General features: G+C 45.2%; 1 protein-coding gene across 1 annotated transcript; it reads left to right on the top strand.

Annotated features, from left to right (window-relative positions):
- Nucleotides 1–34,398: 34,398 nt before the first annotated feature.
- CCNG2 (cyclin G2) lies at nt 34,399–56,290 on the top strand. Its single transcript, XM_078676372.1, has 8 exons — nt 34,399–34,946; nt 42,039–42,182; nt 42,931–43,068; nt 43,898–44,148; nt 47,805–47,883; nt 49,012–49,110; nt 53,500–53,705; nt 54,777–56,290. The coding sequence occupies exons 2-8, from the start codon at nt 42,045–42,047 to the stop codon at nt 54,916–54,918; spliced, it is 1,053 nt and encodes a 350-aa protein (XP_078532498.1). The 5' UTR covers nt 34,399–34,946; nt 42,039–42,044; the 3' UTR covers nt 54,919–56,290.
- Nucleotides 56,291–72,089: the final 15,799 nt, after the last annotated feature.

Here is a 72,089-nt window from a genome sequence, read left to right as displayed (position 1 = left end):
ATCATTCCAGGACAATGCGGATTCACAGACTTAACTTTTAACAAAGGTGAAAAAGTACCAATAACTTAGAAATCATACTTGTACACACAAGCGGAAATGAAATTCACTTCTACAGAAAAAATTCTGACAGTGGTTCAAACTGCAGTATTAAAAGAGAGAGCCCTCGCACAGGGTAAGCTCATTATGATAGTTACACCTGTACCTGCCTTAGAGGCAGTAACAAAAGCGAGCATACCAAATGCTAAAGCTTTACATCCGAGATGGATACAATGGGTTAATTCTCTTGCTGCAACAGACGTTGAATACGTTTTTGATCCATATTTGAAGACACAAGCATTTCTACAATACAAACAAGAATGTCCTCTGCCTACATTACAAATGGGGGGGGGTCGCACACTACTCACACACCGGCGGTATCGCCCCTAAGGACTATGGCTAATGTAGTTACGTGTTCCGCGATGCCAATTATCTGCCAGGTTTAGTACCACTCAGGCACACAGGTGCGAAGACAGCGAAGATAGCAGAGAATCGAAAGAAGATGCATCGCGGAACACGTAACTACATTAACCATAGTCCTTAGGGGCGATACAGCCGGTGTGTGAGTAGTGTACGACCCCACCCCCATTTATAATGTTAAAGCTCCCTTGAGCAGTTGGCTGAAGAGCCTGGGACCCCGCACCTGCGCACCTGAGTGGTACTAAACCTGGCAGATATTTGGCAGCCACCGGCAACCCCAGAACACGGCCTATCCCTGCTGACGAGGGGTGGCTCCCCGAAACACGTGTCCAGGGATGGCGAAGACAGCGAAGATAACAGAGAATCGAAAGAAGATGCATCGCGGAACACGTAACTACATTAACCATAGTCCTTAGGGGCGATACCGCCGGTGTGTGAGTAGTGTGCGACCCCACCCCCATTTGTAAACGTACTCCTTTGTAACCAGGCACGCCGGCTGACCCCACAGCATGATCCTAACTTGAACTGGTGATCCGCAATACCACCATCACCCCCTCTCTTTACTTCCCAGCAGGACGACTGGAATTGGGAAACTTCACCATTGGTACAATCACAGTACGAGGAAAAGGAACCCAGAACCTTGAACTGGGCCTTTCAATATAACGAGGCCCCGCCCCCTTCGGACGTCAGCGCATTCCCATTGGTAAAAAGAGAGGAAGTACAGAAGGAGGTGTGCGTCGTCACCAGCGTGAAGACGGAAGACGGAGGAGCAGCAGTGGTTGCGGTTTCGGAGAAAGAAAGTCCCGAGGATAATGAGGAGTGCGGGAGAGACAGCGGGTCGAAACCAATGGGACCCCGAGCAGCGCCAGATGCCAACGTTCCGGCTTCTCCCCGAGCCTTATTCCTGGAGGAGCGTGGCTTCTACAGGTACGGGAAAGATTCTCAGGCTTGGTTGGGAGGCGGGGACATCCTTCGGCGTAGAACGGAATCGTCTTTTGCTGACCCCGTACCTATTCAAAGCCCCATTCCCTACCCCCTTTCACTACTTACTCCCTCACCCGTCCTCGTCCGGTTTTGCTCACTCCTTTTGTGTGATATTTTGCACGAGTGAACGTGGTGCTCCTCTCACTCCCCAGTCCTTGGGTTAGTTACTGTTTGGCGGACATCATCCTGACAGCCTATTTTCTTTTACTCCCATGTGCCACTACACTGGCGAGGAGAAGACCCGGCTGGAGTACTGAGCCCAAGATCTGGACAACACCACGGATCCTGCAAAATTTGCCGCAGAGAGACTGACTAGTCGCCCCAAACTAGTGTTTTTTTTATAATCAACTTTATTTGATTTTCAAGCACACAAAAATTCATTGGCAGTAGATCATTCGTCATTGAGTGAAACATGTCATTATACACAGTCAACAAGGCATGGACGGCCCAGCCGGGCTTGTTAAGGCAGATCAAATAATCATTGCAATACATAGAATTAGGCAAATCATCACATTGGTAGTAGATTAAACCATTTACCCCACACTTTACCAAATAAGTCAGGGCAGCCCCTGGCTTCGAAGAGAGACTCCTCCTGCATCCCACACCAATCCACTCCTCTCCTCCATTTCTGTACAGACAAACAAGTGTTTAAAAAAATAAAGCCCTATCTACCTCGACCTGGTCTCCGCTTAGTCACTTCTACCCCGCCACAACTGGTGTCAGAAGTGGGATCAACGTCTTCCTCTATCAGTAATCCTGTGATGGAGACTGAAATACAACATCTGATAAAAGGCCAGGAGAAACTAGAATGGGCAATTGAAAGGCAGATGTCATCGGCCCAGGCAGATCGCAAAGTTTTTAAGAACACCATATCAGCTCAAATCGAAAGCCTACAGAAAGTGGTTCATGTGCGCAGGGACATTCGCAGCCAGAGGACTCCCATTGACCTTGGTTTGATCTGTTTCTGTCAAAGGTACTAGGCCTAGCCACACAAGTGAGGTACCATTTTTATCGGGATACTTGGGGAAATTCCGGGTGGAAGGAAGTTTGTGGCTCCCCGAAGATTCTAGAACTTGTACAAAGTTTGAGGTTTGCAAGGGATTCTGGGTAAAACAAAACCTGGTAAGAGCCACGCAGGTCACCCAACCATGAATATCCCCCAGGTGTCTAGTTTTCAAAAATGTACCGGTTTGCTAGGTTCCCTGTTAGAAATGGGGCCTCTAGTTGGCAGTGGTTTGCACCTTGTCCAAGTGAGGAACCTGACTCTAGTAAGGGTAAGGGAGTCACATAACTAAGATAACCCCTGATCACTCCCTTGGTAGCTTAGCACGAGCAGTCGAGCTTATCTACGAGGCAATGTGTAAAGCATTTGTAAATACACACAGTAACACACTGAAAACACTACAAAAACAGTCCACACCAGTCTAGAAATATTGCCAATATTTATCTGAATAAAGCAATACCAAAAGAACAAAAATCTAAATACACAAATCGAGCTATCATTATTAAAACGATTACTGTCAAAATATAGCTCCTAGAAAAAAATAGCTCCAACCAGGGCTATCGCGACGTTGTGGCATGTACTATTCCAACAGATCGGTACCGACGGCGAGAAGAGTGAGCCGGCTACGGAGTCACATGGACCCCCCCACCCCCAAAACAGTACCTTAAAATCTAAGGTGTTGCATGGAGTAGGGAAGAAGAGGCTTCGCTGGTGCCAGTGCGATGTTCGTTCCTTACTGCTGCACGGGGGAGGTGATGCGGCATTGGTGGTGACGCGGCAGTTCCTTACGACGGTATGGTGTCGATGAGTTCGGAAGGTCACCCACATCAGTTATCAACTCTGCGATGATGCAGTTGAGGAACTGGCCTCAACACGCATCAAGGTTGCAGTGTAAGTTGGGGCTGTGTGCTGGGTTCTTCACTGGCGGTGCCCTCAACTCTAGTGCAGGCAGCAGCATGGCTTCAGTGCAAATCGCTGTCATCTAAGAGGTCAGGGCAGCGGTGTAAGTCAGGGCGCTGACTCGTGCCCTCGGCTTTGGTGCAGGCAGTAGCCTCGATGAGGGGTGAAGTCCCGAAACCGGTCCTAGGATGTTTGTTTTCCAGCCCAGGGAGAACCTGGCCTCGGAGTATGGGCTGAACTGTTCCTTTTAGGAATGGATGTATGATGATACATCGCCAACCGTAACAACGCATGCAATTACCACGGTGTTTTTAAATCGTCAAAGGCATTACATTGCACGCATTTACTGCGCATGCTGTTGCCACGCGATTGTAGTGTCTCTGCTGCTTTGGGGCATTACAACGCAGGTCACCAAATCGCCTGCTGTTACATCGTTCTTTGCACTGAGTTTATGAAGTCTCTAATATACAAGAGAGTGCAGGAAGATAGTGGAGGCAGGTTGCATGGACCTGCTCACACTAGGTGTGGTGTGTGGGTGGCGGGGAGCCCTGTGCGACAAGCCGCAAGCGGAGTAGCTGCGGCAGTGTGAGCGTGATTACAGCCGTGGCCGAGGGCAGCTCAGTGCACGAATAAGGTATGTAGAAGGGGTACTCGAGAGCCAGGAGAACGGCCCCTGGGGCAAGGAGAGGATGGCACGGGGAGGGCACCAATCATCGCCCGACGCTTCAGCTTATGGTGGGGAGGGGGAGGGCATGCATGCGGTAAAAATGCTGGCTGCAGGCAAAGAGAATGTTGAGGTAGAAGCCGCGACGGCAGTAGCCCGTGAGAGGGAGGGTAATGGGCACAAGGAAGAAGGCAAAAAAGAAAGGGGACATAATGAGTGAAGGTGAAGGAGCAGGAGTGGGAAGAGGGGCCATTGGCATTGGGCAAATAGGTCAAATGACTGGGGGTCTAAAGGAGGACGGCGAGGGCATTTTGACCAGCAGGCAAACAGGACAAAAGGTACCCGATGAACAAAAATGGGCCTTAAAGAGTCAGATTACACCAGACAGGGTCAGCAGGTTGACATGAGGGGTATGGCTTGGGGAGTAGGCAGGGAAGAAGAGGTAAAAGAGCGGGGGCAGAGGAGGTTGCAGTGCCACAGCAGGAGCCAATATGTCACACATCATCTGCTATAGTGCCAGCCTTTATGTGCCACGTCATCTTGCATGTGTCCTAATCCGTCATCTGACGTCATCTTGCATCTGGCATCAGGCACGTAAGCATCATCGCAGCACGCGTTGTCATTGGTAAACACAGGCATCATCACAACACTCATTGGTAGCGTGACAGCACACGTAGTCATTAGTAGCGTGACGTCATCATCACAGCACTCATTGGTAGCGTGACAGCATGCGTTGTCATTGGTAGCGTCATCGCAGCACACGTTGTCATTGGTAGCGTGACGTCATCATCGCAGCACTCATTGGTAGCGTGACATCAACAGTTGTCATTGGTAGCGTCATCGCAGCACGCGTTGTCATTGGTAGCGTGACGTCATCTTGCATCTTAATCGCATCATCGCAGCACTCATTGGTAGCATCATCTCAGCACTCATTGGTAGCGTGACGTCATCTTGCAACTTAATCGCATCATCGCAGCACTCATTGGTAGCATGACAGCACGCGTTGTCATTGGTAGTGTCATCGAGGCATGCGTTGTCATTGGTAGAGTGACGTCATCTTGCATCTTAATCGCATCATCGCAGCACTCATTGGTAGCATGACGTCATTTAGCAACTTAATTGCATCATTGCATCACTCATTGGTAGCGTGACAGCACGCGTTGTCATTGGTAGCGTCATCACAGCACTCATTGGTAGCGTGACGTCATCTTGCAACTTAATTGCATCATTGCAGCACTCATTGGTAGCGTGACAGCGTGCATTGTCATTGGTAGCGTCATCGCAGCACGCGTTGTCATCACAGCACTCATTGGTAGCGTGACGTCATCTTGCAACTTAATCGCATCATCGCAGCACTCGTTGGTAGCGTGACAGCACGCATTGTCATTGGTAGCATCATCGCAGCACTTGTCATTGGTAGCGTGACGTCATCTTGCATCTTAATCGCATCATCGTAGCACTCATTGGTAGTGTGACGTCATCTTGCATCTTAATCGCATCATCACAGCACTCATTGGTAGCATGACAGCATGCGTTGTCATTGGTAGCGTCATCACAGCACTCATTGGTAGCGTGACGTCATCTTGCAACTTAATTGCATCATTGCAGCACTCATTGGTAGCGTGACAGCGTGCATTGTCATTGGTAGCGTCATCGCAGCACGCGTGGTCATTGGTAGCGTGACGTCTTCTTGCATCTTAATCGCATCATCACAGCACTCATTGGTAGCATGACGTCATCTTGCATCTTAATCGTATCATCGCAGCACTCATTGGTGTCGTGACAGCACGCGTTGTTATTGGTAGCGTGCATCTTAATCGCATCATCGCAGCACTCATTGGTAGCGTGACGTCATCTTGCATCTTAATCACATCATCGCAGCACTCATCATTGGTAGTCATGTGCACGCAACGATGTGCTTACTTCGCGGGTGGGCACAACACAACCACGTTTACGATGTGCTTACTTCATCTTGTGTGCACTGTGTGCACGCAAATAGTCATGTGAACGCAACAATGTGCTTACTTCGCAGGCGGGCACATCACAACCACGTTTACATCACTGTGTGCACACAACGATGTGCTTACTTCATCTTGTATGCAGTGTGATTATATTCATATTGCATTAATCTTGTGTGCACTGTGTGCACGCAAATAGTCATGTGCGTGCAACGATGTGCTTCGCATTAATTCAATTAACATAACGTTAATTATAGTCAGGTTACGTCACTGTGTGCATTCGCTGGCACATCTCTTACGTCACTGTGTGAACGCAACGAACGTCACTGCATATACTACTGTATTTACAATTATAACATGATGTGCTTACTTCACGGGCATTCATGGGCACATCTTACGTCACTGTGTGCATGCAACGATGTGCTTACTTCATCGTGTGCACTGTGTGCACGTAAATAGTCATGTGCACGCAACGATGTGCTTACTTCACCTTGTGTGCACCGTGTGCACGCAAATAGTCATGTGCACGCAACGATGGGCATACTTCATGGCAGGCACATCACAACCATGTTTTCATCGTAAAGTTGCGTTGCTCTGCCTTACTTTGCTCTGCCTTACGATGTTAATGTTTAAGCATTGCTGTGCCTTACGATGTAAACGTGAATGCGATGATCTAATTGCGTTGTGATGTGCCCGCGAAGTAAGCACATCGTTGCGATGGGTGTTCGTCATTAGGAACAGGGTCAAGAGTGATTTGCATATGGCTGGGTTTAAAACGGAACAGCATGGGAACCAAAAAAAACTATGGATTAAAGCCCATATATCTGTACTGGGTGAATGTTTGACATTGTTCAACATTCTGTCCATGAATTTTTCTTTTGCATTTGTCACCCCGAGTTGGACGGGTATGCCCAGACGTGGGTCCCATGCTCTCCATGCTACTGGAGTCTAGCTAGCCTGGCTGATGAGGGGTGAAACCCCAAAACCGGTCCTAGGATGCTTGTTTTTCAGTCCTGGGAGAACCTCGCCTGGCAGTTCGGGCTGGACTGTTCCCATGGGCAACAGGGTCAAGACTGATTTGCATATGGCTGGGTTTAAACTTGAATGGCATGGGAAGCAAAGAAATGAGGGATTTAGGGCCAGATATCTGCACTGGGGAGAATGTTTGCCATTGTTCAACACTCTGTCCATCAATTGTTCTTTTTGCATTTGTCACCCCGAGTAGGACGGGTATGCCCAGACATGGGTCCCGTGCTTTCCATGCCACTAGAATCAAGTTAGCCTGGCTGATGAGGGGCGAAACCTCGAAACGGGTCCTAGGATGCTTGTTATCTAGTCCAGGGAGAACCTGGACTGGCAGTTCGGGCTGGACTGTCCCCATGGGGAACAGGGTCAGGATTGATTTGCGTATGGCTAGGTTGAAACTGGAATGGCATGGAGAGCAAAAAAAACTATGATTTTAGGCCCATATCTCTGTATTGGGGTGAATGTTTGATATTGTTCAACATTCTGTCCATCAATTGTTCTTTTTGCATTTGTCACCAGCATGGGACGGGTATGCCCAGACATGGGTCCTGTTTTCTCCACGCCGCTGGAGTCAAGCTAGACTGGCTGATATGGGGTGAAACTCCGAAACCGGTACTAGGATGCTTGCTTGTCAGTCCAGGGAAAACCTGGCCTGTCCACTTAAAATGCAGTGACATTGCGGTCAGTGTTTACAAGCAAAAGTCGAGCTGCAACTTAGGTCAGCCCTCTTGAGGAGACTGTACACTCTTTGAGTCTGTCAATATCGTCCCTTTAAAAATCAAAGCCGGCATAAGGACATTTTAAAAACAGTGTCACACAGGCTGGCACACGAGTCCCACTACCTTATTAGAACTGGCTTACAGAGATAAAGGGAAGGAACGTGTAAATGGAAGCCCTTGCTTAAATGACCGTAAACATGGAAATACATATAAGTGTATATATGATATTGCCTATTTAAAACACTAACTATCAAAATCCAGAGACCTCGTTCCAGGGCAGTCGGACATAGATCTGGGTTGCAATGGTGCTCCACAAACTGGTCTAATGGCGAAGCTCATTACGCTGTGGTCGGGTGCTTGTACTCTGCTCATTAAAAAGGATTTGAAAAAGCTGGCCTTAGCTGGTGAAGTCTGCGGAGTCATGTGATGCAGACGCAACTTACAATGAAACAATAGGGTGTAGGATCTAGTGTAGATGGGCATGTGCGCATGAGCACGATATTTGCAAATAAAAAATATGCAGTTCTGGCGAATCAATTAACCATACTTGTACTGCGGATGCATACTTTTGTCGCAATTTATACAGAGCCAGAAGACAGCAGCTGCTGGGCAGTGATGGCACTACCAGTGGTAATCGGGCTGAGGCTGTCACAGCCTTTATTATGCCTCCAATGTGTGGCGAAAGTCCGGTCCCAGCACTTCAGCTGCCTATCACTCACAGCATTGGAAGTGGGATGTACCCACAGACCCCAAAGTCTGTAAGCTCTTACGGCCCGAGTGCTGCAATGCCGAGTCCAGGTCTTGGGAAATCACTAGTTACTATGTGTGGCAACCGCTGGGAAACAGCCTCAGAGTTTCCCTAGTGCTGGAGTTCTTTCACTGCTCCTTGCTTGCCTCTCCATGGTGTGTATATGTTGGGGCACAGAGGAAGTGCTGTGCAGGGTAGATGATGTCACTGCTCCATGCTTGCCTCTATATGGTGTGCAGACGTTGGACCAAACAAAAACAGAGCCGACAAGCACACTTGAAATGCGTGCAGCCGGGAGGAGAATTATTACGTAGGCAAGTACAGCACAAGTGCTGTGCAGGCAAAACATTTTTTGAGTGCCCTGGTACTTCGGTGCCAGGACACTGATAAGAGAACAACATGAGGAACAACAGGAAACAATATGCTGCAGCCAACAGAAACAGAAGAAAAGTGGCAAGTACAGGAACCAATGAAAAGCAATGGGGCCCTTTTAAGATTTTACTGAATACAATAGATTACATAAGTACAGCGCAAGTGCTGTGTAGCAAAACCTAAGAACAAAATGTGCAGCATTTCTCTATAAGGACATGTAAAGCACAACAGCATATGTCCCACTTTCAAATACAATGCACCATGCCCAAGGAGCACCTTTGGGCCTACCTTAGGGGTGACTTACATGTAGTAAAAGGGAAGGTATTGGGCCTGGCAAGAGGGTGCACTTGCCAGGTCGAAATGGCAGTTTAAAAAGGACCACCCAGATACTGCAGAGGCAGGTGGGGGACATGTCTGTGGGCTACTCCTGTGGGTTCCAAAATCAGTGCTGCCGTCCACTAGTAGCATTTGACTTACAGGCCGTGGGCACAACTGGAGCACTTTACTAGGGACTTACTAGTAAATCAAATGTGCCAATCATGGATAAACCAAATACCAATACAAATTAGACAGAGAGAATATGCACTTTAGCACTGGTTAACAGTGCTAAAGTACCCAGAGTCCTCATACCAACAAAAACAGGTCAGAAGAAATAGGAGGAAAAAGGAAAAAGGTTTGGGGATAACCCTGCAAGGGCCAGGTCTAACAATTCCCTATGTGCTAACTGAGTTGGGTCCAAAATCTACAGCTACCCACATTTGAAAATAAGCATTGGCATAGCCAATAGGTCACGCCTTTTGGAGGTGTAAGTAGTTTTTCTAAATATGAGGAAACCATAAGTAATAAATTGTAAATTGTCCTGTAAATGAAAAATAAGTATCCACTTGCAGCAGTTTACTGTTTTAGTGTAGTGTAATTGAAAGCCTATTAAAGGGAGTGATACACAGTTTCTGAAAATACCCACACAAACCACCATGAATGCTGTTATCTTATTGTTTTGTGCTTTGGCTCTAGCCTGGCTCTCCCTGTAAATGTGGTGCCCGCTGCTGGCATGTGTCATCATTGCATTCTTATAAGCACAGGTGCGGGCTGCGCTGCCTGTGTACCTTCTCCATGTCTGAGATAGGCACAGGCGCAACTTTTCTGTCCTTAGTTTGACCAGGTTAGTGCCCACCGTTTACCCACCTCTTGTGTGACCGCAGGAATGAGTTCATGGACCATTTTTTATGCTTTGAATCGGATTAAAAACAACCCCAGCAGGGCACAGGTGCCCAGCACTTTCATGGTGGACAGGAGGCCTCATTGTATAGCATAAAAGAATGGCCCTGTATACAGGGCTTTAATTATAAGTGCTTTGCGAATAACATTTTTCTGAGCAATTACTATGGGCCAAAGTAGACTGGTTCTCATTTCATGCACCGTGAAAGGGTGAAAGGCTGAGTAGATATGCTGGTGCCTAAGCCTGCTGGCTTCAAACATCTCAGTGTGGATGCAGGGGCACAAAACCATTCAACAGGACAGGTTGCATGTGTCTTCCCTCGCAGACACACCAGGCCTCTGGTTCTTCACACGAGGCGGAGGCAGCGTCGCACACAGCACCGGCCATTAACCAGCTATTAATGAGCCAACCGATCGATCATTCTGTATTAGTCATTAAAGGAACCGCCTAAAAAGTATTCAGAATACATGCCCATGCAATCCTTGGCCTCTCTGCAAAATGCACAGTGCAATGGTCAGCTACTTCAGTTGCAGGTGTGATTCTAAGCAAATGTGTGGCAAGGCTGGCACTCTCTGGGCATTTTAGTATCTATGTTTAAGCCACATCCTTAATTAAACACGCTTCACCTTTTTTAGGGACTCCACTGTTTTCATCCCACTTAAAGCCCTGGATTAGTTCTTTGTTTTGTCTTCTTGCCTCAAGTGGTCCAGAGTCAGGCTTTATGATAGCTATCTTGGGACAGTCAGGCTTTTGTCTCTCTAAATGTATCATATTTTAACAAGGAAGGAATTATACAGTTTTACCGCTTCCAACTGGAAGGTTGATCCCTTACAGATTTCATATTGTATGGCGGCATGACAATCTGAGGGGTGAGCCTGGAACATAGAGCTCTGCTTTGTCTTTATTGGTTTCGTTTTATTTGTATTTTTCCGGCAGGCAGGGGGAGGGGGTGCAAAACATCCAACGTTGATGTATAGCTCCTGGTAGCCAGTGAAGTGCTTGCGGGATTGGTGGCTGATGTGCGTTCCCACAGTGAAGGCGAAACAGGAGTCTAGCTACTGCGTTCTGAATTTGTTTTACTTTTGTTTTACTTTGACCTGATGAAACAGGGCCCTCTCACATAAAGGCTATTGGCATAATCTAGTTTCGGAGTTCAAGTAAAAAGTAGAACAAGTATTTGCAATGCAATAGGTCTCGCATTAATTAGGTTTGAGCTATTGGCATTGCTAAATATTGCAACACCAATTGCAACAAAAGTCTATAAATTGTAGGTGTAGGAGAGTAGGGTCTGCTATCCTATGGTCACCCCAATTTTTGCTTTTTGCTTCACTGGTTTTCGACTTAATGTGGCTGTGGGCCTGCTAATCAGACCCACAGCCTGCTGTTCTCTCTCTAAATTCACAGACATGTACTATAGGTACATAACCAATTTGGTACTGGACACCTTATCAGCCCCCGTACAGTGCACTATAGGTGCACAGGGCATAGATATATCCAAGGCCTACCAGGGGCTGCAGCATATATTTTGCCACCCCTGGCTGGTACTTAAATCGACACAACTGGCTGTTCACACAGCTGGGGCAAGGTGGTGTACTCACCCCTTGCTTAGATATAGTATACCTATGTCTAAACCTATATCTGGACACATATACACCTATAAGTCACTCCTATGGCAGGCCTTAACAATCCTGGAGGCAGAGTGCTTGGTTTTATGTGAGATGGTGCTCCAGCATGAGCTGAGCCTGTCTGCAGTGTTCGGAGCCATTTCCTTACTGCTGTTCCAGTGATACTGCCATACCATATACTCTTAAGTGCATTATAATCCTCGCGGTTAATGCTAACTTTGGTTTGGCTTTATCATAACATGTCGTGTTTGGTGTCATACACTTTGGAATACTACCCCCTCGCCAGTTCTGGCGACGGGGGTAGCATTCCACCCTTCTAGAGGGAGAAGACATGTTACTTTACTTAAAACGCGGTTAATCCCAACCAGAGCCTCAGCATCACAAAATGGATGCTGCTGCCCCGACACATGTCTGACCTCCTGCTGCTGACCGAAACTTGGCAGGGGAGGCCTGGACAAAGGGTTTCCTGTCACAGGGAGGTGCTACACCTCCCCAGACAGGAGATAGTGGATTGGAGCAGGGTAGGTTGAAAGAAACTAGACACTGCCTGGGGCACACAAGGTGTCCCATGCAAAATCCAGTCAAACCGGTTCTGGGGCACTCCAGCCCCAGCTCAGGCGCGGAACTGGACAAAGGGAAAGGGGTGTAACCACCCCCTTCCTGGGTCCCACCCATAGGAGGGACCTAGCAGGTAATCCAGCCCCCAGATTTGGAAAAAGGTGGGAGCAGTGCCAATGCACATCAGATTATCCTGACTGAAACTTATGAAACGAAACTCTGGACCCTTCGACATCCTACTCGACGTAGAAGACTGAGTAATCTCCCTTGTGGTCAAGGAGTGACCACCCTGTGCAAACAGGCACCATCCAGCACCTCGACGTTTGCTTTGTTGCAGTTCCCGCCGGAACTGGAGCGACAGAGATCGACAAGACCCAGCGTGCCTGCCTTCTAACAGCCCGATCCACAGTCCCTGCAGAGCTGAGACCCGTGGAGGCGACCTGAAGCGTGGGGCCGGCCATCTTGGAAAAACTACAAAGCGCTGACCGTGCAGCATCCGAGGCTCCATCGAAGCTGTGCATTGGAGTTTTAGAAGCTCCAGCCTGAGCAGCTTTTGCACCGAAGCTCACCCCTCCACACTCATCGAGTGCTGCGTGGGGCCCTTTTGCATTTTCCTGCTCGACACGTTTGGTCCGGTCGCCCAGTACCGTCGAACCTTTGAATTTGCTCTGCTGGTCTGGTTGCTCCAGACTGGCCCTCGCTCCCCTGAAAAGGAGCACCCGCTCTGACCTTGCTGGTCCGAGTAAGAAGCGATCTTCGAATCCTGCGTGGGTGGCATTTGCCAAGGCCTGTTGACTCCGATCTTGAAGCCGACACCGCCGACAGCGAGAGCCTTCGTGGGACAGCTCGTGATTCACTCCAGGACATCCTCGGTGCCCCAAAGTCCACGTGGCAGTGGAGACAAGCTTCACGACAAGCACCTGATTGCGCCCGACATCGCCTGGTTCCTTCCTGGTCACTGGCTAGTGACCCAGACTCTGTCCCCTCTGCTTTCAGGTACTCTACATCTTCGATCCACCCTTGGATCACACCGGACACTTCTCTTCTGGACGCCTGCAGCATCTTCATCTCCAGGCTCCATAGATCTTCGTGACGAAACCCGACACATCTTTGCACCTGTGCACCCGCTTCCTGTGGGTGAGGTAACTCTTGAACGCCGGTGCTCCTGTAGTGGTTTACACCTTTAGTGTCTAAGTCTAAAGTTTTGTCCTTCTAGTCCAGTCGGAAGACTCTTAAAACTGTAACTCGATAACTTTTACGCACCATTGACTTTGCATTGGTGCATGCGTGTGCTTTCTGCACTGCACCCGAATCCCGCGGGCTACTCCCGTCCTAACTGCTGTTAGTCCAGTGTAGTCCCAGCGATTCCCAAGGCACTAGGCCTTACCACTGATCGATTAGTGATACTTATACCACTTTTTTGATATATGGTTTGAGTGGCCACCGGCCTCATCCATAACTGTGCAACTTTCATATGTTATATTGTGCTTTTGTTTAAACGCTTGTGCTTCATTGCTCATAAAGAGTAGTGGGGATTATTCTGAGAATAAATACATATATTTTTATAATATATAACTTGTGTGGTGTCCTTTCATTTGATATTACAGGATTGCATATGGTAAAACAGCTGGCTTCACATGTCCTCTTGAGTTAAGCCTTTAGGCTGCTTAGTCCATGCTATCTCTAGGATAGCTTGTCTTTAAGGTTGGCTTACAACCACCACCATAATGGATTGTTTGGACTGATATAAGGTGCCCCCAGAATTGGAGACATCATACATCAGGCCAACTTCTCACTTTGGTGAGCAGTGGTACGGATTTGAGCTTGCTGTTGTTTTACCTTTGCAATCTTTTATCAAATTGAAAGATCACATTAAGTACCATAGGTACATATAAACAAAGCTTAGCATATTTAAGTTCTACTGAACTTAGTAGTTGTAGGTAGAAGGGCTTAGCACACCCTGACTACAACTCACTAGCAAGGTACAGTAGGAAAACACTTAGTGTAGGTAAGTGCATCACTTACACCTCACTAGGGTCATGTCTGGCACAGGTGAAGCTCCAAGCTCTCTACCTGTGGTGGTTGACCCTCCACAGGCAACCTCCAGCTATGACAAATTCAGCCACAGAGACTTGAGTGCCTTGTGCACTGCAAGGAGGCTGAAAAAGGGTCACATCCCTACCATTCCCATCCTGATAGACATCCTGGAGAAGGATGATCTTGAGAAAGGCAGAATAGTTCCCTCAGGGTCAGGAGAAGGAGTGAATCCCCCAGATAATGAGAACACCACCCCAGAAGAGGAGGAGGAGGACCCAGAGTCAGGTGATGATGTAGAAAATCATCAAGGGGATACCCAGGTACCAATTGGGAGGCTTAGCCAAGCCAACTTGGTCCTACATGGGAATGGAGAAGGGAATCACTTCTCCAGACCCAATAGCAGAATTCTCCCAGGCAATAGGAGAGAGAGAACTCCTTCCAGGGATTCTCACATTTCTAGTGCCTCAAGAGAATCTCAGAGGGGAATGACTTCCCCCCAGAGGAAAGAGCATAAGGCCAGGATGAGAGCTGTTAGACTCCAAATAGAGAGGGAGGAGGTAGCCCTGGCCCAAGCTAAACTTGCCTTTGCAAGAGAACAAAGATTGAGTGGGGAGACTCCCACTGGTGGCAGCATTATCCCTAAGGATAAAGACAGGTCCTATGATCATAGAAACCTGAGTAAGATTGTGCCCCCCTACAGAGATGGGGATGATATCCACAAATGGATAACTGCTCTGGAGAGGGCCTGCATGGTACAGCAGGTCCCTCAAGATCAGTGGGCAGCAATCTTGTGGCTCTCCTTTTCTGAGAAAGAGAGAGATAAGCTCCTCACTGTTAGACCTGAGGATGCTACAAACTACTCTGTCCTGAAGAGTGCTCTTATTGAAGGGTTTGGCCTAACCACTGAGCAATACAGGTTGTTGTTCAGAGACATCCAAAAAGCACAGACTCAAGACTGGACTGATTTTGTTGATTGTGCCACTAAGGCTCTGGAGGGTTGGCTGCAGGGAAGTAAAGTCTCAGACTATACAGGATTGTACAATCTTATAATAAGAGAGCAGATCCTTAATAACTGTCAGAACCAGCAATTGCATCAACACCTTGTTGACTCAGATCTGACCTCTCCCCAAGAATTGGGTAAGAAGGCAGACAAATGGGTCAGAACAAGGGTTAAGCAGAAACCCCAGAACCAAGGAGGTGATCAGAAGAAAGCAGACCAGAAGGGTGGAGATAAGAAAGAAAAAGACCAGAAGTCTTCTACAGGCCCCCAAAATAATTCTAATAAGGCGGGTGGTTCCCAAAATGGAAACAAGAAAAAGAAGAATGATGGCCAAAAGAAACCTTGGTGCAATACTTGTAAGTCCACTTCTCATTGGGGAAGGGAATGCACTAAAAGAAACCCAGTTCCTACCACTGCAGCCCCTAAGGCACCTGCACCCCCTAGTACAGTTAGCAGTGGCAGTGCACAACCTAAGGGGATAGTAGGGTTAACCCTGGGATCTGAGATGGAGGGTGGCTTAGACAGAATCCCTACTCAGGCAATTCTGATCTGTGATGGGGACATAGCTATGTCCTCTACTATAAGTCCTAATACGTTGGGCAAGTACAGGCAGACACCTTTAATCAATGAGAAACTGGCTCAGACCTACAGGGAAACATGTGCCAGTGTCACTATGGTGTCACCTAACTTTGTGGACCCTGAACAGATGATACTAGGTGAGAACTACCTAGTGACCAATGCTAGCAATGCCACTACTACACATAGTGTGGCTGTTGTTAATTTCTCCTGGGGAGGGGTAACTGGCCTCAAGAAAGTTGTTGTTAGTGCAGACCTCCCAGTTGACTGTCTTTTGGGCAATGATCTTGAGGAATCCTTATGGTCAGAAGTGGAGTACAGGACTCAGGCAGAAATGCTATGGATTTCAGCACATGTCCTTGCTATAACCAGGTCCCAGGCCAAGAAGTGCCTACCTGAACCTGTGGTGGATCTTGAAACAATAGACCAACCACAACCCAAGAGAAGGAGCAAGAGGGTCAAGGCAGTGCCTTCCCACTTGCCCCAGGTTGAGGATCAGACCTCACAGGAGGGTGATTCTGAGATCCAAGAGGAGACTGTCCCAGAAGAGCTTGAACCTGAACAGGTTGAGTTTCTTGGGGCAGGGGGACCCTCAAGGGCAGATCTGGGGCAGGCTCAATTAACTTGCCCTTCTCTTGAACCCCTCAGACAGCAAGCTGCTGCTGAGGCTGCTGGGAATGCTCAAGGTACCCATAGAGTGTATTGGGATGATGGGCTCCTTTATTCAGAGGCTAGAGACCCCAAGCCTGGTGCTACCAGGAGGTTGGTTATACCTTTGCAATTTAGGGGCTTCCTTCTAACCTTGGCCCATGATATTCCCCTTGCAGGACACTTAGGCCAGAACAAGACTTGGGACAGACTTGTCCCTCACTTTCACTGGCCTCACATGTCAGAAGATACCAAGGAGTTTTGTCGCTCCTGTGTCACCTGCCAAGCCAGTGGCAAATCAGGTGGCACCACAAAGGCCCCCCTTATACCTCTACCTGTGGTGGGGGTGCACTTTGAGAGTTGGGATTGACATTGTTGGACCAATGGATCCCCAAATAGCATCTGGGCACAGATTTATCCTGGTGGTAGTGGATCATGCCACCAGGTACCCAGAGGCAATCCCCCTGAGGACCACAACAGCTCCTGTTGTGGCAAGGGCCCTACTTGGAGTTTTCTCCAGAGTGGGCTTTCCAAAGGAGGTCCTTTCAGACAGAGGTACCAACTTAATGTCTGGATACTTAAAAGCAATGTGGAAGGAGTGTGGAGTGAACTATAAGTTCACCACACCCTATCACCCACAGTGCAATGGGCTTGTTGAGAGATTCAACCAGACCCTAAAGGGAATGATAAAGGGATTACCTGAAAAGCTCAGGCGTAGATGGGATATCCTTTTACCCTGCTTACTCTTTGCTTACAGAGAGGTCCCACAGAAGGGGGTTGGCTACAGCCCTTTTGAACTTTTGTTTGGTCACCCTGTGAGGGGTCCATTGTGTCTTGTGAAGGAAGGATGGGAGTTACCTCTCAAAAAGCCTAAACTTGATACTGTGGACTATGTACTTGGTCTCCGCTCCAGGATGGCTGAGTACATGGAGAGAGCATCCAAAAACCTGGAGGCCAGCCACGAATTACAGAAAGCTTGGCATGACCAAAATGCTGTTCTGACTGAGTATCAGCCAGGCCAGAAGGTGTGGGTGTTGGAGCCAGTGGCCCCAGCAGCCCCCCAAGACAAATGGTCTGAACCCCACACCATAATTGAAAAGAAGGGAGAGGTCACCTACTTGGTGGACCTCGGCACCCCTAGGAGCCCCCACAGGGTGCTCCATGTGAACAGGTTGAAAGCATTTGTGTACAGGGAAGACATGGGTTTACTCATGGCTACAGATGGGGAACAGGAGGAAGAGAGTAACCCTCTCCCAGACCTGCTTTCCCAAAACCCTGATGATGGCTCAGTGGAAGGTGTAGCCTTGGCAGGCAGCCTCTCTGACCAACAACAGATGGACTGCAGACAGGTGTTGCAAGCCCATAGACACATGTTTTCTCTTACACCCAGTCAAACTAACTGGTGCACCCATGTGGTGGATACTGGTGACTAAGCATGGGCGGATTTTGCGAATTGGCAATCCGCGAAATTGCGTATTTACGGATTCGCAATCCGCAAAATCCACGAACTCTCGCGAATTTTGCGGATTCCTTTTTTTTTGTGTTCGCAAGTGTTTCTGCCATTTCGCAAGGGTTTTTTACCAGTTCGCAAACGCGAACTTACTTGTCGGGTAGCAACGGTCGCGACCATGTTGTTTCTATGTCTGGTTCATCACAGCACCCTCTGTTTCACCACTGCCACCCTCTGTTTCACCACTGCCACCCTCTGGCTCACCCATGCCACCCTCTAGCTCACCCATGCCACCCTCTAGTTCATCACTGTAGATTATGGGGGGAAAAGCACACCTGCCCTGCCTCAACTGACATGAATGAATTAGGGGCTGATTAATGTGTCACTGAATTTGAACTTCCAGGCTGGCACCTGCTTCCTTATCTGTAATTGCTTTCTGTTGCAGTGTAATTTTTTTAACAGGACCTTTGTTGTATACTTGTAGCTATTCTCTGAGCCTGCTGTGAGGGTCAGAGCAGGGTCATAGAATAGTTGCGAGTAGGCAACTGAACTCTGAAGGGGCCCCTCAGGAAGCACTACAGGGAATGGTTACTTATGATAAGATTGAACTTTTGCACCTGCTGAGTGCTTTCAGTTTTGCAAAAATCCAAATATCCAGCAGCATCCACAAAAAGTATTCCTTCCAGGTCAAGATCCAAATCAAAGTGACCAGCACATGAAGAAAGCACTGGGAGGAGCCTGCTGGACAGGAACAGGAAGTTGGAGACTGTGCGGCACTTCCTTCCTCCCACCCCACCCCCCAAAATGGACTTCTTGCAAAAGAAAAGTGCAGGCAAATGTCAACTTGAGGAGTTATTCTGATAAAAATCATAATTTTCAAGGTTTATGCTGCCTGCTGGTGGATTTCTTGTGCGAAATTGCAAATTTTGCAATCTCGCAATTGCGAGATTGCCGCTGCCCGCCGCATCTACGTGTTCGCAAGTGTTTACTCCCGCGAAATTGTATAGTATTCTAGTTGGCAAGTGCGACCAAGCAAAAAATCCGCTTCGCACGGATTTACGAATTTTCGGCAAGTTCGCGAGAGTTCGCGGATTGCTAATTTGCCGAAAATCAGCAAAATCCGCGAACGGAACTGATTTTACGCCCATGCTTACTGGTGACAGTCTGCCTGTGAAGAATAAAATCTACAGGCAACCTGATCATGTCAGGGATTGTATAAAGGCTGAGGTGCAGAAAATGTTAGAACTTGGAGTGATTGAGCCATCAGAGCGCCCCTGGGCCAGCCCAGTAGTCCTTGTGCCAAAACCTCATACCAAAGATGGAAAGAGCGAAATGAGATTTTGTGTGGACTATAGAGGTCTCAATGCTGTCACTAGGACAGATGCTCATCCCATTCCAAGGGCAGATGAGCTCATTGATAAATTGGCTTCTGCCAAATATCTGAGCACATTTGACTTGACAGCTGGCTATTGGCAAATCAGGTTAGCTGAGGAGTCTAAAGCCAAAACAGCATTCTCTACCCCCAGTGGACATTATCAGTTTGTGGTGATGCCCTTCGGTTTGAAGAATGCACCTGCCACCTTCCAAAGGTTGGTGAATCAAGTCCTTTCTGGGTTGGATGACTTTTGTGCAGCATATCTAGACGATATTGCTGTCTTTAGCTCTACCTGGGAGGATCACCTGATCCACCTGAAGAAGGTTCTGGAGGCCCTGCAAAAAGCAGGCCTGACTATCAAGGCTACCAAGTGCCAGATAGGGCAGAGCAAGGTTGTGTACTTGGGCCACCTAGTAGGTGGGGGCCAAGTTCAACCATTGGAGAGCAAGATCCAGGCCATACAGGACTGGGCTCCTGCAACTACCCAGACACAAGTCAGAGCCTTCTTGGGCCTGACTGGGTATTACAGGAAATTTGTAAAGAACTATGGGTCCATTGTGACACCATTGAATGATCTGACATCCAAGAAGATGCCCAAAAAGGTTCAGTGGACAGTTAGCTGTCAAAGGGCATTTGATGACCTGAAGAAGGCCATGTGCTCTGCACCAATCCTAAAGAGTCCTGACTACTCCAAAGAGTTCATAGTCCAAACAGATGCTTCTGAGTTGGGGGTGGTAGCTGTGCTTTCACAACTTAATGTAGATGGTCAAGACCAGCGCCTTGCTTTCATTAGCAGAAGGCTGACCCCCAGAGAGAAACGTTGGTCAGCCATTGAGAGGGAGGCCTTTGCTGTGGTTTGGGCCCTGAAGAAGTTGAGGCCATACTTGTTTGGTACTCACTTCCTAATTCAGACAGACCATAAGCCCCTCTTGTGGCTCAATCAGATGAAGGGTGAAAACCCCAAACTACTCAGGTAGTCCATTTCCCTACAGGGGATGGACTTTACAGTGGAGCACCGCCCAGGGACTGACCATGGTAATGCAGATGGTCTCTCCAGGTACTTCCACTTAGAACATGAAGACTTATCTGGTCAAGGTTAAGTTTAATGTCCCTGCGTTTGGGGGGGTGTGTGTGTGTAGGAGAGTAGGGTCTGCTATCCTATGGTCACCCCAATTTTTGCTTTTTGCTTCACTGGTTTTCGACTTAATGTGGGTGTGGGCCTGCTAATCAGACCCACAGCCTGCTGTTCTCTCTCTAAATTCACAGACATGTACTATAGGTACATAACCAATTTGGTACTGGACACCTTATCAGCCCCTGTACAGTGCACTATAGGTGCCCAGGGCATAGATGCATCCAAGGCCTACCAGGGGCTGCAGCATATCTTTTGCCACCCCTGGCTGGTACTTAAATCGACACAACTGGCTGTTCACACAGCTGGGGCCAGGTGGGGTACTCACCCCTTGCTTAGATATAGTATACCTATGTCTAAACCTATATCTGGACACATATACACCTATAAGTCACTCCTATGGCAGGCCTTAACAATCCTGGAGGCAGAGTGCTTGGTTTTATGTGAGATGGTGCTCTAGCATGAGCTGAGCCTGTCTGCAGTGTTCGGAACCATTTCCTTACTGCTGTTCCAGTGATACTGCCATACCATATACTCTTAAGTGCATTATAATCCTCGCGGTTAATGCTAACTTTGGTTTGGCTTTATCAAAACATGTCGTGTTTGGTGTCATACACTTTGGAATACTACCCTCTCGCCAGTTCTGGCGACAGGGGTAGCATTCCACCCTTCTAAAGGGAGAAGACACGTTACTTTACTTAAAACGCGGTTAATCCTAACCAGAGCCTCAGCATCACAAAATGGATGCTGCTGCCCCGACACATGTCTGACCTCCTGCTGCTGACCGAAACTTGGCAGGGGAGGCCTGGACAAAGGGTTTCCTGTCACAGGGAGGCGCTACACCTCCCCAGACAGGAGATAGTGGATTGGAGCAGGGTGGGTTGAAAGAAACTAGACACTGCCTGGGGCACACAAGGTGTCCCATGCAAAATCCAGTCAAACCGGTTCTGGGGCACTCCAGCCCCAGCTCTGGCGCGAAACTGGACAAAGAGAAAGGGGTGTAACCACCCCCTTCCTGGATCCCACCCATAGGCGGGACCTAGCAGGTAATCCAGCCCCCAGATTTGGAATAAAGGTGGGAGCAGTGCCAATGCACATCAGATTATCCTGACTGAAACTTATGAAACGAAACTCTGGACCCTTCGACATCCTACTCGACGTAGAAGACTGAAGAATCTCCCTTGTGGTCAAGGAGTGACCACCCTGTGCAAACAGGCACCATCCAGCACCTCAACGTTTGCTTTGTTGCAGTTCCCGCCGGAACTCGAGAGACAGAGATCGACAAGACCCAGCGTGCCTGCCTTCTTACAGCCCGATCCACAGTCCCTGCAGAGCTGAGACCCGTGGAGGCGACCTGAAGCGTGGGGCCGGCCATCTTGGAAAAACTACAAAGCGCTGACCGTGCAGCATCCGAGGCTCCCTCGAAGCTGTGCATTGGAGTTTGAGAAGCTCCAGCCCGAGCAGCTTTTGCACCGAAGCTCACCCCTCAACACTCATCGAGTGCTGCGTGGGGCCCTTTTGCATTTTACTGCTCGACGCGTTGGTCCGGTCGCTTGCCCGTTGGCTAGAGGCCCCAGTACCGACGAACCTTTGAATTTGCTCTGCTGGTCTGGTTGCTCCAGACTGGCCCTCGCTCCCCTGAAAAGGAGCACCCGCTCTGACCTTGCTGGTCCGAGTAAGAAGCTATCTTCGAATCCTGCGTGGGTTGCATTTGCCAAGGCCTGTTGACTCCGATCTTGAAGCCGACACCGCTGACAGCGAGAGCATTCGTGGGACAACTCGTGATTCACTCCAGGACATCCTCGGTGCCCCAGAGTCCACGTGGCAGCGGAGACAAGCTTCACAACAAGCACCTGATTGCGCCCGACATCGCCTGGTTCCTTCCTGGTTCCTTCCTGGTCACTGGATAGTGACCCAGACTCTGTCCCCTCTGCTTTCAGGTACTCTACATCTTCGATCCACCCTTGGATGACACCGGACACTTCTCTTCTGGACGCCTGCAGCATCTTCATCTCCAGGCACCACAGATCTTCGTGACGAAACCCGACACATCTTTGCACCTGTGCACCCGCTTCCTGTGGGTGAGGTAACTCTTGAACGCCGGTGCTCCTGTAGTGGTTTACACCTCTAGTGTCTAAGTCTAAAGTTTTTTCCTTCTAGCCAAGTCGGAAGACTCTTAAAACTGTAACTCGATAACTTTTACGCACCATTGACTTGCATTGGTGCATGCGTGTGCTTTCTGCACTGCACCCGAATCCCGCGGGCTACTCCCGTCCTAACTGCTGTTAGTCCAGTGTAGTCCCAGCGATTCCCAAGGCCCTAGGCCTTACCACTGATCGATTAGTGATACTTATACCACTTTTTTGATATATGGTTTGAGTGGCCACCGGCCTCATCCATAACTGTGCAACTTTCATATGTTATATTGTGCTTTTGTTTAAACGCTTGTGCTTCATTGCTGATAAAGAGTAGTGGGGATTATTCTGAGAATAAATACATATATTTTTATAATATATAACTTGTGTGGTGTCCTTGCATTTGATATTACAGGATTGCATATGGTAAAACAGCTGGCTTCACATGTCCTCTTGAGTTAAGGCTTTAGGCTGCTTAGTCCATGCTACCTCTAGGATAGCTTGTCTTTAAGGTTGACTTACAACCGCCACCATAAGGGATTGTTTGGACTGATATAAGGTGCCCCCAGAATTGGAGACATCATACATCAGGCCAACTTCTCACAGTAGGCCAAAACATGTGTGTTTATTTTTGTAGCAATGGTGGCATGCTGCGCTTTAGATTAATATGTTTAAAAGTAAAGTGCGCCATACTGCGATTGCTACAATAGTTAATTGTGGATGTGTTAACAATTGATGTGTGCACTGATGGCTGGTGATGTGTGTGCCTGTAGAAATTGTGCTCTGATGGCTGGTGGTGTGTGTGCCTGGTGGAAGTGTGCACTGCCGGCTGGTGGTGTGTGTGCCTGGCGGAAGCGTGCACTGATGGCTGGTGGTGTGTGCCTGGTGAAAGCGTACACTGACGGCTGGTGATCTGTGTGTGCCTGGTGAAAGCCTGCACTGACGGCTGATGGTGTGTGTGTGTGCCTGGTGAAAGTGTGCACTGACGGCTGGTGGTGTGTGTGCGCCTGGTGAAAGCGTGCACTGACGGCTGGTGGTGTGTGCCTGGTGGAAGCGTGCACTGACGGCTGGTGGTGTTTGTGCCTGGTGAAAGCGTGCACTGACGACTGATGGTGTCTATGTCTGGCGAAAGTGTGCACTGAAGGTGTGGTTGTGGGTGTATTTGTGTGTGTGGGTGTGTGTGGTTGTGGGTGTGGTTGTATGTGTGGTTGTATGTGTGGTTGTATTTGTGGTTGTGTGTGTGGTTGTGTGTGTGTGTGTGCGTGTGTGTGGTTGTGTGTGTGTGGTTGTGTGCGTGGATCTGTGCATGGTTGTGCGTGTGTGGTTGTGTGTTTGGTTGTGTATGTGTGCTTGTGTTTGCTTGTGTGTGTGGTTGTGTGTGCAGTTGTGTGAGTGTGTGATTGTATGTGTGGTTGTGTGTGTGGTTGTGTGTGTGACAGTAATACTAAAAGCATCTCAAAATAAAGGAACACAAACATCGAGTTTGTGGAAAGAAAAAGCACGTTGTAAGTCAAACAGGCCACAGCAAAGCATTGAAACCTCTTCAATTCAGATGGGTTGGTTCAGTGTTTTGCCCTAAAATAGCTGGGATTTTAGTTTCAGTGCATGCACGTTTTAGAGAAATGAACGTGGAGGCTTGCCCCGTGACGAAACAGCTGCGGCATCAGCAGCTGCCTTTCGACCAGGTTTGTTTGCGATATACAGAACTGCTGCAATAGCAATACAACGCAAGTAGTGTGGCTGACACTGGTGGGGTTAGTTTATGAAAAACCCAGCTACGCGGCGGAGGATGTAAATAGGCACGTTCATCGTGAGTGGAGGAGGGGAGGGAGCCTCTCAGTCCATTTAGCTCTGCTGGAGCTACTCTGTGCCTGGGCCGGTGACCGTTCCGGGTTAGCTTGGGTTCAGGTCAGGAGGCCCAGCGATGCGATAAGGGGACAGCCTTCTGTACTCAACTCTTTAAAGATGTGCTAGATTTGATTAAGACTCCACCAGGGCAAGGGGAGACGGAGACGGCGTCCACCCACTTTTTTCGCAGGGTGGACGCCAGCCACCCTGCCAAGAAGTTGGGCCCCACTGAAAAATATGCTGAATTCGTCCGATGTAATTTCCAAACACCGGGACACTTTCAGGAGCACCTGCACGTTGTTATCTGCTTTCAATACTTAACGTGCAGGCGGGGCCGGGATGAGGCTCTCTTATTTCTGACTCCTGCTGGGCCCATAACAAAGGCCTAATGTGAGGGGTCATCAAGCCTCCTTTTGTTCAAGTCTCCTGGCTAGCAGCAGTCAGGAGCCTCTCACCTAGAAGCAAATGCAGCAGAGAGGAAAAAAAGGCTCATACCTTCTTTGCACTTCACACATGCTTAAAGAGGGTCAGCTTTTCACTTTGTTCAGGCTCTATTCAGGAGATATGCATGCACTGTATGAATCTCAGATGTGCTGATCTTTCCCTGTATTTGCACAAAATAAATAGCATTTATATTGGGCTTACTACCCCAGAGGAGGCGTTGTAATAATTTTAATATCACAATTTTTTCTTTTAAAGTACTATGGCTAGAGGAAGCTTTACACTGACAAAAGGCAACATTGTTATATGTGTACAAAAATGTGAATCTTCTCCCTAAATCAGGAGAGTTTACAAGTATACTTGAAATGTGATCAAATGTACTTATGCTACACCTGTTAAACGTATATGTGAGGGCTTAAGATCTGATGTCACTTCTTGTGATGCCACTTCCTGTGATGTCACACGCGTCACGCGCCATGATGTCACACGATGTGATATCACTTGCATACTGATTAACTAGGTTTGTCCCCCCACTCCCTTTTATAAGACTTGTGCCCTATCTGGGTACTTTGTGAGTTCTTGGAGAACTTACAACCCCTATTTATCCCCACAACCAGAAGGGTCTATTGGACTTAAAGGTATATTGTTTTGTAAATCAGCCATCGTGACAAATAGTTACAGATAAAAATGTTACAAATGGCTGTTTTTTCCTACTCTTTTTCAATATTTCTTTATTTCAACAGTTACTTTCCTTGGAAAATGTTGTGCGATCTACACATATGACGGCTTGATGAATTCAGAATATTGTCAACTTTTAAGAAATCTATAGCTTCCTTAATCACCCATGGATTTCACACCGGAGCACAAAAAATTGGAAAAATGGGGCACCTTTTCCAGAAATGCCAAAACTGTGGTACAAAATGAGTTTGTTAGATTCAATTCTGCATGTTCCTGAAAGCTGCACAGATGATGAATTTAATGTAGCAAACCGTTCGTTAATGCCATTTTTAGGAAAAATAACAGTTTTATCTGGAGCACAGTTATCCTATTTTTCTCCCAAAACTCACAATGTTGCTATATTTTGCCTATTTTCGCAGTCCCTTCCAGGAGCATCCACAAACCCTACGTAACTTTAGAATCTCCAGGATGGTGAATAAAAGGATGCAAATGTGGCATACAAAGTCAAAGAGGTTTATTGCATAATTAATTAAAATCATTACAATTTCCACATGTCAATATTCTAATACGAAAAATAAATGCTACTAAAAAAGAAGATTAAACTCTTCCTTTGTTAAAATGATATTACACAGTTTTAAAACAAGATTCCTCAGGTAAACTACCATCGGCATTAAGATGTCAGAATGATTGTTACATATTAATGCAGGGTTTACCAGTCTTAGGGATCAGGGCTGAGTTATTACACCGCTTATTTCATCATGTCCTTGTTCCACATGCCTCAGGCATTTATTCACTTCTGCCAGGAATTTTGTTCCCCGGCATGCCAAAATAATTGAACTCCCTCCTAGCCAGCAAGTTACCGCTTGCCTACAGGTGCGGATTTTTAACTCGTTACAGATGTGTTTCAATAATCTTCGACGTTGAACCAGGAGAGCCGGACAGACGCACAAAAAGTGGGCTAATGATTCCGTTTTATAGCCACAAAGTCTACAGCTCTCGGTCTGGTGTTTACCTTTCCAAGAAGGTGCTAAGTCTTTCGAACTGTGCATACCCATCCTGTAGGCTGTAAAGGCTCTTTTTATGTGCACAATAAAATGAGAGGTTAAATAGGCGTGCGGTCGTCCAGCTTTGAAGGAGTTGATTATGGTCCAACCATGTCGCCGCTTGAGAAGTAACGATTTGTCATCCTGAAAAGATTTCATCCTTGCTGCCTTATTGGCTAGTCTGCTTATTGTTGCTTTGTCCGTCACAGATTCCCAAATTCCTTCCAGCCCCAGCTCTTTCACGCAGGTTTTCAGGTATTTTCCCCAAGGACAAGGGGTTCCAGTTGCTCCTTGATTTTTTATGGCTTCCCAGTTTAACCAATCCATCGAATCCGGATCTGCAGATCTTAATTTGTGACACAGTTTTATGAAGCCGCTCATGCTTCTATATTTCTGGTTTTGCAGACCGAATTCCAGCCTTACTTGCGGTGCTGAAGCACTCTTAGGGAGGTTAAAAACTGCTTTATAAATTTTTGTTTGGAGCTCGTTTAGTAGGTCTACTTCCTTGCCACACCAGGTGACGAGACCGTAAGATAATGATGGTAATATTTGTGCTGACATGACCTTCAGGAGGTGACTATAGTTCGGGCAATTCATTTTTGTTTTTAGCAATCGGTAAGCAAAGATTAGTCTTTGAGCTTTTGCTCGAATTGCAGTTTTGTGCTCTGTTAGTTTTGCTCCCTGGGATATTGTTACTCCAAGGTATTTATACGAGCCTTGTTCATTCACCTTCGTCCCGTTAAATGACCATATGTAACTAAGTTTTTTTGGGTCCACTAAACGTACTACTTTAGTTTTTTCTTTGTTTAAGTCCGGTCCTTCTTGTCTTAAGTACTCTGATAAGAAGTTTAAAGCTCTTTGTAGACCCACTGGGGTTTTACTCAGCAGGACAATGTCATCAGCGTATTGCAGACAAGGAATTCGCCGGTTTGCCAGTGACGGTGGGTGCACCTCATCTGCACCTCATCTGTTGCGAGATCAGAAAGGAATAGATTAAAAAGGGTAGGCGATAGAACACAACCTTGTTTTAGGCCCTGAAATGTTGGTATGTTCCTCGTTGTATACGCTCCGTCTCCCAATTTAACCTTTGCCCATGTATCTTCGTGCAAAGCTTTTATTGCCTGTATTAATTTTGAAGGCGTCCCCCAAAGCTGCAGTTTTTCCCATAGACGCTCTCGATTTACTCTGTCAAATGCAGATTTGATGTCTACAAAACAGGCGTATAATCGTGCGCCCTTTACTGCTATTCTGTCCATTAATACTGACAGGCAAGTTAAGTTGGTGATTGTCCCCATGTCCCTCCTAAATCCCGTCTGGAACCAGGGGATTCTCTGAGATTCTTCTATCCAGTCTTGCAGCTTAAGGAGGATACAAGAGGCATAGAGCTTGGCTTCCACATCTATCAGCGATATAAGTCGGTAATTTGTTGGGTTACCATGGTCACCTTGTTTAAATATTGGGTGAATCACGTTGCCCTTCCATGATGCAGGAACCTGTAAATCTCGATAGATTTGGTTAAACAATGGTGTCAGGATTTCTGCCCAAAATACCGGGTCATGTTTAAAGATGGCATTGGGCAGTCCATTCGGACCTGGTGCTCCTTCAGCCTTTAGCCTAATAATGATTTTACACAGTTCCCCACTGGTTGTTAATTCTGAGACTATCATTTCCTCTTTCGCGCAATCCTTTATCACCGGTCCTTCTGTGCCTGGGTTGTAGATTTCCAACTGGCCATTCTCTACTGTATTTGTTACCTGCGTATTGTTTGGAAGGCCAACTGTTCTTATGCAGTAAAGGGATTGCACATGTTGAGACCAAGCGTCAGCTCCTACTCCCGCTTCCTGGTAGAGTTTTTGTCCTTTGTTTAGGTCGTTGATGATGCCCCAAAATTCACAACTATTGGGATGTTTTCCGGTACTTAACAATCTATTCCATAACTTCTCTTTGTAGGCAGATTTTGCAATGTTTAAAGCCTTCCTATAGGTGCTTCTGGCTTCCCCCCTATTTGTTGGTAACCCCAGCTTTTTGTTCCACGCAAGGTGACGAACAGCATTTGCTACCCTCCTTTTCTTTGTTCTTAGTTCGTTGTAAAACCAGGGCTCCTTTTTAGCGGTGGACTTACTCCGTACACCTGAAGTTGCAGGAAATTTATGAAGAAGGTCCAGGACCAATAGCTCCCAATTTTTTACCAGATCCTCCTTTTTTGCATCCCTAACTCGAATTTTCGAGCCATTGCGGCACACTGAATTTTTTCCAGCATTTCTCCTCTCCATTTTAGTTTCTTTAAGTTGAATTTGGTGGCTTGGTGAAGCAGACTTGCTAATTTCGGTGCCAAGTTGGGCGCAGTGTTTAGGGAGGTTATTTGGGGGGAAATGGTCACTTTCTGATCGTTGGACGATTTTGAAGGTCTCAATGTCTGGGATTAAATCGTCACTTACTATTGTATAGTCTATTGTTGAGTGGACCCTACCACTCAGGAACATAACGCCTGCCGGCCTATCCCCCGTCGTGTTGCCATTTAGAACTGTCAGACCCAGAGCTTTTGGGTCGAAGGCTAACCTAAGGCCTCCTTTGGGCAGTCGCATGATTTCTTTTGCCCTCAATTTTCCATTGAGATCACAGTTAAAGTCCCCTGAGATTAATAGAGGACATCCGTTGTAGGTTTTTTGCATCGTTTTAATCAGCGACGTCAGACACATTTGTTTTCCTTGTTGTAACTTACGGTCAGGATGGATATAAACATTAAGGATTATAATTTGCAATTTTTTGTGCCCGACTGACATAGATTCCGTGATTCTGATCACTTGTACCCAGTTTAGTCCTACATCCAGTGCTTCTGAAGACCAGTCAAATTTTTGAGTGATGTGGGTTGATAAACCACCCCGGGGGTGGCCAAAATTTTAGTGTCTTTCTGTGGGGATGTAGTGGGTCTTGAAACCTGGTATTACACTTGGTGCTAATTTCCATGTCTCCTGAATCAGGATTATGTCTTGGTTGGAAAAAAAGAGTTGGGTTTCATGGTCCAGCTCCATTTCGTGGAAACCATGTACGTTCCATGTGCATACTGAGATTTTTGTTGAAGTAGTTTTAGCACTCTGCGCTTCCTTCCTCCTACATGGAGACCGGGAAGAATTTTTCTCCGTGTTAGGGTCTCTTTTTACACAGGAACCTTGGGACCCAGGACCAATCTGTTGTGTCCCGACCGGGCTGCCTATTTGGGTGGTTGTAGTCTGTCAGGTTTACCTCTTCCGCTACGCTTACATCGGCTGGAGAGGTAGTACGGGCTCCTAGTAGGCAAGAGAACGGAGGACATTTTTCCCCGATACCCTTTGTTTCTTTATGGGTGATTTTTTGTAACGGAAATGGGTATCTTGGGATTGTGTTTCTTAAAAGCGAAATTCCCCATGATTCGAAGTGATCTCTTGTGGAGAATATTTTGTCAGCAATGGCTTTTGAAGCCCACGTTGTGACGGTGACTTCAGATTATATGTGCTGGGGGATTCTTTTGAATTCAACAGACCGGAGGTCCTGAGAAGTTATCTCGTTTAACTCCTCTATTTCCTGGAATAATCTTAGCAGATTGCCCCGGTTTAGAAAGTCCTGAGGCCCCTTTGATGAGTATTCCGGGATGAATGTTAATTTGTGGGGTGTTATTTCGGAATGGAAAATGATTTTTTAATCGTCTTTAGACTGTTGGGGCTTTGTAAAACCATTGGGTTTGGGAGATAATGCGGAGGACTCTTGCCCCTGGTCGTTAATTGCTGATGGCGTCGGATCGGTTGTGCTTTGATTTATACCTGGGTTGTGATAACCCTTTGCAGGAGAATTATGCCGAGTTTTTGTTAGGGCACAGGTGCGGTGTTTTTCCGTAATAGTAACACACATGCGAGTAGGTACGGTTTTTAGCTGTGGTCCATTAGATTCTCCTGACTTATTATTTAGGATGGGTCCAGATTTCTGACGACTAGGCTGTTTTCCGGTGGGCTGCGGACTATTATTGTTGGGCAGGTTAGACTGCCCTTGTCCCCCTATGTGGTCGACCACGTTTTTTCTGGGCGTTGTTTGCTCTGGTGATCCATTTTCGGCTATTCCTTCCGTATGAATCCAGATGTTTTTCGGTACTGACGGATTTTCCGTTGGGCCGCTGGGAGCTTCAAATAATACCAAATTTGTTGTGCTGTGATGGTTAACCGATGTTGTGGGTGACCTCTGCCTGGGTTTGTCCACCCTCGGTTGAAGTTGGGACTCTTGATTCGCTGGCGTCTGAGTTGAGCCTACCTTGCCGTCTTGAGACATGGAGGGACAATCGGAATTAGAGACCTGGGCGGAGTTTACGTTGAAGATTGGAAACAGCTTCCCTGGATCTGAGGATTGTTGCTGTTTATACTTTAGCCTAGCTTTCCTGGCCTTTTTCTTTTGTCTCTTGGTTACTGTTTTGGCCTCTTTGACGGCTATTTTTTCCTCTTCACTCATAATTTGGGAGGACGATACTAGTTCCTGTACTTGTACTGATCTTTCTAGCCCCACTTCCCTTGAAATGTGGTCTGAGACTTTCAGGTGATTACTGGTCGAATGCTCCTTTGAAATTGACCTGTTGCGGAAATGTAATTTTTCTGGGGGGAATTTTGTGGTCTTTTCAACTGGGTTGTGATGTTGTCTTGCTTCCCGCAGAATGTCCGTCAGAATTGCTGGCAAACTTGCTAGTTTTTCAATTATTGAACCACAACCGCAACAGAGCTGTTTTTTATTAAGCTCTGGTTGGGCTACTAGTTTCCCTTGGTTTCTTAATAGGGAGGTAAGTGCATCCATTTTGGAGTTTAGGCCCGCAATGTGGCCTGCCACCAAAGTAATAAGATCTATCTGCACCTCCATTTTATTTGATTGAAAGTTCAAAGCTTTTATAGCTTGATCTAAAGAGTTTAGTAAGGACTTAATCCAAATGGACGATTGATCTTCTTGAGACTCAATTGCAACTTTCGAATCAGTGTCCATCGGACTGCCCGACGAGATGGTGATTGGTGCAGAATGATTTATGTAAGGGTCATTTATTGTCATGTTGATACTGTTGTTTATGGTGCGGTCATGGAGGTTTCTTTTTTCTACTGGCCCTCGAGGAGTAGACATTGCCAGACCTAGACTCGGATGTAAATTTTTTGGACTTGGCTCAGAGTGTAATGCTCTACCTTGGGTTTCTAGATACATTGAGATCCTTTCCGTTAGTTCTTCCAATTCTGTATCATTTGATAAAAACAATGGTTTTTGCCATGGATCACTATCAAACATGGATTCTGCGTGTAAATTAGCCTGGCCTTTTGAGCCCTCCTTAAGACTTGTCTGACTATTAGGATCTTTTACTTCCACCACGTCGGATGATATTGGGCTGTCCTGGGGGCTTATTGGACCTTTTGGATTTTTTACTTCCGCCACATCATATGGTATTATAATGTCAGTTGATATCCTACTATGGACCTTTGTGGTGTCTACCACCATAGTGTGCTTTTGAGCTTCTAAGGGATTGTTCTCCCCTGCGTGGGCAATTGAATGGTGTACTTGTGCGGCAATTGTCAGTTTGCTTCCCTTAGGAGAGAAGCCCTTGGGTAGTGTACTGGGGTCGCTCATACTTGACTTGTTGTTGTCCCGGGAGGGTAGAGCAATAATTGGAAAAATTGGATTTGGTAAATTGCTTGCTTCGACTGATGACGTGTAGATCGCTGTAATTAGATCCTTTAACCACTTGGCTGCTAAGGGTGTTCAAGGAGCTCCATTGACTTTCCATTGAAATCAATGGAAACTCCATGACGAGTTACCCTTGTCATTAGCGCTGAAGGGGTTAAGTAGAAGAATTTTAAGAGCCCTGACTTACTTGAGAATTTTGACGTTGATTCCGGGGTGGGTGCTGAGACCAACCTCTCCCTTTGGTTGGCTTGTGCCCCCGAAGGTATATCCTCTATGTTTAACTTCTTTAACTTTTTCGTGGTCTTCTTATTTTCCACCGGGCGTTGCGTTCTCCCCGACCTCATTGTGCCCCGGTTAGGGGTCTTGGACCTTTTCTCCGTTCGGCACAATTTTTCACTTGATCGCCCTCTTCCTGCGTGGGTGTACTACAGGAACTCGCCGTCTGGATACCTCTGTTTGTCACGCCGCGGAACTCCTCCTCGGGCTACGGCGATTGGCGCTGGCTCCGATGCTCCCTGCCCCCCCCGGCTGACACACCGGCGCCTTTTCTCGGCTTTCTCCTACCGGGTGCCTGGGTCGAGTTTCCGGGGTTTTAGGCTATTGGTCAGGGGGCCAGGCGAACTGGGCGATGTTCCCCTTCCACCTTCGGCTGTGGGACTCTGCAGTCCGGCGTGTCTACGGCGAGGACAGGCGTTGGGCGCGCGGTGCTTTTGGAGAAATCTACGCCTTGCTGGAGGATTTTAACTGGAGGCTCGTGGCTCGGGGTTCGAGGTACAGAGACAAGATCTGACGATAAATTTTTGGGGGGAGACGGCAGTGCAGTGGTGTGTCAGCGACAGCATAGGGACCGTGTTGGATTGTTATCCCAGCTCAGTACAGCGCTAACACCCACCGTCAGCTCACCCACTCCGCAATCACGCAATCACGCCTGCTCACCGGCTGCCACCGCAGGAGCTCGCGCTCACCCTCTTGCCCTCGCTCTACTGCCTTGGTGAGCAATACTGGGTGGTGACGGGATGATGCCAGGACGAGGATAGTATGAGGTGCGGTCGCCTGCTCCCGTCAGCACCTGTCTGCTGCCGACTTCTGCTGGTGTGTCCTGGCGGTCAGCGCGCTCTCTGGCTCCCTCCTCTGGCCACTGGGCAGCGTCTCTCGAGCCCTTGAGCCCTGCCAGGAGCGAGCCCCGCTACCTCCGCCGGGAACCGAACTCCACTTTCCACGGGAAACGGGTGAGTGGCGGGTGAATGGCGGGTGAGTGGCTCCGGAGGCTCCGGAGGTGCAAGCAGCTGCGGCCACAATTCCCCAAGTTTCGCGGACCGCGAGCACCGCAACCAACAACCTGCGTCCAAGCGTCTCCTCCTGTATGTGGCATACATAGCGTATGTGGTAATAAAAATATGGAGCCCTAAGCGTTAACTACCCCAAATATAAAAATAAAAAAGGCTCGGGGGGGGCGTGGACAGGAGGGGTGTCACTCTAAAGCGTTATAATAAAAGAGGGAATACCAGTTTACTCCAGGATCTTCTAAAATATTCATGCCAGGCCAGCCAATGCATTTCAATTGATCTTTAGAACGGGATAAGCAGTTCAACGGCGCCCGCACGTAATAGCAGCCACAGAGGACTACTCTTTTGTTCTGCATTATTCAAATTACACTTATGCCATCCATGGCTACACGTCCCCCTAAATCTGACTAAATACAATTACGCCAATGGGCAGTTTGATAAAAGTCCCGAGAGCGAGACGGTGTATCAAAAAGAACTATTGTGGATGGCTAATAGACTTAACATGATATCACTAAAATAACAACAAAGTTACGGCTTCGCTTAAGCTTTCGTGTAAATTATAAATTCAAAAGTTAAAGAGGGAAGGCATGCAGGACAAGTAAGAAAACCCTCTCCGTGGTCTCCGTCGAAATAAATTGTTTTCTATAGTGCCTATTGAGAAGGGGACCGTTGAACCCAACAGATGTTCTGCGCAAATCCTCAGCTGTGGGCTGCTGTAGCTAGCAAGCAATGCGCATGTTTAGGAAGGAGCCAAGCGACAGTCCCCTCCTCTAATCTGGCTAGCGACAAAATCAAAACAGCCAATCCTAAAGCACGTCGGGTCTCGGAACAAAAACCAATCACAGACTAGAAGAAACATATGTTTTTTGACTCGGGGCACAGCTACCAATCAGATTCCGTTCTTTTTTTTCACTTGACTATTCGAACTTGGACCTTTAAAGTCGTGATTGGGGAGGGGTGGGTTTGATCTTCTACAGAAGGGTCGCAAGTTACCAGAGGGACGCAGACGCTTAATCTGAAACCCCTCTGCATTCCTCTCCACGGTTTGCACTGTAAAGTCCGGGTACCGGTACCTTTGAAACTCGGGACTCTTTGCGGGGTAATAGTGCCGGGATCCCTACGCGTCGCTGACGTCGCTCCCTGGGCGTTGGAACTTGGAAACAAGAAAACAAAAGCAAGCAAAGTCAAAGCGGCCGAGACTAGATCCGGGCAGCAGTTGCCGTAGTAGGAGGGGACTCCAGCGCGCAACCCACCTAGAACCATGGCATTCTGAGGCGGGGAGCCCGGCATGGCCCGGCCGCTCTGACCCGCCGTAGCTATCCGTTTATTTTGTGAAATCATCCGGATTTAACGGCGGAGGAGGAGGAGCGGCCGAGTCCCCGTGAGCAGGTGAGAGCTGCTTTTGGGGCTAAGAGGGAGGAATGTGAGTAGGTGTGCCTGCATATTTCATTTTGTGATTTCCTTTCTTATGATTGGCTTGGGTGCGAGCTCGCCATTGTCATGAGGTCCTTCTGACATTTGGGGAGAACCTCTGAGGTGTTTGATGGGTTGAAGCGGAAGCTGTGTTTGGGAAAAAATCTGACATGTTGGTGTGTCTCCCGTTGGCAAGTAACCGTAAGGGCTTGGAGGTTGAGTGTCGTCACTCCCTCGTCTCGGGACGAGTAGTCTCGTCGGGATAGTCAGCGACCCCCTCTTATCTGCGTCGTTAACTAGACTTCGAGGTAAACAACGACCGCTTGATCAGCTGACCGCCCCACCCCCCTACTGCTGTTTGGTTGTAGAGGCACCGCCTCCGTGAAGCGGAGGAATCTCACTTTGCTACAAACACGACTCCAAGGTATTTGGAGCGCTTACATGAGCAGCGGTTACACTCCACACAGACACACTTTTTATGGAATTATAATCTAGGGGGCCTCGCCCGCCCCTGCTTGATGTGTTTGTGGACGTGAGGAACACTAGGGATATTAAAACGTCACGACAGACGCCCCTCCCACTCAACGCACCCCTAACGTTCTCATCGCGACGATTGTTCACCTCGATTTCAAGGTTAAGAAGCAGAGGTTAGGGTCTTATGCTGCTCTTGCCCGCTTATTCGTACATTGCCCGCTTTAGAAATTGATCGTATCGAATACGTAAATATGGAGGATTTTGTCACACCACCTTGCAGTCTCAATTAGACTGGTCACTGCTTTCATTAGCCAAAGCAGCCAACGTTCCCCTGTGAAAGAGACATGCGTGATTGACTGCATTTTATTGCTGGCACCATTGAGATTATGGGTCTGCTCTTCATGAGCAGGGCCTTGATGTTGTGGCAGTCTCTATGGGCATTGGCGAGACCAGTCAATTTAGGTATTGCCTACGGCTACATTTTCGCTGTTTTGTCGATAACCTGTTGTGAACACTAGTATTAAGTAGAGTGGGCTTTGGGTACGCTTATTGGTTAGCATTGGCTTGCTTTCTTGTCACATTTGCTTTCACATTACTTGTTCTTTCTTTACTCTTTATGTTGGTTCCTCCCCTGAAGCAAAACTTCTTTACTATCCTGATTGGATGGAGTGTATTGTTCTGCAACTCCGCACCAGATCACTGCTTTTTTTTTTTTTTTAGTTTTGCTTTCAGAGCTCCATGCAACTTCATGTTTTTGATAGACTTCTAGCTTCAGATTCCTCCTCTTTTAAAAAGTCCCCAGACTTGATCGTGAAACTCTAATGCAGGATCTTGGTATGTTGCCAGGCGTTTCATTGCAGCTCTGCACTGATGCAGTCAGCTCTGGAAATTATGTGGCACCTATATATGCGCCACCATTGTGCATTTACCAGACATGGGCAAGGGATGTGACACTCACCTAAAACATCAGCATTTAAGCCCAGTAGGGATTGTCACAAATTTGTGACAGATCCCCACCAGGTATGCCTGTGATGTCAGGGTTGAGCTATGACTCAGCCCTGCAGTGACTGCGTCGAACCCAAGGCCACCAGGGACCGCAAGGGGAAGCTTTACATCCCCAAGCATAAATAAACTCTGTCATAGTCTCCATCAAAATCTCAGTCCAGAAGTTGTGGAAGCTGCACTAGTGGCCAATGTTTTTGTCATTGCTCAAATCACTCCAGTAAGTCAAAAATGAAGCACAGGACATTAAAGCAGCATTTTGTTCCCTGCCTGCACTCATTTGCTTAAACTGGGGCCCGGTGGTGTCACAACTCTTGATCTCGCTCACGAATATGGCTAATTTAGGAGTAGTTTCTGCAGCTGGTTCTAGAGGCATCCAAGTTTCTGGGGGCCAACAACTATGCCACATCAGATCGAAGAGTTCCGCACAGCTACACTCAGACTCTTTGGTTTTTATCCAGCTCCCTCTGGGACGGCAGGGCGTTGAGCCGTTCTACATCTGGAGTAACATGTCATGAGTATGAGTGATGTAATATGTGAGGTCACAAGCAAGTGCATTGCTGGGGCGTTGCTGCTGGATCTCACTGGTTTTGTACAAGTGAAATCTGAGCCCACTATAACTTCTCTGTAACTCTTCCCCCCCCCCCCCCCCAGTTAATTTCTTTGGTTTTTAGGTCTCATCTGTCAATGCGCATTGAGCAGAGCGAGACTATAGGGGCTTAAACAGAGCTTACCTAGACTGGCGATTTGATGCAGTGCATGTGCACTTTTAACTCCATGCGCAATTAGTTAAAAGGCGCGTGGACAGCATCAAATCGTCAGCTTGGTGCCGCCAGCAGCTCTTCCCGCTCCGCCCCCTGCTGCTTCAAAGGCTTTGCGCTCTGCCTCAGCCCAGCCATTCTCCTCCCCTAATTACCCCCTGCTGCATCAAAGACTTTTTCACGGCGGCTGGCCGTGCTTTCAGTTTCACGGCCGGCCGGGTCTTTTCTTTTTCTATATATTTTCCCTTCTCTTCCATTCACTCATTATCTCTATCCCTTTCACTCGTACTCTCGTTTTCCGTCTATATCTGTCTGTCAGCCCTCGTTCTTTCTCGCTCTCATATTTATACAACTTGCTCGCTCCTCTGATTCTTCCCCCACTCTGTCACTTCTTTTTTCTCTCCCTCAAGATACCCCCTTCTCTCCTCGTATGTCGGTCTCTCTTCTTCTGTCCGTCTCCCCCCCACCCCCACCACCACCTCTCTTGTCCTGCCCTCGGTTATGTAAGAAGCTCTCCTTCAGATTCCTAGCAAGTACACACACAGGGCCCTTACTTAATACACGTTCCGTAGGATAAATCTGTTTCTGGCAACTCATTGGAAACAAGAATGGTGCAGATCTTTCTATTCCTGGAGTTGAATTTGTAATTTTCAGAACCTCGCTGTCTCGAGCAGAATTTTTGAATATAATTCTTTACTTTTACTAACGTTTACCGGGCAGATAAGTTATTGCGACGCTCTTAGCGTTTGGAACTGTTCCAGTCTCCCAAGCTGTCCGAGGAATCCACAGAACTAAGGGGCATATTTACAAACCAGCATTTGCAATGCAATATGTCTCGCATTTACGCGAGTTTGAGCTATTGACATTGCAAATGACAATGCCTTTTATTTTTGTTTTCGTTTTCAAAACATAAATACAAGGGAACGTTCATTTGTAATGTCAATAGCTCAAGCTCGCATAAATGCGAGCCCTTTTGCATTGCAAATGCTTGTTTGACTAGTAGTTGCGTTTGTTGAGTGAACGGGAAATGGGGCGTGCCTCTGTCTGGCTCTTGGTAAACCTGCTGTATCGAACTTACTGTTGGTAACAGGGGGGCTTTCTGGACCAACCTCTAGCTTTCTGCCTAATTTGGTGTAATTCGGTTCAGTGTTAACAGGCTGTAGGCATGTTCAAAATCCCTATGGGAAAAACCTGTTTTGTGACCCCTTCTTTTTCTCTGCCAGTCTTGACTTATAATCCCAAAAATTTCAACACACCAGCTGAACTGACGGTAGCAAAAGGTTTGAACATTTTGTGAAGATTCATAAAGCGGCGCCAAAGTTATTGGCGAAGCAAGCGCTTTTCCTTTGAAATCTAGGTCCTAACTATATAACTACCTACTCGCGACCACCAGTAGGATATGCAATCTATCCTACTGGCAGTCTCCAGTAGGTAGTTCTAGTTAGAACCCTTTTTTATATAGGAAAAGCATTTGACTTGACTGTAACTTTGGCGTAGTTTGACCTATCTTCATGAAATTTTCCCAAAAAGTGTCAAGGTAGGTTCTGTGTCTCATGCAAAGTTAGAGGGTGAGCTGTGCAGTGGGGACACAGCCCCCCTTCTCTTGTTTTAATATAAAATTAAAGGGCGGGGTCTCTGGGGCTGGTCAAAAAAATGAAACAAACATTGGCATAGCCAATAGGTCTTGCTTTTTGGATTGTATAAGTATTTAGTTATGCAGCAGAATATACTTGGTGCAACACCAATTGTTGCATGGCTAAACACTTATAAGGTCCCAAAGGCGAGACCTATTGGCTATGCCAATGCTTGTTGTTATTGGCTACTGTTGCAAATTCTTTTACTGCAAATGTACGTAGGTTTGTGATGTTCACTATCTGACAGATAGTGAAGTACTGCATCGGATGGAGCTTTAATATAAACCATGAATTCAGACAACCATGATTTAAAAAAATAATTGGTAAGCCTATTCTTTTAAATGTGAGCATTTAGTAATTAACTTAGTGATTCTTGGTTTTGTGCGTTATTTAACTTGGAGACTCCTGGTTTTGTGAGTTAAAAGTGAGGATATTTCGTTTCCGCCTCTTATAACTTAATAGTCCAAGTAAAATGGAAAATAAAATTCTCCAGATTTCTAGATTTAATTCTCAATCGCATACACACCAAAACGTAGCCATGTAATACAATGATGTAATCGACATTAGAAGTTCTTAGCAGAACGTAACATTTTGTGGTCTAAAAAGCTAGGACTGGTTTACGAAATCGCACAATATGGGTATACCCGCCAGTTAAGAAAATAAAGAGTGAGAGACAGGCAGATCCTTGGACAGTTAATAGAAAAGGGTGAACTTAGCGGGGCCGGTCTCTGCGGAACCACATGGAAGAGAACGTGCAGCACATGGGGCAGGAAAAGGTGCCACACCAGGTATATATATCGGCGACAGTCGGAAGGGAGCGTGTTAACTACTGTGCGCACAGAACGCAGCATAAGAAGTCAGGAGCATCCTAACCTTTCTCCCTCCGTAAAGCACCTGACTCCCCCCTATAGTAACGTCAAAGAATACTATAGGATTGTTTGAATTTGATGCCAGGACCGCCGTTTTTGTGACTGACCTGGAAATAACTGTTTCCTACTGTACGGCGTTTCACGGCATTAGCGATAAACATAGAAGAAAGATAGGAAGTGTGCCGGTTTACACTCCTGGTATTTATCACAATTAGCATAAGGCTACGTTGTTGGCAGGTGCGCACAATTTTGAGCGTTCAAGAAAGTTGGTAAAACAAACTCCTTCCAGAGGGAAAAAAAACATGGCATTGCGAGTAATTAATCAAGCAATGGCCTCGGGGCCGTGAAAGTAATGGCGAGCTATGCGGAGGAAGAGATCAGAAAGGCAGATGGAGGCTGCAAGCGTGCATGCAAGCTTGAGGCCAGCAAAAACTTGTGGGTAGCACTTTGAAAACCAACTTACTAAATGTCTCGCAGCGCATGCGCTGGCTCAGGCAAGCCTTAAAAAGGGCCAGGCCTCAGTGGATGGATTCCCCGGGGTGCTAAATGGTCCTGGGAGGTGGGGGAACGTAGCCCCCCTTCCCCAAAAAAGCAAAAGACTAACTCGTCTGAGGCCCTGCCCCATTCTCCTCTACTCTGTAAACGTGCCTCCTGGTGCGCTGCTGGTCGGAGGATGAAGTCCCCATGGCTGCTGAGAGTCCTTGGTGGCCAAGAAGACCTACTGTTACCTCCAGTAATCCCCATACAGTGGGATTGCTAAGAGTACTTTGGAGGCCATTCCCCCTTTCTCCACCACTCTGAAAACACAGTTCCTGGCGCACTACTGGTTGGGAGATGAAGTCCATTTTAGTCCCTAGGGGGCCAAGAAGTCCTCCTGTACTCCTACACAGCAGAATACCTGAGAGCTGGTCGGCGGCCCCGTCCCCTTTCTCCACCACTCTGCAAACGTTACTACTACTTTGAAAACCAAAGAAATTCACTGAAGAAACCAAAGGTTAATGGGACGTTCTAATTAGGCATAAGAATAAAAAAAAAAAAAACCCCAAAAAATCCCCTGGAAAAAAAACAAAGGTTACAAGGATGTTATAGTAGGGCTGTCACTTCACTCATAGAAAACCAGAGAAATTTAGCAGTTATAGTTAGCTGAGCTAACTATAACCCATGTCCCGCAATGCGCTGCTTATGACCTTACACTACATCACTGATGACAACATCCAGTGCCTGTGTTTTCAAAAAGTTTGTGTGAAATATACCAAGGTGATTTGGTGAATCAGTGGCTGTATGAGTGCCTGCATAGATGATTCAGTGGGTGCGTGACTGTGTAAATAAGTGATTAGTGGTATGGGTCATTGGTGACTGTGAATACTTGTATTAGTGTCTTGGTGTGTGTGACTGCCTGCATGGATTAGTGAGTGGGTAAGTCAGTGACACAATGGGTTAGTGAGTGCATCTGTGAGCCATTTGCTTTCTATGAATAGACTTTGTCACTTATTTGCTTTTATCTTATTCGGAGGGTTTTGTTATCTTGATCCCTCCCATTGAGCATCTTTTTATTAGATTTTTTTTTTACCATCCTTTTGAGTGTACAACTTTTATCCTACTGCGGTTCTGATTCGTATGTAGCAAATAAAACACCTCCCCAAATATGATCATACACACGCATAATCCACAAAACACAGGATGCAGTGTACCTGCATTCCTACAAATGGCATGTGGTAATATGGGCTTCAGCCGCAGAACATATTAGCCTCTGCGTGCCTGTTACCGTTCCTACAGTAAATGGTAGAATCAGCAGGATCGGGCCCTCTCTCTCTTTCGTTATATTTTATGGCATGACATTCAGGAATTGGGGTCCACACCTGTTCACACATGATTTTTTCCGTTTTGTCACGGGGTTTTATTATGACATTTCACCTTCTTTGTGCAGGAGCAGTGTCGTGACCAAAAACGGAGCATTGGTTACTCCGGTTAGCTTCCACTGGGAATTACAGGGTTGTCCCTGTGAAGCTCATTCTGCTTCATTCTTTGTAATATGTTGTGTCTGAATTGGTGCTTGTATATCTGGTCTGAAAATGTTAGTGTGGGTGCCTGCGTTCCTTAACATTCTGTTTATGGATCGTTTTCTGTTATGCTCTGTGTGTATGCACCCCTTTATTCTGTAATCTGTAAGTTGGTTCTTGAACTTGGTAAATGTCATTCTAATTTCCTTCACGAATCGCAGTTTTTTCTAGGCTTTGTTATATCTTAAATGAATATAGTCTTTTAATAAAGTGCTTTGTTCCTGCAAGAGTGTTATGTTCATTCGTAGATTACTTTATTTTCATTTAGGAGAAAATGAAGGATTTGGGGGCTGTGGAACCGAAGACTAATGAAACCTTCCGCTTACTCAAGCAGTTAAATCTTCATTTGGAGCAGGAATCACGGTACCAACCTAGGGAAAAGGGCCTTAACCTTATTGAAGCCACTTCCGAGGTGAGCAGTGTCTCCCCTATCTCCCCTCCGGTTGCATTGTTACTTTCTGACGTATATTAGTTTTGTGAACATTTTTTCAAAGATCTGAAATGCTGGTTCTTGTACACACAGTACTTGCTTAGATCATTGTTCATGGCCTAAAGTGCCTCCATCAGTGATATATTGGGTCTGTCCTGTTTCTCTGACATTCCGTCAGATGGCCAGTCTGTATGATGTCCTAAAAATATGATACGATACCAGCTCTTGATATTGTGATATGTGACCCTTCAGCCTACCGGGGATAGTAATTTTTGGAGTTGAAAATGTGTGTTCCAAACCAAATTCTGGCCACTAAGGTGGCTTACGAGTTGTGTTGTGAGGAGGATGAGCGAACAGCAATGTGGTGGTTGTAATGAAAAAGCAATTTGAAACGTAATAAAGTATTTGTCTACCATAACCGAGCGTTTCCCAATGTGTGGAGTAAATAAAATGAAAGATGTCAAACGAAGCTAGTAAAGGTTTTCTGATTAAGAAGAGAGGAGATCCTATGTGAAGTGCTTGCTTCACTGTGCATTTTGCTAATACAAGTACAAACTTACTAAATACCGCTTTACAACATTGCCATACCAACACTCAATGTTTTCCTTCTCCCACGATAAGCACACGCAGCCGTTTGAGAAGTGTTGCGATGTGTACCTTGTGCGCCATAACAATCGTATGCTCTTTAAAGCCCTGTGGTGTTAATATAAATATATTTTTTTTCTTGCAGAATGATGCAACTATTTGTCCAAGGTTGAGAAATGCGAAAGTTGAAGATTTGTGGACCCTAACACACTTTTTTGGCCTTCAAACCGAAACTTTTGCTATTGCTATAAACATTCTGGACAGATTTTTGGCTCTCATGAAGGTACTTGATAGCTAGCCTTTTTAAATCCTTTATGTTCATGATCCCTTTTTTGTCAATGGAATGGATGCTTATGCTTCAATTTTAACTGCATTTCTGTTTCCTGTTCTGCCTCAACAGTAATGAATAGGTCACTCTTAACCAGAGCAAATAGCCTTTTGAGAATTCAGATTTGCTTAGGGGTCTATTTTGGAAACCCGCATTGTAATATTCTACATTTCGGCTACTGTTTGATGCCTCCTAAGGCATTGGTTACATCTGTACTGCGTCTAGTCATGCCTTCTAATCTTTAGTATTCATCATTATGAGATTGTAAGATATTAGATATGTTGCGCATTTATTTGATTGTTTATAGCACCGCCAAGGATGGGGCTGAGCAGGGTAGTGGGGGACCATCTAATGCACATAAACAGGATTCTAGAGGTAGGAAACGTAATTGGCCACCGTGGGCGGATACGTAGGGTTTGCTGGAAGCAACTTTTCCAGGTACTTCAATTAAAAAAACACTTGCTTTCAATGAACCAAGCAATGCCACAGCTTGTGTGATTGCAGCGCTGAGGGAGGCGCAACGTAATGGAGGTGTCTAGGTTTAATGGGACTATGAATGGAGTAGCTCATAGATGCATGTTAAAAGTACCGAATTGCACTTAAAATTCTGAAGCCACGGGACGAGATGAAAAAAAAAATGTCAGCTAGTTATTCTCTAGTTGGTAATGACAGTGAAAAAGTTTCACAAGTGCTTGCTAATTTTGTGACCGGTGAGGTGTAGGTTTATGATAACTAGGACTGTTTTAAGCGTTAGTTTAACCATCCCGTGTTTAATCTTTTCCAGGTGAAGCCGAAACACTTATCCTGCATTGGCGTTTGCTGCTTTCAGTTGGCGGCTCAGGTTATTGAGCAGGAATGCGATATCCCGTCCATCCATGACCTCATTCGTATCAGCCAATGCAAATGTACTGCATCGGACATGAAGAGGATGGAGAAAATCATTTCAGAAAAACTGCACTTTGAATTCAAAGCTACTACTGCCTTAACTTTTTTGCACCTGTACCATACTATTGTTCTTTGCCATACCTCAGAAAGGTGAGTGTTGATTTATTTTAGTAGAATTACACAGCAGTGGAGTAGGTGGTTTTTTTTATTTATTTTTTTTACCACTGAAACTGTAAAGGAAAAAAATGTACCTCCTGAAAAAAAAATTACCTCCTCCAATATAGTTTTGGTAGTTCAAATAAAGTGCTTTCAGTCGTGTGACAGGCTGAAAAGATGTCTGAGCATACCGTTTCTTGTTTCAAAAATTGCTGCTGTAATTGTTCCCATAAACTTTGAAAGTTGTGTTCAATTCATACATGTTTCTATTTTCACCTACATATAAACGTAAGTTTTAATTTGAGAGCATCTTTCCGTAAACCAGCAATCCAGTAATGCACTTTTGCTTAATGTTTGAGAGTTTTCGACCTTACAAGTCTCCCATATGGCCCCCAGCAATTGACCGTTTATTTGTTGCTCTCCTAATTATGCTGTTACACCTAATTAATCTCCTCAAGTGTAACAGTATACGTGTCAAATACGAAAAAAGGAACCCATGGTAGCCACCAAATATACCCATGTCATTTCACCCATCACAAGATGATCGCAAATAATTTTGTTTAAATTCATGAGATTTTGACTTACACTGCTGACTTGGCAAACAGCAGCAAGAGTTCAATGGAAATGGTTAATTTACATGCATTATAGTTCTCCATTGTAGGTACATTTATTGATTTGGCATTACTGATCGTAAACCTAATGCAATGAAGACCTTGGTGGCTCCCACAATTGGAAAATGACTGTGAAGCTGCTAAAACGGACAGCTCCAGAAATAGAAGTACTGGCCCTTTTACTAAAACAGACTGAAGGGAACAATGGTAGCAGAATAGGCGCCACACTGATCTGACAAGATGCCCCCTTAAGATAATGTTTTTCTTTAAAACATCTACTGTTCACTTATGACTGATTTTGTGTCAGGGAAGCGTGTGTGGGGTCTCCAAACCGGTCCTGGAGGGCCGGATCCATGCCAGATTTTTTGGGATATCCCCATTGAGATACATGTGGTAATTTTAAATATCTGGCATGGATCCGGCCCTCCAGGACCGGTTTAGAGACCCCTGTGTTAACTGGATAGTATTTTAGCACCTTTGGAAGTGAACTTGAGAGCTGTAATCAGGATGCAGAACTTGATGACTGTGTTGCTATTTTTCCCATGACTAATTGATTATTCGTGCCTTGATACCTGTGATGGCTATCCTAGTATGTAATAACTGCTATATGGGCCAGTTACTGTTTTAATCATGTATGAATCTACTTTGTAGCTCTATCTTACTAATTAACTTTTAATAGCCATACCTCCAAATGGTGTACTGATCTGTTACACATGATATTGCACCAACTATACGATTGTCTGCTTTGACTGTGATAAAACAAAGACCTATTAAAAAAAATGTGTTGTAAGTTGTGGAGGGCAACCCTGAAAGACCATAGACTGTTGGATGATCACCAGATACATCTCGTTTCAAAGGGAAATCTGAAACAAAAGTAGTCCAAATCCATAAGAAAAACCATCCTGATGTTATCAGACCTGCTCACAGCATTACGCTTACCAGCACTACGTTAATGTACTTTAACTCCCAAAATAGGATTAAAAAATAAAGATTAGGAAGATGCATATAAACATGGCAGAAATCTGGTGTCCATGGTGCCCTATTTTGTGCTCGCAGAGATTAGGAGGCACAATTAAAGCATCATTGTTGAATTTGCCATGTTTGCAGTACATGTAAATTGACAGCAGATTTACCCAATAAGTTACTTCTCAGTGTTTTTTCCGTCATTTAAAAAAAAAATATATCTATCTTCGAATTGGCATCTTGTAACTGGCTCCATCGCTTAGAATACCATCTACTCCAGTAACATCCGGAGACTCCCTTTCGGAGGAAGCTGCTTTGCTGACCCTTTAACCTGGTGGATCTTTAAACTGATCTCCAACATATCCAAATCTGCTCAAATGCTAGATTAGTTGTTGGGCAATTGCAATCTTGATTAGGAGGCGTAGCTAGCTTTATTTGATCCATGCAGATTCAGTCTAAAAAAAAAATATATATATATTTGTGGATGTTTTGAGGCTCTGCACTGAGAATCGTAAATACCACCTCTTAGGGATGTGGTCCTGTTGGCTTCATGTATTGATGTTTCAGACTCTGCAGAAAAGTCTATTCTAAAACAAAATTACTGCTTCAATCAATTACTTTATTCAAAGGTATAATGGCAATCATAAAAGCGCGAACAGTATTACATCAAATATAAATCATAGTAACAGGTCAAGCAATAGTGAAAAGGTTAAAACCTAACCATATATGTTAACATAATTTTAAGACCACATGGACCTATGAGGTCGCACAACAGATTTAAAATAAAAAAAAAGGCCCAACATACAAGACAATTTCACCATTGCCTAAGGTCTTTAGATGTCTGAGGATGGACCTACATTGACCCAACACTTTGAAAATACTTAATTTTTTTTCAAACCGGGATTTAAAACCATCTCGTATACCCTACATAAAATTAGCAGAAATGGGTTAAGTGGATCATTGCTTGACCTGAAACATTCACACGGACATGACTGTCTCTAAATTATAAACAATGCCCTGGGGGAAGCACAACTGGTATTTCGAATTACTGCGTATTTCCAGGCCACAGAGCAGCTTCTCTACTTGTTAAGTCTTCTAAGTTATCTTGGACCACAAGTAGTCCATGGGTCCTTCTGGCGTATGTTGCGGTTCAAATTTATTTTCTTACTTCATTGAGTCCAGGCTGTTTGTCTATTGTGCTCAAGGGGAGGTTTTTTATCTCTCTCCAGGGCTACTACAGTCCCTAGTGCCCTGAATTCCATCTGTCTCAAGCCTCTGCAACAGTGTCTCTCTAACATTTCTTGTTGCATTACAATTCCACTCCACAAATAATTGGGCCTTCCAAACATAAGCTTGGTCAAAACTTTTTGGTGGAGATGCATACAGTCTTGCCAGAGATCTTGGATCTGCTAACAGACTGCAGGTTAGTTGTCTCACTTTCCCCTCAGACGCTTACTCCTCACATGTATTTGCAATACATTATCCAGCAAACAGTTTTCTGCTGTTTAAAATCCACGGAGCCCTCCATTCAAAAGGGCACTCTGACATCAAAACATTTACTGTAGGAAACCTCTCCAAAGTCCTTCACCTTTCAGCATCCTGAAGCCCCTCATCGCCTTGCATTTTTTTGAAACCATGCTTATACAAATGTAGCAACTTAAAAATGGTTCTGTATGTTTGACCGTTATAAATGGCTATTGTCTCTGTCAGCCACCTCAATTCATAATGTACTGAAGGTCTCAAAGGAATGCAGAATATTATTTAAAAAAAAAAAAATCCAAAACATAGCCTATGATCATTAATAGAAGTGCATGCATTCTTTTACAGTGCCCACAGCCCCCACTCCCAGCTTGATTGTGGTGTATAAAACGACAATTATTACTTGAATGAAGTTTACTTTAACTGTAGGCTACTTTCATTTGTAGCTACTGAGATCAAATCCGTCTCCACATGATGCAGCTATTTACATTGACTTTGCAACAAGTAATTGTAGTCTGAGACCCGTCAACCTACCGTGGAAGTTACGCGTAAATTCTATTGGGTCTTGTGTTTATACTTTTTTATTCTAATCTACAGGAAGGAAATATTGAGTATTGATAAACTGGAAGCACAATTGAAAGCCTGTAACTGCCGTCTTGTATTTTCTAAAGCCAAAGTAAGTAAAATTCTTTAATATAAGTGTTACAAAACATTAAATTACTCAATGACTTAATGAAAGCAGTAATTGTAATTGCATTTATACAACTCTTACTACCCTGGATGGAGCGTCAGTGCTTTATCGGCGAGTAGCACACTACTCCAGAACCCATAAACTCATTGCATGTTTGTTAAACATGCATGCTCGAATATGCCAGCATGATGATGGTCATGCTTGTCACATGGTTAAATCCCCGCAGGCCTACCTCAGCCATTGAAATTTGAGGTTCATACATTAAGCTCCATTAAAACGGAGTAATAGTAACAAACGTCTATTACACAATGCTTAATGTTAAAACTATTAGTAATAACTTTGTTAAAGTAAAACGCGGATAAAAAAGTTTGCTATTGGGTAGCTTTTGTTCTGCAGGAATTTTTTTTTTTTTTTCTCGCCACTAGTCCTTCACTTTTCTCTGCCTCAAATATGATTTCTGCATCATGGGCTGCCGAACCCCTTCGACGCTCATGACGAGCCCAGCTCGTCATGGAGTTTCCATTGGTTTCAATGGAAATTACATGGGAATGTTCGGCATGCCTTAGCATCCAAGTGGTTAAGTGGAGATGAAGCCTTTTTATGCTTCTCTCCTGACCGTTCCTGTGAGTTGTACACACACTGGTGTAAGTGATGTATATATTTTGTTTGTGCTGGAGAGCCTGTATCCAGGGATGTCTTTATTACGCTTGGTACCCAGCATAAATTGTCTATCAGAGGAAAGTAAATGTGAGGCTGGCTCCAAGGTGAATTATGCTTGCTACGGCTGACCAGCTAGACTTTAAAATCAGTTATTTTTTAATATCTAGCCATATTAAAGAGAAGGCATAAGTAGCTACCTTGTATACTGTTCTTAAAAGTACGTGGTGTAGATATGAGTGCTATTTTTATTTTTTAAATATGTGCGTTATCGTAGGGTGGAGACATGGAGATGGTTGTGGGGCATACATGTGTTGAGTGTTGTTTTCTCCAGAAATTCTTATTTGTGGTTTCTTGGTGCACGTTTATTTTGTTTTCACTCTAGAAAATGAGGAATTGAATGTACCCTTTCAAAGAGTGCGGCTTGTATAACCAAGTGCTATTTTTCTCCTTTAGCCCTCAGTATTAGCTTTGTGCCTTCTCAGTCTGGAAGTCGAAACCTTAAAATCAAATGAACTGTTTGAAATTGCACTCCATGTTCAAAAGCATTCAAGGGTAAGTTTTCAACTGATTTTAGAAAAGTTTATCAAAGAACTAGCTTGGCTTGGTAGGCACTTGGGTGAGGGAGTGTGTTGTGGTCCCACCCCCCCTTTCCTCCTGTGGGTTGCAGTGCTCTAATCACCTTGATGTCACCGCTTGTTTAACTGCATTTATTCTCTGTGATCTGTGCTAGAAGGAAAAGCTTAACTTGCATTCCTGCATAATGCAGCACCCTAGTTTGACCACAATTCTTCATCATCCTTATTTTGTGTGTGTGTACATATATCAATGTGTTGCGTAAATGTTTTATTCAGTATAGTGTACTACACCTTAGTCTTCACTTATATGTGACTATGATAATACCTTATTAACAGTTTTATGAATCTTTTGTATTGACTGTGCATGTACAGAAATTACTTAATGTTTCAAATGCTATTATTGATGTCCTGGTTTGAACTTTTACTACACAAGTAGCATTCAAGTTCTGAGTAACCTCTGTAACTGTGACCCCCCAGACTCCTTTTCATGATTTAGCAATGAATCCTTTAGTACTGCTAATTTTAGAAGAATGAATTCTTACTCCACAAATGTAGTTCCTAGAACCCTCCCCCCCCCCCCCCAAGGCCCTGTGCGTTCGTTTTGGATGACCTAAACTGAGGGCTCCGTGTGCAGACAGACCCTGGACACCCCCACAGGATGAGTCGGCCGTTAGAAAAAGCTAGCTGTGCCACTACCACCACCCTGAATTCTACAGTGGTGTATGTAGTTTCTGGCAACTACTGAACATGACAACCCAGATTCCTCCGGTATCGTGGAAAACCATACGGTAACTTTCGCTTAGTCACTCGTGCTTACTTTTCTCAGAATACCCATAGAATGACAATTTGAACAGTTTCAATAATTATGTATTGATCAAGCGCCAGTCTAGTATGAAACCTATTTGCTGTGACAATCAAGACCGGAGCAGACATGTGACCGCTAGCACCAATATCGTAAATAGTAAATACATTTCTACCATAGTGCTAATAAGATGAAAAACAGATTATATAAAACTATAGCATTGGCGTACTCAAATGAGTATCCTACCTAAATGTACCTAGTCTAGAAATGCTGGTGAATCAGGTGTATGTAATTGGTAGGATGTATCCTAATGGAGCCAAGAATCCCCTGGGGAAGTACTAACCCCTCACTTGATGGTTCTGAATGAAGGACTGCATCTCTGTGTCGAGGATGGCACCCCTCAAGGGATTGAAAAGTGGTGTGTGGCACACTGTGATTCGTTGTAAGTTGCTCTGTCTGCAAGATAAATCTTTCTTGTGTTTTGGGTGCTGGCGGGTGTCTCCCTCTGACCCTCGGGAGTTGAACAAAATAACTGAAGATTTGCACTGTTAAAACAATAACTGTGTACCCAACCGGCACTCCTTTGAGACGTTGTCTCCAAAATTAACCATCAACAATTTTATCTTTAAGTAGAAATAAATACAGAACACTGTCGCATTTCTCTGAGTTCAACTGTTTAATACTTTTAATTCATCATTATTGTTACATCACAATGGTTTCATCCAACATGAATTGGGTTGTTGTTCATCTCCAATTTACATTTCACAACAGTACATTAAGGTCCATGTGTACTGTTGAATTACAAATCCCTATGCATTTCGGGACTGAGCCCTTCAGGGGAATAGTGTTAATCGCACATGGAACTTCAAGCGTCTTGAAATTCTTTACTCCCGTGAGCCGTGGCAGGTCGTGTAAAACTCTTACACGACCTGCCACGGCTCACGAAAGTAAAGAATTTCAAGACCTGCCATTTATTTACTTTTGAAGCAATTGTGGCACCCATGCTTTAGCTTAAGATGTTTAAAGCTAAAGCACGTGTGCAGCCATTACTACAAACAGAAAAGAAATGGAGGCCACACGCTTTTTTCTTTTTTTCTATTCAATCTTGGACTACGCAGCCAGTATTTGGAACGGTCTTCCCTGCTGGTGTGCACTACATAGCTATGTTATGTTGGTTTGTATAGTGCACTAATCATCCAAGAGGGTATTCAGGCTCTTGGGCAAGGTTTGTAGGTGTGTGGACCCAATGTATTAATATGAAGTGCCAGGTCTTCAGCTTGTGGCAGAACTCAAGATGTGAGAAGGCGATCTCCGGTTTTGCTTTTGCAGATGTGGGGAGTATGTGAGAGTGAGGCAGAGCGTAGGTGTCTGGTGGGTTGGTGAAAGTGCATGCGCCTGTTCAAGTATACCAGTCCTGTGCTGCATAAGACTTTGTATGTGTGCGTGAGAAGTTTGAATTGGGTGCCAGGGAAGCTTTCTGAGGCGCGGTGTGAAGTGGGTGCCGCATGGGAGGTCAAATATGAACCTTGCGGCTACGATCTATATGGTCTGGAGCACTCTGTTCCACCTAGATTTTACTCTCCTGTAATCTAGCGCCTAGAAACTTATGACGAACGTGTGCTCTAAAAGTTCATTTAACATAACACACAAACTATAAAATATCCCCTTAGTCACGTTTGTCCTGATACATGCATAACTGTGCCCCAACCGTGGCGGATAGTTCTAGTCTGTTGATTCCCGTGATGGCAGGCAGGCCTCTATACGCTCCTTCAGGAAGGCTGTCGGGAGGTCTGATGTCCACGGCCTTTAGCGTCTGGTTAGTTGTTTATTTACTTGGTGGCCACTTCACCGCTCTAAGGAAGAGCAGAACCTTTTAACTGTTTTCCTTCTCTAATCGTGGTTGACAGATAAGATGCATCCGGTAGATAGTGTTGAACCGTGCTGTAAAGAGCTAAATTAGATCTACTAAAACGGGCGCTTTGGGCAGAAGGATGCAGGGCAGTTTGATTGGATTTTGGATTCCGAGAATTTGCTGCGTTTGAGTTTTTGGGTGTGCGCAAGCGCAGTGGAAGCTCCTCCTTGGATCTGTCCCTGGTACCTTCACGTCTCTGTACAGTTTATCACTGAAGGATGTGTCCATCAACATGTCCAGGCGTTGAAATGCCGGCCTGTGAGATTCTGGCTGCTTGAAGTCAAAGCAGACTTGCATGAAAATGTATCCAGAAGACTAACCAGTATATCCTGGACGAAAGTGCCTTTGTGTTTCATGAGCTGGCCAAAAAATTGCTTCGGATCCTCGTCAGAGGGGTAGTAAGCGCTATATAAATGTAATTCCAATAAAGAGGCAAGTAGCCTGCCAGTAAAATATTCGAATAACTGACAATAAATCATTCAGATTTACGAAGGTCCGAAAAAGGGTGCAATATTCATCCGAACCAAATATATTCCTGGCCCACAGGGATTGAAAGTTACTGGGTGCTTTATATAGTGGACTGTCATGACGACGGCCCAAAAATGAGGCATACCATGCAGATTAAATGCAGGATACTTTACCCCAGTGCATTTTGGCAAGTTTAGTCTGTCGATATTTACTGTTGAAAAATACAGAGGTGTAGTTGTAATTGCACAAATCATATTTTTAAGAATTATAGTACATATTGCTATGAATTCTTAAACCTTTTCTTAAGGAGAACGGGGAACAGCCGCAATTAACGGTAAAGCACAGAATGGGGGCTCTTGTAGAAAAAAGAAATAGATCCTTAAACAAAAGGTTAACCAACCTCCTCCAACGTCCAGTGTAGGGAGACTGTAGTTGGTGTGTGTTCTTCCCCCCTACAAACGGAAGCGATGTATCTGGAGCACCGGCCAATAATGAGCCGAGAAACGAGCACAACATTTTTACCCAATTGCAAGCAGCAGCAGTAATCGCTCTCGGTAGAGTGATTACTGCAGGTCTTGCAGACCAGACCGTGCATGCACTGATGCTCGACCTAATAAAAAAAATACACGATGTCTGGGAGTTGATTATTGGAGTGAAAAAGATGTATGAAGCAAAAATTAATCTGGTAGGGAGGGTTTAGCTTAAGCAGTGAAGACAGACAAACACTTAGCGCGTCCTGCAAGAGCGTTTTTGCCCCGTTAAAAGACGGTCGCATTTCATGCAAAGCTAGTCAGGTTGGCAAGAGTGGCCTTTAGCTGTCCAGAAACTGCCACCCATAATAGCGCCTGTCAGTGCCTTGCTGATAAAGGTTGTAGCCACAATGAACAGACAAGCTGTTTGGAATAACAAAGAAATCCCACTATGATAAAATGTTCGATGAAGTTAAATGAGATTATCCAAAGGAGGGGAAAAACGCAAGCTTAAGTCCAGGCGTGATGTCATTTGTGTTGGGAAACAGCTGTGATAATACACGTATTCATGTATTTTTATATTGAATGCTCACATGTGACTGGATTTGTGTTTTTTTTTTTTTTGATAGGTCGATAAGACCAGCTCAGCTCTTCATGTTACCAAAAGTACTGACGCTCAAACACTTGTGGTTTAAAACATTTTTTTTTTTGCAGATCAACGATATGGACATGCTCTACTGGAGAGAGCTTGTTTCACAATGTCTGGCAGATTATTCCTCTCCTGAATGCTCGAAGCCTGACCACAAAAAACTAGTATGGATTGTGTCAAAGAGGACTGCCCAAAACCTGCACACCAGCTATTATAGTGTTCCAGAACTACCAACTATTCCTGAGGCTGCTGCTCTAAATGAATGTGACAGGTAAATGAAACCTCCATATATTTTTTTTATTTTTATGCTTTTCAATTTTAAGTAAATGTCAAGACCAGCTGTGTAACGATCCTATAGTAATATTTTTCATGAATACTTATTGTACTCTTTCAACTTTGTAATTTGGCTTGGTTTCTTAAGTCGAGGTTGTCATGTTGCCACTGACTCTAATGTATTAAATATTTTTGAAGCTTTCGTGCAATTGCCTTTAGCTATGCGAACACCATTTAGTGCCAGCCATCTCAATGTGCATGTTTACCGTTTATAGAATCAAAGTGGTCCAATAAGTACTTGTTGCAATTTTTGCTTTCCCGTTATGTCCTTCATGTCCCACTTCTTCCCCTTCCACTCCCCTTATACCTTCCTGAATTATATGCAATCACTGGATGGACCTAGGATTATGGAACCATAGCCATTAAGCTGTTACTTTGCTCTGTTGTATTCCTGAACAGGCCATTCTAAACAAGGTGCAATTTTCCCTTTGTCCCTTTTGGCATGTCCACTTTTCTCATTGTAATATAGTTATAATTTTGCCCCAGAGTCTCCTGTTTTAGCTTGGGTATCTTTTAACACTTTACTCAGGCTTGGTTTTGATTTGACCAATTCGGTACCTTTGAAACTATTTTCTGACTACTTGTTAGGAATCGCGTCACATGCTAAACCCTTGCCTCTTACCTACCCTTCATTATAGACCTTTTAGGCCCTATATTTCACGATTTTTTTTGTTTCGCTTTTTAAAATTCTGCGCCAATTACTTCCTGGTCCTTTGCTATATCAGTAATCCATGATTTTGTGTCTGCTAGCTTTAAAAACAATTCTATGTATAAATAGTGCATTGTGGGGCACATGTGGTGATCTTTATTGGAGTCTTGCTAGGAGATCTGTTGATGCAAAGAAAACTGGATTTTTGCCATATTAGTGTGCTAAACGTGACCGTTGATGATCTTGGTTGGAAAATTAACTTTAGGGAAAGAACTATGGGCAGCTTGACAAATGTTCTGAAATGTGGGGATAAGAGCATGAAACCGTAACTTTTCTTTTTTTTTTTTTTTTTCCTGTTAGTGAGGACTCGTGTGACGATATGAGCTGCGGTGAAGACAGCTTAAGCAGTTCGCCACCAAGTGACTTGGAAGCATCTTTTTTCTTTGACTCATTCAAACCGAAGTCAAAGCGACGTAACCACCATCTGAAACCTGAAATGTAGAGTGCAAGTTGAGCTTTTTGAATGTAAACACAACTTCCATAATGAATGAGATTTCCATAATGTCTTCCACAGTGAGACCGATGAACCATCCATCACCTTCATTATTTTATATAGAGTTTTCTGAATATTTTATATAGTATTTTACAAGTATTGATTACCATAATCTATTTTTGGGAAATCCAAAAAAATGAATGAACATTTTTTTTCTCCTAAACCAGTGTGATTTTTCTGCCACTGCCTTGACTTGAGACTTCGCTCATATTAATCGTTATTCAAGTTAAGCTGTTCATCATCAGAACCATGTGTGTAAAAAAAATTGCTTTGGCAGAAATCCACATGCCCTTTTAAACTTCAACCACGTTTTTTTATATATTGGAAAAACTGTTTTAATGTAGCTGGTAATTTGATGTGTATCAGTTTGTCTGCGCTGCTTCTTAACTAATGCATAGTATCCTTGTGCACGTTAAACATTCCAGGTTGATCACATGGACAGCCCATGATTTCTCAAGTGATTTTTGTTTTGCATGCTTATTTATGGATATGAATTTATCACAAAAATGCCATATTCTATGTTTTGCACAGAAAGTAGCATTAGTGCCACAGATTTCAAAATCTTATCTTGTATGTTTATTTATCAGTGTCAATTAGGCCGTGTTCCTGCGTGCCAAAAGATTTTAGTCAACTGTTTAGATTGCCCATGATCCCAAGACATGGAGAGCTAGGTTGTGTGAGGGGGGGGGGGTGTAGAAGTCATCCGAACCCACAATGACTCTGCCTCCTCTTGCAATATATTTTCAAAGTTCATAATTGGCCATTCACAGTTATTTGTGATAATAGCTAAAATTGCTTTCTCTATGAGAGTACAATAGTTCGATGAAAATGATGCATGTTAACGGGCTTCTTTTGCAAATTATTGCAGGTCCTCCTGCTTCATGTTAAGGTGGTGTAACACCCATGTATTTGTATGTTCGCATTCAGATGTTTCATGTACACACGAGCAGGCTTTTGCTTTTTTCACCCAAGATGAATTAAGAATGTTGCCAGTTGTGGAATGTGAACCAGTAAATTACTGAAATGTTTGGTCGCAACTGTGAGTATAGTGAGGCTTTTGTGGTAGAGATGGGAGTGTGAATGTTTTTAAGTGTCAATCTTTTGTTCTGTAAAAATGTATAAAATGTAAAGGAAAAATTTATATAAACAAAGAAAAAGAGAAAACCCAAAAATATCTATTTTTTTACTTTTTGTGTAACATGATTTTAAGATGTGGCATGTAGATATTAATTTATTGCATCTTATGTTAAATACTGTGTATTGAAGACTTGCCTACTTTTCTACTCAAATGGTGATCTTCAAATAAAAAAACATATATTTAGCTTCGGACTCATTTTTTTTGGGGGGGAGTGGTTTAGATGTTTTACTAATAAGTGCTGCCTAAGTTTTTCCCAAATTTGGGAAATGGAACAAAAGCCAACAAAATAAATGCACACGCCAGAAGCGTAACAGAAAATTATTTGTAAGAAAATTTTAATCTTTCACAAAGCTTATCAGCTTCTAGCAAATACTAAATCTTCTGCCTACGTTTCACTTTCGATTTTTAACGTTTGTACACCCAACCCCCCTCTAGCACATTTTGTACAAGGGAGTCGCCAGTTGACCCATGGCCTTCAAACTGCAATTGAAACCTATAATTGACCCAGGGCCGCGAAGGGGAGTTGAGTACGGCTGTATTCCTACTGACAATCTCGGGAGTGGAAAAGAGGCAGATGAGAGGGTAACGCAGATGTTTTGCATCCCCTAGAAGGTGAAGTTTCACATTGACTAAGAGCTTTGTAATCCCCCCACCCCCCCCCCTTCTCGAACTACATATGACTCCTGAATCATTCTTTTAAGGAGATTTGGGCTTGAATGCCCAGTATAGTCTCCCCTTATACCTGCTCCTCCTAGAATGCTTAATCTACCTCCCTGTATAAAGATGAGTCACAATTGCATTACCAAGCTCTTGGTCCATTATAGGTTCAGTTTTTCATTATAGTTTGTCGGCGTACAAGTATAGCTTGGTATGCTCTTTGTATGTACCCGTTATTTATTACATTTATAGAGTGGGTGTCCTGTTGCTATCAAACTAATACTTTATAACCTAACTTGCATAATAATTTAAGGGCAGAGCCTGTGTAAATAAATGGGTTTGCAGAGCCCTATTAAGTTTTGAAAGGTTCGACTCTCAGCAGAACTGTCTCCCTCACCCTTTAAGGTAGAGGTCGACTGAAATGACCAGTATGTCGCAGCCTTGTTCATGTACACCATTGGTTGCAAATGACTGCCTCCCCATGCACAGATGCGACCTCAAATGCCCATGTAGTATGTTCACTAGAAGATAAAGCCTTGTGCGGGTTTGATCTTGCATACGCCAACCTGCCAATGCTTGAGCATATATCACTTAAAACTTGCAGAGTGATTATCGTCCCCTGTCCCTCGACCCTATGCACAGATGTAGGCTCCGAGTCCAAGAAAAGTATTCGTACACTTAAATGTTTGATTTGTAAGTGTGCAAATTCCGATAAGAGTTTTCTGTAGCTATTTTACTGTGGTCAATCAGCATGCGATCAATTAGTAAATATCCAGGTTTCAGTTTTTCTGAAGGTTGATTTTGGAAGGGAAGATGCAGGTTCCACATGCCCAGAATATGCTCATGTTTGATCTTAAGTCCAATGTAGCCTCTTTTTGCATGCAGATATTTAGTTGAATGACCGTTGCTGATTCCTCGCATGTGTATTGGGCCTCAAATGCCCAGTGCAGTCCTCCCAGTGTGCATACATGTCCTGAAATGCAATTTCAGGCCACAAATGTTTGATTTAAAATCATGCAACCCTGCTGCTACTCAAGGGGCAGCCAGCAAGCGCTTGAGAAACGAGAAAGGGACAAGCGAAGGGTGGTAATTCACTGAGCTAAAAGGAGATGGTAACCTTTAGCCTCAGGTGGCGCACACAGGATTTTAGGGAGGGCGAGTAATTGTTTGGCATGTGTAGCTGTAGAAACGCATGCGGTGCATACTCCTGCTATCTAGTGTTTATAGATGTATGTAACTTGTTATTTGAAGAAGTCTTTCAAGTCGCGAGATAGTGCCTCCTATGACTGGTAATGCGCATGGGCATTGAATGGCTGATTAATATTGGCTGGCTAACACATGACTGTCCTACATTACATCAACTGTCTCAAGGCACTCTCTATATAGTTCACATGTTCTCCACTATAGTGAAAGTACCATTGGATATAAAACCATAAGAAAAAACAAAAACAGCTCATTGCCACTGAGTCAGCCTGCCTCTTTCAGAGTCATTTAGCAATGTTTCATTGTGGGTTTGTTTGCCCTTGTCGTCACTTTCGTAGAGTTTCGGTGTTGCTGGTGTTTTTTGATGCCAAATGCTTCCCATCAGTTTAATTGTTTGAATTTGTTATGCTTGAGAGGAAACTGCTCAGTCTCTGGTTATTGTATTCGAGGGCGGCGACAGGACTGCAAGGAAAACAGGCATTTCGTTTTCATTTGTACTGCTATTAATGAAGATCTAGACTCGCTGCGCCAGCTTTCAGTGCCCTGTCCCCTTGCAGCTGGAATTGAAGTCTCAGACATACTGTACCGAGCCACAGCTACACTGTGTAGAAGTGTTAATATTACTGCCATGTGCATGTCAGCAGGCTAAAATATGGCTAATAGAATAACTGATCAGGAATAAGATGCACTGCAGACATGGACCGATCATCTGTGATTTCATACCAAATTGTTTCTTTCTCGGTTTACCTGTCCCTCCCCACCTCTTTAAAAAAAAAAAAAAAAAATTATATATATATATATATATATATATATATATCAGGGCTGTGCAGTGGTTTCCCTTTCAAATATGTCAATCCAAATCTGCGTGCATAGTCTTATACACTGTGTCGTGTTATTGTGTGATGTAGTGCATGTGACCAGCCTCACTGGCAGTTCTTCATTGGCTAACACTGTGATGAGTCCCAATGATGCCATGATATAGGAGGTGTTGCTGGATAAAAGAAAAGTTGACAACTTTTGCTGGCAATATAGTAAAGAATGTAATATAAGTGCGCTGAAGTTCGCGTTGCGGGTCAGCCTTACTCCAGGAGGTGGCCGGCCAACACAGAGAACCCACTGATTCCTTCCCCCCCCCCCCCCCCCCCTCTTCCCCTCTCCGGGACGTGTGCTCCAGTCCCCCGCTGCCTGACGCCCGCTCTCCGTGCTGATCGCATGGACTGTCTGACCACACTGCGCTATCACCCCCCCCCCCCCGATAACCCGACCCGGCCCTCCCCTGTATTTATTTCCTGGTTGTTGTTTGAGGGAGGTAACCCCCTTCCACCGTTAGTAGCCTAGTTTCAGTCGGCAGTTTGAGGCCCGACTCCGTTACACACACATGATTCTGTGCACATCTGAAGGGTACCACAACACCAACGGGGGTAATAACCTCCTCTGACTTGGCTCACTCACCATGGGAGGGGCCAAATCTATCCCAGTCGTCATATCACAATGAGGCCGTTTACCACAACACACGGGGGGTCACGTTATAGATCCCTCACTTTCTTCCACCTACCGCACTCTAGAAACTGGAGATTGTTTTACTGTTGATGAGCCATGATAGCTGATACCGAGCACTGTTTATGTTTATACTGCAAAACCTGTAATTTGTTGTGTCCCACATGGGATCTTGCTTGAATATGGTACAAAAACCATAATAAAAAAATTTAAACAAAAGTGCGCTGAAGCTCGGACAGCTCAGTGGAACCTGAGCTTCGATTTAAAGTAGGCGGCCACTTATTTTTATACACTACATCAAAGCATGAATGCGTCACACAATTTATATAACTGATATCTACATAAGCACAACACTAGATTAAAAGTACTACTTTTAATAAAAAAACGTCGATCACGTGTTCTAAAATATGTGATTAATGTGCACGTGTTCGCTAACTATGTATCTATACTACTGCGTGTGCACGGCTCGTTTCTTTGGTGACTGGCAGTGCTCAACTCCCTACGTGAGTACCTAACATCCCACTTATTCTGTGCCTCTGCGGTACCATATCTACATATTTTTGTAAATGCCTGCTCTAACAAAGCAGGCCTGTAACTTTCTAGCCCAGCAATGTCTAATTGTATTTCCCTAGTTTACCAAAGTTCGAATCCGCATCTCCCCCCCCCCCCCTCTATTTTGTGTAGCATTTCTATTCTATTGCTGCAGACAACTTAGAACAGTATGTTCGAGGCATATGAGCTGCAGATTGTACACTTGGCAATAGATCGCCACCTGGTGTTGGGCTCGGATGATTGCAGGTTGTTGTCTTCTTGGAAGAAGTCTTTGTAGTCACGAGATAGGTGACTCCTCCCTTGGACAATACTGCGCATGGTCATCGACTCCATCCTCAGATTGTTTTTTTCCGCCACTGGGTTCGAATGAAAGTTTTCCGCTCCGGCTAGAAAAGACTTTTCGGCATTTTCGAAGCGTGAAACTTCAAACAAACAACTTTCGACATAGAATAAACTTTTCGACATCACCAGCTACATCCCGGTGCGTCGACGCGGGCCGTTGGGCCTATCGGCGCCGTACGGCCTACGCCTCATGGACAGAACTCCATTCAAGAGATGCCCGGTATGTCGAGCAAAATTCCCTCATAGCGACCATCACGAGGTTTGCAACCTCAGTCTATCGCCGGAACACGACGAGTCGACCTGCACAGCCTGTGCCTCCTTCCGATCGAAGAAGACCATTCAGGATCGGAGGGCCCGTAGAGATGAGATCAGCGCCAGCACCGGAGGCCATCTTTGAGGAGGAGATCGTCGAAGAAGACGTCTCCGAGGACGAAGATCCAATCGAAGTTATCTCCGAAGACGAGGCTCCACTCGTCGCAGAGGAAGACTCGCCTAATCTCCAGATCATATCAGGAGCAGAGGACTCGGACAATTCGATTCCATCTCGACAACCCATGAGTACCTCTGCCCCTGCACAACCGACATTGCCCAAACCAAAGGCATCGGTCAGCACTCTGCCCATGGGGCCCAGTCAAGGCCGAAATTTACCCTCTGACGCCCCGCCTTCGGGCCCGGCTCCGAGGAAAAAGACTACGCCTTCCGGTGCCTCAGCACCGAAAAAACCACATGTGCCAATTCCACCTCCTCCATTGGCACCGAAACATCCTTCGGCACCGAAGCTAACACGCCCTTCGGCACCTAAGGACTCTTCGGCACCCAAACGGGCATCAGTGCCGAACCCAAGAACCGTAACGGACCCGAAAGCTTCGACTCCGAAACCATCCGGTTAAAAAAATAAAGAGGGGAAACTAGATTCTGGCGCTGCAGGCCCAACAAAACCTGTCTCCACGCCAAAATCTTCGATAGCGGTACCAAAGACTCCAAGGCCTGATACAGACCAGCCTAAACCACCTTCGGCACCGAAGAAATTGCCACAGGACTCAATCACTCCTCCTAAGGCAACAACCACTATCGGCACCGAAAAAATCGACGCCGAAGAAGATTATAGAAGAGGAAGATCTGTTTACACCAGATCCTAAACAGAAAAAAGTCTTTATTAATCCAAAAACTGGACATGTGGGAAGCAATTCCTCATAAGGAAAGACCAGCAGACCCACCACTTCCAACTGGGGTTCCTGCCAAAAAGGATTGTGCAACTTCTCCAATGCGCTCTCCTTCACCTTCTTCCTCTCCAATCACTCCTTCTATTGAGCCTATAACTTCTCCTGCTCTATCTCCTGCATCATCACACCACACTGACAAAGTGTATGACTTGGGTGGGGGGGATGATGTACAAGAGCCACATACATACCCTTTAGATGAGGATGAAGATGTCAACCCAGAATATCCCAAAGAGGATGATGCATATAATTTCCCACCAAATAATGCACCGGACATCCCTGATCCTCAGTACTACCCAACAAAATCTTCCCTTCTAGAGAATAGTATTGGGTTCAATCATCTATTAAACAGAGCTGCGCTTTACCTCGGAGTTCCAATGCACTCTGATGCCATTGAGGAGGATTTCTTATTAGACACTTTTGAGCAGTCACAAAGGTCTTCTCAAATACCTATGATCAAGGGGTCATTAAACATGCCCCAGAGATTTTTAAAGATCCAGTAAGGTGTAGGGTACTAAATCCCAGAATAGAGAAAGTATAGACCAGCACCAGCTGGTCCAGTCTACATTAAGGGACATCTGCCATTACTCTTTGGTAGTGTCAAATGCACGTAAAAGAGCCAATTCCCAGTCTTCTGGTGACACACCCCGCCTGACAAGGAATCAAAAATTATTGATGCGTCAGGGAAACGGATTGTTGCACAAGCAACAAACATATGGCACATAGCAAACACACAAGCCTTACTCCCACGCTACAACAGGGCTCACTACGACCAACTAGAAAAAGTAATGGAACACCTACCAGATCAATACAAAGATCAGGCAGCAGAGCTTTTACAAGAAGGCAAACTAATATCTAATGCCTCAATTAAATGTGCACTAGATGTAGCTGACACAGCATCCAGAGCAGTTAACACTAGTGTTATCCTCAGACGTCATGCATGGTTACGCATTTCAGGTTTCAAACCAGAAGTACAAACTATCATCCTGAACCAGCCCTTCAATCCGAACCAGTTGTTCTGGCCAGAAGTAGATAACACTCTAGAGAAAATGAAAAAGGACACAGACACTGCTAAGTCTATGGGTGCATTACAATCCAGCCAGACTAGAAGTTCTTTTTGTCGCTCCTCTTATAGAGGAGGCTCCAAGCAGACTGGCGCAGATAACACATCATCTTTTAAAACACATACACAAACCTCCTCTAATAAAGGCTACTTTAGAGGAGGGTACAGAGGCAACCACAATAAGGGAAGAGGTAGAGGGAATAACAACCCCTCCTCTTCCACTCCCAAACAGTGACTTCCCTCTGCCTCCCCTACAGCATTCCACTCCTGTGGGGGGCAGATTATCACCGTTTCTACCTGTCTGGAATTCCATCACAACAGACAGGTGGGTAAGACAAATTATCCAACATGGTTACTGCCTAGAACTCACAGCAACCCCCCAAACATACCGCCCAGGCAGCGTCCAATGTCCACAGAACACATAACCCTGCTTCAACAGAAAGTTCTAGCACTTCTACAAAAAGATGCTATTCAAGTGGTCCCCTTACAGCAGGGGTCTCCAAACTGTGGGCCGTGACCCCCAGGGGGGCCGTGGAGCGATGCAAAGGGGGTCGCGCCTTCACAGTGTCACTTCTGCCCTGGCCTCCAGGGCTTCAGCCCCCCTCCTCCCCCATCCTGTGTCTCAGCCAGGGCTGCTGCAGTGCAGCTCACGCTCCTGGGGCCTCGGCTGGGCAGTGTCTGGAGTCTTATCTCCGAGTTTTTCACAGGTCTTTAAAGCCCATTAGCATATTTACATGCCTTTGTTAACTGATTACCAAAGCTTAGTTTTTATATGGTTCCAGTACCCCCTGGGCCCCCACTCTGCCTATTCCTTACATTTGTATTTTTACACTTACTGCTGTAGTGTGAGAATGCATTTAATGAAAAGAAATAAATCTAAAGTTGGGTTGCCAAAAGAAACATGCCTGCTATGTGTTGTTTAAAGATCCTGCAGAGACCTGCTCTTGACACTAAATTGAGTTATAAATAAAAAAGTATGTATTAATTAGTTATGTGACTTTTCTGTCTTTATTCTCTTTAATTATTAGTCATGGATCATTGAGGCATCCCTAGAACACAATTAAAAGTGCTTTCTATTTATATTTGCTGTTCTAAGTATTCACAGATAAGTGCAAAAATACAGCTGTAGTTGACTATTTATTTCTGGGCCATCAAAATAATGAGCTGGTAACCCTAATCATTAGACTGGAAGTTTGTTGCAGGATCAGCACATTATTTCCTCCACCCTCGAACCCTGATTAATGCCATTATAGCAATAGTTTAACTTATATCTGAAACCCTAGGCTTCAAGTTTCTGGGAATGCACCCTGCTTTCAGACTTCTCACTTCTCATTCTCGCCTTCACTTTCACGTTCACCCTGCACTCATAGCGATCACCATGCACTGATAGCGATCACCATGCACTCACACTGATCACCATGCACTCACACTGATCACCATGCACTCACACTGATCACCATGCACTCACACTGATCACCATGCACTCACACTGATCACCATGCACTCACACTGATCACCATGCACTCGCACTATTCACCCGCTCACCCTGCACTCACACTGATCACCCTGCACTCACACTGATCACCCTGCACTCACACTGATCACCCTGCACTCACACTGATCACCCTGCACTCACACTGATCACCCTGCACTCACACTGATCACCGTGCACTCGCACTGATCACCGTGCACTCGCACTGATCACAGTGCACTCACACTGGTCGCCATGCACTCACAACATTCACCCACTCACCCTGCACTCAGTGATCACAATGCACTCACACTAATCACAATGCACTTACATCATTCACCCGCTCACCCTGCACTCACACCAATCACCATGCACTCACACCATTCACCCGCTCACCCTGCACTCAGTGATCACAATGCACTCAGTGATCACCATGCACTCACACTGATCACCATGCACTCACACTGATCACCATGCACTCACACTGATCACCATGCACTCACAACTTTCACCCTCTCACCCTGCACCTACAGTGATCACAATGCACTCACACTGATCACAATGCACTCACACCATTCACCTGCTCACCCTGCACTCACACTGATCATCATGCACTCGCACCATTCACCCGCTCACCCTACACTCAGTGATCACAATGCACTCACACTGATCACAATGCACTCACACTGATCACCATGCACTCTCACCATTCACCCGCTCACCCTGCACTCAGTGATCACAATGCACTCACACTGATCACAATGCACTCACACTGATCACAATGCACTCACACTGATCACAATGCACTCACACTGATCACCATGCACTCACACTGATCACCATGCACTCACACTGATCACCATGCACTCACAACATTCACCCTGCACTCACAGTGATCATCATGTACTCACAGTGATCACAATGCACTGACACTGATCACCATGCACTCACAACATTCACCCACTCACCCTGCTCTCACAGTGATCACAATGCACTCGCACTGATCACAGTGCACTCGCACTGATTGCCATGCACTCACAACATTCACCCACTCACGCTGCACTCAGTGATCACAATGCACTTACATCATTCACCCGCTCACCCTGCACTCACACTGATCACCATGCACTCACACTGATCACCATGCACTCACACTGATCACCATGCACTCACACTGATCACCATGCACTCACACTGATCACCATGCACTCACACTGATCACCATGCACTCGCATCAATCACCATGCACTCGCATCAATCACCATGCACTCGCATCAATCACCATGCACTCGCATCAATCACCATGCACTCGCATCAATCACCATGCACTCGCATCAATCACCATGCACTCGCATCAATCACCATGCACTCGCATCAATCACCATGCACTCGCATCAATCACCATGCACTCGCATCAATCACCATGCACTCGCATTAATCACCATGCACTCGCATTAATCACCATGCACTCGCATCAATCACCATGCACTCGCATCAATCACCATGCACTCGCATCAATCACCATGCACTCGCATCAATCACCATGCACTCGCATCAATCACCATGCACTCGCATCAATCACCATGCACTCGCATCAATCACCATGCACTCACACCATTCACCCACTCATCCTGCACTCACAGTGATCACGGTGCACTCACACTGATCACGGTGCACTCACACCATTCACCCTCTCACCCTGCACCTACAGTGATCACAATGCACTCACACTGATCACAATGCACTCACACCATTCACCCTCTCACCCTGCACCTACAGTGATCACAATGCACTCACACTGATCACAATGCACTCACACCATTCACCCGCTCACCCTACACTTACTGTAATCACAATTCACTCACACTGATCACCATGCACTCTGACCATTCACCCGCTCACCCTGCACTCACACTGATCACAATGCACTCACACTGATCACAATGCACTCACACTGATCACCATGCACTCACAACGATCACCATGCACTCACAACATTCACCCGCTCACCCTGCACTCAGTGATCACACTGCACTAAAAATTCGCTTCCATTGTTCACTCTGTACCTCACCCTGCAGTCGCACGAGCACACTTCTCACCCTGCACTCATGTGACACTCCACTCACCTGTCCCCCCCCCCCCTTACTGCTCAATCTGTAGCTCACTCAAACAAGGCCATCACTAACCATGCACTAATTCGTCCCACTCTGCACTTACAGCCGAACCCAAATTCATATGGTCACCTCACTCACCCTGCAGTCACTCCTTTTACCCTACTCTCACACTGCTCACCGTGCAGTCACATGGGCACTCTTGTCGCCCACACAGTGCTGAAGGTTAAAGTCGCTGGTACAAAGAAGATGTACCATGCACAACACAGAACTGAGTGGGAGTAAACTATGAGTAGCACTATAAAAAAATGAAACGTTTGTCAGACCGGTGCTATAGAGAGATGAGGTGTATTGTTGGTGAGTGGTAGTGAGGGAATTCATGGAGAAGGTGGAAAGACTGTTGCACTGTGTGCGACCAGTGCTTGGACAAGCCCTGGCTGGGAGTGTTACCCCCCCCCACCCCCAAAGTTTGGGTCTAGTGGATCGCCTGCTTCTGCCTATTATTTACATTTGTAGTGCGCTACTGTTACCAAAAGGTGTCCTGGGACTAATAACCATCTGCCTGCAATGTGAGAGAGTGATCCGGGGTTGGTAGAGGAGAGAAGAGAGGGATGGAAGGAAGGGGGTGAGAGGAAAGGTGCATGGGTAAACTGCTTAACTCTGCACAAGACAGCCACGGTTTGAATGCACCCTTGCTGCTCCCGGCCATGGCCAGGTGAGCTTCTAATGTGGCAGCGCGTATTCCTGCGGATTGGGAGGCCCTTCACAGAGGTTGACTAGACATCTTTCTAATGTTAATTGCTGTATTTTGGGTATAAACTGGTACTGAAGGGGTGAAATCTTTCCTCAGTATTACTGTGTTTAAAAAAATTCTAAATAATAAAGCAATGCTACCCCAAAATACGCAGCATCACAGAACATTATTTACATTTTCTACTCACACAATTTAGTCAAGCCTGTCTCATAATTTGGTCCTCACCTTCCTCATAACCTAGAGGTTTAGAAATTTTTGTCAGGAAATGAAATGAAGACAGTTTTATTAAGCGCTAACAGCTGCCCTGAGGCGTCCAGGCGCTAAAACTACCGGCAGTGCCTTCAGAAAAAAGAACGGGGGAGGATCCGACTAATTAAAAAGAAAAGTCTTGAGCTGTTTGCGGAAACTCAGCAGGTTAGAATCAGCTCTAAGATGAAGGGGTAGGGCGTTCCATAGTATAGGGGCTTTATAGGCAAAAGATCGACCTCCGGCCCTCGCTCTCTGAATCCTAGGAACTTGAGCTAAAAAAGCATGTGAGGAGCGGAGGGTTTTAGTGGGTTGGTATGATGATACCAGAGGATAGCTAATTTCTGGACCAGATTTCCAGTAAGCTTGATGGGCGACGCACATAGATTTTAACTTGACTCTCTCTCTAATGGGGAGCCAGTGCAACGCTCTTAGGCCAGATTTTGAGGTTCTACGAGGAGATCAGAGCAGTGTGCGAGCTGCACAGTTTTGAACACGCTGCAGTTTTTGTAGAGTATACTCCGGCGCCCCCAGGTACAGAGCATTGCTAAAGTCAAGGCGAGATTGAATTAAGCCTTGTATAACTATCTGCCTGGCCTCGAAGGGAAGAAGAGGAAGAATTCTTTTAATCATCCTTAAGAGGCCAAAGCAGGTCGCCAAGACTTTAGTAGCCTGAATGTCGAAGGTCAATGATCTGTCCATCCACACCCCCAGGCTTTTGATGTTGTCTCTGGGGGTGGGGGCTGTGCCCATGCTCGGAGGCCATAACAGCTCCAAGGTAGAAGGAGCTGAGGGACCTAGGAGCATGAGCTCTGTTTTATCGTCATTGAGCTTCAGACAGGACTTCGTCATCCAGCTCGTGACCTGTTCCAGGCATGTGGTTAGATTGGACTGTGGTAGCGGGCTGCTCTTTTGCACAAGGGAGACCACTAGCTGGGTATCGTCCGCATAGGTAATGATGTTAATACCATGCGGACGTACTATCCTGGCCAGTGGTCTCATGTATGCATTAAAGAGCGTGGGGCTCAATGAAGAGCCCTGCGGCACCCCACATCCCAATGGTTTGCTGGAGGAGACCGATGTACCTTCAAAGACCTGGAAGGTTCGGTCACTTAAAAAGGACCTGAACCAAGACAGGGCCTCTCCCGATATTGTAGCAACAATGGAGGAGCACCCCCTGGGAGGAAAAACAGAAAATAATTTTTTCTGTATCTAGAGCACGAAGCTCTGGTTAGCACAGTTTGCCCCAACCCGTTACCGGACAGTGCATGTCCTTGAAGAAGACCCCTCACTCACCAACCTAGTTGGTGACATGCTTCATCATCGGGGTCCCACCCCATAGGCCGAGTGCCCATAGGGTGTGCTGCGACACCTGACTACAGTGGAGCGGGTTTCTTATTCGTTTATATGTGCAAAAAATTAGTGATACGTGTGTTAAAAAAGGGCCAAAGCTACTCACTTCAAGACTTTATTCTTGAGTGCTTGAACCCTTATAAAATCAGTGTGGCACCTGTGCCTAACTAGGAAGGCTTTGGTGTCTCAAGAAGTGTGATAAGTTAAAAATAGCAAAGTGTGCTATGTGATTTAGAAAAATTAGGTCTACATGTTTCAACCATTTAAAAATTCTTGGTTTTCGTCAGGACCGTGAAGATTGGAAGGGGTGGTCGGCACACATTAAGGTGCGTCCTGCCCTCGTTCAATTTAAGACCACAAATAATGGTCTGGTGAAAAAATGTGTCTTTTCCTGGGTCAGGAGAAAAACCTGTAAGAAAAAGGTTTTGTACAGGGTTGGGATTACATACTGGGGAAGACAGAACAAGGGTACACACTTAACAGTTATTGTGCTTAGTGGATTCACCCGAGTAAGGTGACAAGGGAACACCTTATTTGTCAGGTCGTACCCGTGGTCTATCTAAAATGATAGACTGAAGTGCTCAGGCGGTAATTACCGGAGCGTGGATGTGGGTTAAATGAAAACAACCCAGTGCCTTGAATATATGGTAGTCTTACAGGGTAACTGGGATAGTGGAAGGGGGGAAGAAGTGAGGGAGAGTGATCTCCATAACAGTGCGGCATCTGGCGCGCTCAGGCATTACAGGATGTGATCGGCGGCTAAGCAATCGTGCCGTGGTTAAGCGGGTTACACTGTTATTGTTAACCCTAGTATAGAAAAACGTGGTGTTTAGCTCTGCTTACACTTGAAGCGGTGACTATCGCTTCATGGGCATCGAAGTATCCAAGACGGCAAGTATTCGTCACCTACAAAGTTTGAAAATGAGGGCAGACATACAATTAATACACCGCCCGTACTCAATGCATATCTTCAAGGCGCTGGGTTGTTGGTGTTGTGGTGGTCCTTGTGGTGGTGGTGGTGCTGCAGATGCTCCAGCTACTGCTGCTACTGTAGCCATTTCTTAATGAATAGATACAGGTCTTCCTCACTCAAAGAACAAAGTGAGAATGAGGAAAAAAGGTGGCTTTCCTCATTTGGAAACCAAAACTGTTCTGAACCAATGAAAAGTGTTATTTTCAGGTCACATGACCCGACGCGCTTACGCTACGCGCCCCGGTGCGCGCCCGGCAGCACTTACGTTGCGAGATCGTATGCGCTCGGGCGCTTCCGGGTGCGCTTACGCGATACGTCACAATGATTTCGTTCGCGGCAATGGCGCTAACGGGACGCTCACTGGTACGCGCACCGGGGCATGCCATAACACTGCGCTTACCTGTGCGTTCACCGGTACGCGCACCAAGGCAAAAAAAATTTAAAAAGGGAAAAATATACATTAAAAAAATAGTATTACATAAATATACAATATAGGATTTATTATAAAAAATATTATATTTCATAGCTATAGAAATTAGCTATTAAAAAACCTATGAAATTCACTGAAAAAAACATAGGTTTGAGGCCCTATATATAGTTAGGAATTAGCATTTACAAAACCTATGAAATTCACTGAAAAAAAACATAGGTTTCACACCAGTTATAGTTAGGAATTAGCATGTAAAAAACCTATGAAATTCACTGAAAAAACCATAGGTTTCACACCAGTTATAGTTAGGAATTAGCATTTAAAAAACCTATTAAATTCACTGAAAAAACCATAGGTTTCACACCAGTTATAGTTAGCTGGAAATTTTACTCGCATAAAACCATTGAAATTCCCACGTTATAGTTAGTTGGACTCACTATAACTTGCGTGTGCAATGCACTGCTGATGACGTCACATATTACATCACTCATGACATCACTGATGACACCAGCCTTGTGACAGAGTTACAGACCTCCTTTCACTATAATGTAACCCTTGAAACACATATTCAAAAAAAGAAACAAACATTTTCAAATAAATCGAGATACCCATACCAGTTGCAACAACCAATTCAGTAATTCCACCATCTATATACACATCCACTCATTCACCAACAGTTCTATATAGTCACTCATACATATACTCAATCATATGTAGTGATACACCTATACATCCTGTTACACACCGACAGTCATCCAAAAGTTAGTCACACACATACTCACACATGCAAATAAACTATTGAACATCCATTTATTTGCATATACAGCTATACACACACTACCACCTTACTTCTAAGGAAACTTACACATACTTACTCTCTTAAACAATCACTTATAGAAAAACATATGTATTTAAACAGGAACTCTTACAATCTCTTACGTATACTCACTTATGTACATTAATATTCACATATACTAGATTAAAACATATGTAGTTACTGATAATCACACTAGTGAGACAGTCATTCACTCACTAACACACACACATACACACTCATCCACCCATACAGTCCTGCACATATGCTGTTTTCAAAACACATACAAACAGAGAGTCAGTCATTCATGCATCTATGGGCTAAGTAATACCCCCACCAAACCATACAGACACTCATACAGATACTAAAACAAAAAAAACTTCTAACCCATATACATACACATGTAGCTACTCACCAACCCATGCAGCCACTTATACACAAAGTGAAACACTAATACATATATTTAAATATTTAAACATTACTCACTAATATATGTATTCACTAAGATACACTTAATAAGCCAGTTAACCAATCAATTAAAAAAAAACACTTATTTAAACATTTATTCTTCCATCAACTTTTACATATACATATATAAAACATATGTATTTTTCAGAAAGACACACATTCACTGGATGGTGTCATGAGTGATGTCACTGACCATGTCATGAGTGATGTAATATGTGACGTCATCAGCAGTGCATTGCACGCGCTAGTTATAGTGAGTCCAACTAACTATAACGTGGGAATTTTAATGGTTTTATGCGAGTAAAATTTCCAGCTAACTATAACTGGTGTGAAACCTATGGTTTTTTCAGTGAAAATATATATATATATATATATATATATATATATATATAGAGAGAGAGAGATATGTTCCAAGAGGCTACCCTGCGATGAAACAATCGGCCTCCTTGGTGGTGTAAGGGCATTCTTATGAACCTTGGAAAGATGATAAAAACACGGTATCACTGGATTTAACCTTCTCAGGAATAAATATTCTTCAGTTTCCAGCAGTTCCTTCTCATACCACTTTTTCAATATTACATGACAATCGGTAATGCTTTTAGTATACACAACTCTATTCACGCTCACGTAGGACTTTTCATTATTCAATTGGCGTAAAGCCTCTTTATTGTATGTTTCAAAAGTCTGTAACACAATATTGCCGCCCTTGTCAGAGGGCTTAAGGACTATTGAAGTGTCTTTTTTGAGTCCATCGATTGCCAAATATTGTTCCTGTGTGAAATTACACTCATTCTGTGAATTATCGTCACATTCACGCAGTTTCATGAG

Source organism: Lissotriton helveticus, chromosome 2_1, assembly GCF_964261635.1.
Source record: "Lissotriton helveticus chromosome 2_1, aLisHel1.1, whole genome shotgun sequence".
NCBI classification, from domain to species: Eukaryota; Metazoa; Chordata; class Amphibia; order Caudata; family Salamandridae; genus Lissotriton; species Lissotriton helveticus.
Note: the sequence above shows the minus strand (reverse complement) of the source record. Positions and strands in the feature narration are given on the sequence as shown.

What these genes read in the sequence shown, in the direction of transcription:
- CCNG2 (XM_078676372.1), top strand. Translation starts at nt 42,045, where the DNA reads ATGAAGGATTTGGGGGCTGTGGAACCGAAGACTAATGAAACCTTCCGC. An exon ending in CTTTGCCATACCTCAGAAAG is followed by an intron (nt 44,149 to 47,804) that starts GTGAGTGTTGAT and finishes TCTAATCTACAG; the next exon opens with GAAGGAAATATTGAGTATTG. An exon ending in TTGTATTTTCTAAAGCCAAA is followed by an intron (nt 47,884 to 49,011) that starts GTAAGTAAAATT and finishes TTTCTCCTTTAG; the next exon opens with CCCTCAGTATTAGCTTTGTG.